Source organism: Sturnira hondurensis, unplaced genomic scaffold, assembly GCF_014824575.4.
Source record: "Sturnira hondurensis isolate 20B ecotype Veracruz unplaced genomic scaffold, ASM1482457v3 Scaffold0016098, whole genome shotgun sequence".
NCBI lineage: Eukaryota > Metazoa > Chordata > Mammalia > Chiroptera > Phyllostomidae > Sturnira > Sturnira hondurensis.
In genome coordinates this window covers 913,023-985,111 of record NW_028088729.1, presented here as the reverse complement: position 1 = coordinate 985,111, position 72,089 = coordinate 913,023, and the positions used below count along the sequence as shown (strand labels likewise).

General features: G+C 39.6%; 1 protein-coding gene across 1 annotated transcript; it reads right to left on the bottom strand.

Moving 5' to 3' along the window:
- Positions 1-22,294: 22,294 nt before the first annotated feature.
- DIPK2B (divergent protein kinase domain 2B) lies at positions 22,295-32,610 on the bottom strand. Its single transcript, XM_037065729.1, has 3 exons — positions 32,226-32,610; positions 23,958-24,222; positions 22,295-22,408 (listed from the first exon to the last, which is right to left on the bottom strand). The coding sequence occupies exons 1-3, from the start codon at positions 32,456-32,458 to the stop codon at positions 22,295-22,297; spliced, it is 612 nt and encodes a 203-aa protein (XP_036921624.1). The 5' UTR covers positions 32,459-32,610.
- Between the last annotated feature and the right edge of the window lie 39,479 nt (positions 32,611-72,089).

The following is a 72,089-nucleotide window of genomic DNA, read 5'->3' as shown; positions in this document are numbered from 1 at the left end:
GAATGAGCCAAGAAAGATGAAAGTGCAGCAAAGAAATAAAAAGTGGTAATACCGGAAGAGAAATTTTATCAAACTTAAATAGAATTATTTAAGAAATAGCTAAAGCAGTAATGTTGACACTGTCACCATTTGAGAAATTCTACATATACAGCCAGAAGAACTAGGTGAAATGGAACTTATTGTCATACATGAACAAAGTGATGTAAATTAAAATGAGATATCCCAGAGGAAATTATGCCAGCAAACACACACACACACACACACCCTGAGATTGAAGGAACTCTTTGAGATATTTCAACACATAGAAACTGCTAAGGATATAATGTGGAAGGTAATCTGAAACTTAGAAAGGAATGTGACAATTTACCAAGGCATAGAAAAAATGCTCACTCTGTACTATAACATACACAATGAATAAAAGAAAGCTAGTGCTGTTCAACTGCTCTTAATGAACTTTTTAAAACAATAAAAAGCTTTCATTCTAAATATTTGTGATATTTTAAATTGTAGTATACTAAATAAATGTTAGTTTTACTATCTTTTCATTTCCCTTTACACTTATTACCAAGAGCATGAGTCTTTAGTGTTTTTGACAAAATTTTTAAAGATCATGAAACCATTATATTTTTCCATTGATTATTAGGATTGCTTTTCAAGCTTTGAGCTTGCACAATCATTTCTGTGGTTTTCACTACCTTGCAGGATTGTCTATACTATTTAGTGATTAAAAAGGATGAAATACTGATTCATACTGATACATGGACAAACCTCTAAAACACTATTGTAAATGGAAAAAAGCCATGTACAAAAGACCACCTCCTATGGGATTCTATTTATAAGAAATGTTTAGAAAAGGCAAATGTAACAAAAAATTATATTAGTGGTTTCCTGGAGCTGGAGGTGGAAACAGGTATTAATGTAAGCAGGTACCAGGGATCTTATTAAGAGGATGGTAGTGATGGTTGCATAACTTTATAAATTTACTAAAAACTATTTAATTATACACTTAAATTAGGTGGATTTTATGAAATGTATATTATATCTCAATGAAAATTTTTTAAATGAAGATAAGCCCTTGGCTGGTGCAGCTCAGTGGATTGAGTGCCAGACTGTGAACCAAAGGGACATAGGTTCAATTCCAATTCAGGGCATATGCCTGGGTTGCAGGCCAGGTCCCCAGTGGGGAGTGCACAAGAGGCAATCACACATTGATGTTTCTCTCCCTCTTCCCCTCTCTAAAACAAACAAACAAACAATCAAATAAATATCTTTAAAAAATGAGGATTAAATAATGATATTCTCAGATGAATAAAGACTGAAAGAATTTGTTTCTATCAGGTGAATCTTGCAAAAAATACTAAGGGAAGTCTTTTAGGCTAAAAGGAAATGATACTGGACAATAAAACAAATCCACACAGGAAAATAAATGCTAATGAAAATGGAAATATAAGCAACTATGAATAAAACATTTAAATATATACATTTTCTCTTTTGCTTGCTAAACTTTTAAAAATACAAAATTGAGTTAAATAATAATGCTGTATTATTGGGTTTGTACCATATACAGATGACATATATTTTCAGGTACTAGTGTGAAGGAGATATATGGAAATGGAACTAGAATCAAAAAAAGTTTCAGTATTTTACTGGAATTAAATTAGCACCACACTGAAGTAGATTATGATGAAGATGACTAATGACTATAGAAACCACTGTGAAATTTTTTTTAAAATATAGTGAGGAAAATGAAGTAATTAAAATCACACACACACACACACACAGGGTGCGTGAGTGCATAGGTATGTACGTACACACAAGGGAACAGTGAAAAAGTAACAAAGACCCAAAATGACATGGAATGTGGTAAATAAATAGCAAATATGGCAATCATAAATATAGGAACTGGTCTGCATTGCAGTGGCGAATATAGCTCAGCCCTGGTTAGGAAAACGGACAGGTGCCAGGTGGCACACAGGACCCAGGAACACAAATGTGACTGGACTAAACACTGCAATCAAAAGGCAGAAATTGAGACTTCCACCAAGATGGAAGCGTAGGTGGAAACACTGTGCCTCCTCTCATAAACAAGTTTAAAGTCAACAGAGTTTCAGTAACAAAAACGCAGCCAAAACACAGAAAATTGAACTATATGGAAGTCCGACAACAATGAACCATTCAGCCAGACTGGTAAGAGGGGCAGAGCCAGCAGTAGAGCGAGGCCCAGCAGGAAAGATCTCTGGACCCAGGCACACAGGCAGCCGTGGGCAGATCCCAGGTGTGGGGTAATAACAGGCGGATCCAGTGAGGGGGCAAGGCAGTAAGTTGACAGAGGTCACACATTCACATGCAGATAAACCAGCGAAGGAGCGAGCAGTGAGACACATGGCACAGGCCCCAGCAGCGGGAAGCAGCAGAGGGGACAGCCATTACCCCTCTTGGACTCCACCCCCACATGCAGCGTCACAACCCAGCAACTGAGTTGCTCTGCCCTGGTGAACACCCAGGGCTCCACTCCTCATATGTAACAGGTGCAAACAGACCAAAATATGTCTGAAGAAGAACTCAGAGCCCCAGAGCTGATAACTCTAAGCAACCAAGAAATAGCCAACCTATCAGATGCACAGTTCAAAATATTGGTGATCAGGATGCTCACAGAATTGGTCGATTTTAGTCGCAAATTAGAGGAATGAATGAAGGCTAAACTAATTGAAATTAAGGGAAATGCACAGGAAACCAATAGTGATGGAGAGGAAACTGGGACTCAAATCAAGGGAGTGGACAAGAAGGAAGGAAAAAATGATCAAACAGAAAAATATGAAGAAACAAGAATTCAAAAAAAAAATGAGGAGAGGCTTAGGAACCTCCAGGACATCTTTAAACATTCCAACATCCGAATTATAGGGGTACCAGAAGGGGAAGAGAAAGAGCAAGTGGAACACTTATTTGAACAAATAATAAAGGAGAACTTCCCCAGTTTGGCAAAGGAAATAGACTTTCGGGAAGTCCAGGAAGCTCAGAGAGTCCCAAAGAAGGTGGACCCAGGGAGGAACACACCAAGGCACATCATAATTACATTAGCCAAGATTAAAATGAAGGAGAGAATCCTAGAAGCAGCAAGAGATAAGGGGACAGTCACCTACAAAGGAGTACCCATCAGACTGTCAGCGGATTTCTCAAAAGAGACCTTACAGGCAAGAAGGGGCTGGAAAGAAGTATTCCGAGTCATGAAATCCAAAGACCTACAGCCAAGATTGCTTTATCCAGCAAAGCTTTCATTTAGAATGGAAGGACAGATAAAGTGCTTTTCAGATAAGATCAAATTCAAGGAGTTCATCATCACCAAGCCCTTATTATATGAAATGTTTTTTAAAGATTTTATTTATTTATCTTTAGAGGGGAAGGGAAGGAGAGAAGGAGAGAAATGTCAATGTATGGTTGCCTCTGGTGTGTCCCCTGCTGGGAACTAGCCTGCAACCCAGGCATGTGGCCTGACTGGGAATCGAACCGCAATCGTGTGGTTCGCAGGCCCGCGCTCAACCCACTGATCTACACCAGCCAGGGCTCAAATGTTAAAGGGACTTATCTAAGAAAAAGAAGATAAAAGATACAAACAGTGAAAGGACAGCAAACTCACACTTATTAACAACCACACCTAAAACAAAAGCAAACTAAGAGGACAGCTAGATTAGGAGCTGAACCATAGAAATGAAGATCAGATGGAGGGTTAGCAACAGGGGAGTGGTAGGAGGAGAAGGGAGGAGAAGGTATAGAAAATAAGTAGCATAGATGGTAGGTAGAAAATAGATAGGGGAGAGGGCAAGAATAGTAGGGGAAATATAGAATCTAAAGAACTTGAGACACGTGGACATAAACTAAAGAGGGGGGAATGGTAGGGGAGGGTTTTGCAGGGTGGAGGGGAATGAATGGGGGAATTAGAACAACTGTAATGGCATAATTAATAAAATATATTTAAAAAAGAATATTAAAAAGGCAGAGATTATCATACTAACAAGAAAATCCTGAGATTCAGCTGTATGCTAAGAAGAGGGTATGGGGGGGGGAATAAATGATGATGGGAAAAAACTAAACTAATCTGAACAAACAAAAAAGAGACATGTTTATTTATTTAGACATATTTAATTTTTCAAGTGCAGTTGACACTCAATATTATTTTATATTAGTTTCAGGAGTAAAGCATAGTGGTTAGACATTTATGTAATTTGTGAAGTGGTCCCAACAACCCCAAAATATATATGGGTAAAGAAAAATGAAGTTCTGGTCAGGAAGACAGCATAGGTAAACACTGGTTGCCTTCTTGCACAACCACATCAAAATTGCAACCAAAATGTAGAACAAACATCACTCAGACCTTCAGAAATCTGGTTGAATAGAAGTCTGAGAACTACAGAATTAGAGAAGCCACATACATCCAGAGTGGTAGGAGGGACAAAGATGCAGAATGGGCTGGTCCTACATCCATGTGTGTTGAATAAAAATTTAGGAAGGATATCTTGGGAGCGAGGAGGCCCAGCCCCACACCAGGCCCCCAGCCCAGGGTTCCAATGCCAGGGAGGTAAGTCCCCATAACTTCTGACTGCAAAAATCAGTGGGGATTGATTTGGTAGAAGAAACTTCTGGATTCCCAAGCCGTTCCCCTTAAAGAATACACACATAGACTTACCCAGATTCACTCTGAGCTCCAGCACTGTGGTAGCAGCTTGAAAAGCACCAGTGGCATAAGGGAGAAACTGAGGTATATAGCATCAAGGCAAGAGCTGGAGAACAGTTTTCACTCAAAAGGATGGTTGGAGGCCATTGGCCCCTTCTGAGCCCACCCCCCACAGAACCATAGAGCCAGGAGGCCAGTGCCATATCTGAGACTTCATCAACCTGGCTAACACTATTTGTCCCACCCTGGATATCCCCTGAGACTCTATCCCACCCAGCTTACAGGCCCACCCTAACTCTAACTGTTAACTGTGGTTTTTTCATATGAATGTCTGGTCTTGGCTCATGCTTCACAGTTTCCTTAATCCTATCAAACAAGCAACAACCTGTCTCAGTGATTCTCTAGCAACCATACCTCTTGTTAAGTGGCTCCAAGCACAGCAATAATAGCAGCCAGCCTAGATTCACAGTTTGACTTCTCTGTGTATCTCTAAGCCCAGCACAAGTAGCCTATTTCTCAGACTGCTTTATAGCTCATGCAGGGTGACCAAAGCAGAACACAAGTGGGGGCTGACCTTCACCTGCACCACCTGGGAAATCCTAGAGCCTGCACACCCAGTACAACTACAGAACTTGTTGAAGTACTACCACCCTGCCCCCGAATAGCTGATCCTCAATGGATGGTGGAGGTTGGTGGTTAGTGGTCACAGCCAGTTTTTACAGATGACTGGCCTGGGTGAATCCCTCCCATTGACCTGCCAATGGCAATCAAAGCAAGAGGAGGGTGTATTCAGGCCACACAAAGGGTGCACCTGGAGTACTCAGCTTGGGTGATAGGGGAGGCTGTGCCATTGGACCCTATAGGACACCTACTACATTAGGCCACACCACCAAAACAGGGAGGCATAGCAGCTCTACTTAATACATAGAGACACATCAGAGAGGCTGCCAAAATGAGGAGACAAAGAAACATGGCCCAAATGAAAGAACAGATCAAAACTCCAGAAAGAGAACTAAACAACATGGAGATAAGCAATATATCAAATACAGAGTTCAAAACACAGGTTATAAGGATGCTCGAGGAACTAATGAGGACCTCAACAGCATAAAAAAATCCAGTCAGAAATGAAGTATACGCTAATTGAAATAAAGAACAACTTACAGGGAAACAAGAGTACAGTGGAGCTGAGAATCAAATCAATAATTTGGAACATAAGGAAGCAAAAACAACCCATCAGAACAACAAGAAGAAAAGAGAATCCCCCCCCAAAAAAAAGGAGAGAGAGAGATGAGGATACTGTAAGCAGCCTGTAGGACAACTTCAAGCATGCCAACATTTGCATCACAGGGGTACCAGAAGGGGAAGAGAAAGAGCAAGAAATTGGAACTGTATTTGAAAAAATAATGAAAGAAAACTTCCCTAATTTGGTGAAGGAAATGCAAGTGCAAGTGCAACAAGCACAGGGAGTCCTGAACAAGATGTATGCAAATAAGCCCACTCCAAGACACATCATAATTAAAATGCCAGCAGTTACAGATGAAAAGATAATCTTAAATGCAGCAAGAGAAAAACAGTTAGTTACTTATAGGGGAATCCCCATCAGACCGTCAGCTGATTTCTCAAAAAAAAAAAAAAACAAAAACCGAAAAACAAAAACAAACAAACAAACAACCCCTGCAAGCTAGAAGGGATAGGAAGGCCACCAACTTACACCATACAAAAAAATAAACTGAGGATGGATAAAAGACTTAAATATAAGTCATGACACCATAAAAGACCTAGAGAAAAACAGAGGCAGGAAAATATCAGATGTCCCACTTAGCATTATTTTCACTGATACATCCCCTAGGGCAAGGGATGTAAAGGAAAATAAACAAATGGGACTACATCAAACTAAAAATCTTCTGCATGGCTAAAAAATCAACAAAATGGAAAGGCAACCACCATATGGGAAAATGTATTTGCCAATGATTCCTTGGACAAGGGTTTAATTTCCAAAATACATAAAGAACTCACATGACTCTACATCAGGAAAACAAACAATCCAATTAAAAAATGGGCAAAGGGTCTCAACAGACACTTCTCCACAGAGGACATACAGAGGCCCCAGAGGCCTATGAAAGGATGCTCAGCATCACTAACCATCAGACAGATGCAAATTAAAACCACAATGAGATGCCACTTTACACTGGTAAGAATGGCCATCATAAACAAATGAAAAAACAACAAGTGCTAGCAAGGTTGTAGAGAAAAGAGAAGTCCAGAACACTGTTGTTGGAATGCAGATTGGTGCAGCCACTGTGGAAAACTATGCAATTTCCTCAAAAAAAAAAAAAAACAACCAAAAATGGAGCTACCTTTTCATTCCACTGCTAGTATTATACCCTAAGAATCCCAAAATAGCAATTCAAAAGAACCTACGTACCCCAATGTTCATAGCAGCATTATTTACGATAGCCAAGTGCTGGAAACAGCCTAAGAGCCATCAGTAAATGAGTGGATCAAAAACTCTGGTACATTTACACAATGGAATACTATGCAGCAGAAAGAAAGGAGCTCCTACGCTTTGCAAATAGCATGGGTGGAACTGGAGAGCATTATGCTAAGTGAAATAAGCCAGGCAGTGAAAGATATCTTATGATCTCACCTGTGAGTGCAGCCTAAGCAACAAAACAAATAAATGAGCAAAATAGAACCAGAGACTTGGAAAGAAAGAACAGGCTGAAGGTGACCAAAGGGGAGTGGGAAGGGGCATGATGGGGGAGAGATGGGGAAGAGGCAAGCAAAGGAACATGAATAGAGGGGTCATGGACATTGACAATGGGGACATTGGCAGTTGGAGTGGGGAGAGGTGGGATAGGGGTAAGCAATGGGGAAAAAGTGGGACAATTGTAACTGAACAACAGTAAATTAAAAAAGAATAAATAAATATTTAAAGTCATGAAATGCAGAGACCCACAGCCAAGATTGCTTTACCCAACAAAGCTATCATATAAAATCAATGGGCAGACAAAGATCTTCGTGGATAAGAAAAAACTAAAGGAGTTCATCATCACTAAGCCATTATTATGTGAAATGTTAAAGGGACATTTAAGAAAAAGATTAGAACTATGAACAATAAAATGGCAAAAAATACATATCTATCAAAATCAGGCATATCTCCTTGGACAAGGGAAACAAAGAAAAAGATGAACAAACGGGACTACATCCAACTAAAAAGAAACCATCAACAAAATGAAAAGGGAATCCACTGAATGGAAGAGGATATTTGCCAATGATATATTTCATAAGTGATTAATTTCTAAAATATATAAATAACTTATACTACTCAATGTTAGGTGTTCTGGTCATGATGGAGGCGTAGGCAGAAATGCTTTGCTTCCTTGCACAACCAGAAGAAGGATAACAACCAATTTAAAAACAGAGAACAACCAGAACTGCCAGAAAATCATTTGCATGGCAGTCCAACAACCAAGGAGTTAGAGAAACATTCATCCAGACTGGTAGAAGGGGTGGAGACCGGCAGCCAGGATGGAGAGGACATGCAGCAAGGCAAGGTGGCAGACCACGAGGGCAAGCCCACATTTGTGGGCAGATAAGCCAGGAGGAACAGTGAGGGAGTGAAACAGATCATGAAACCCAGGGTTCAGCACTGGGAACTAAAGAGTCAAAACCCCTGGCTGTAAAAAATATGGGGGCTGAGGTGGAGTGGTGAAACTCTCAGTCTCACAAGAGGGTTTGTTGGAGAGGCCCACAGGGTTCTAAAATGTGCACAAACCCACCCACCTGTAAATCAGCACCTGAAAAAGTACAATCCATTTGTAGAAAGCAAGAGAAGTGACAGAAAGTTGGATGAGAGCCAAGCAAGCTGCAATGTTCCCTCCCTGACCCCTCCCCCACTGACAGCACCACAATGCAGCAAAGAGGGTTGCTGCACCTTGGTGAATACCTAAGGCTCTGCCCCTTACAATGTAACAGGTGCACCAAGGCAAATAAATATGGCCCAAATGAAAGAACAGATAAAAAACTCCAGAAAAACAACTAAGTGAAAAGGAGAGAGACAACCTATCTGATGACAAGTTCAAAACACTGGTAGTCAGTAGCTCACAATTGATTGAGCTCATCTGCCAAATGAAGGAAGAAATGAAGGCTACACAAAGTGAAATAAAGGAAGATGTACAGGGAACCAACAGTGAAGGGAAAGAGACCGGGACTCAAATCAATGATTTGGAACAAAAGAAACAAATGAAAGTCCAACTGGAACATAATGAAGAAACAAGAATTTAAAAAATGAGGAGACAAAAATCACATGATCATATCAATAGACACAGAAAAAGCTTTTGATAAGATACAACACCCATTTATGATAAAAACACTCAGCAAAGTGGGAATAGAGGGAGCATTCCTCAATAGAATAAAGGCCATATATGAAAGACCTACAGCCAACATCATACTCACTGGGCAAAAACTAAAATCTTTTCCACTAAGATCAGGAAAAAGACAAGGTTGTCCACTTTCACCACTTCTATTCAATATAGTATTGGAAGTTTTAGCCACAGCGATCAGACAAGAAAAGGAAATAAAAGGCATCCAAATTGGAAAGGAGGAAATGAAACTGTCATTGTTTGCAGATGACAGGATAGTGTATATGGAAAATCCTATAGACTCTACCCCAAAACTGCTCGACCTAATAAATAAATTAGGCAAAACAGCGGGATACAAAATCAATATTCATAAATCAAAGGCATTTTTATATACTAACAATGAATCAGCAGAAGCAGAAATCAAGAAGAGAATCCCATTTGATATAGCAAAAAGAAAAATAAAATATCTGGGAATAAACCTAACCAAGGAGGTAAAAGACCTGTATGCAGAAAACTACACAACACTGAAGAAAGAAATCAAGGAAGACACAAACAAATGGAAACAAATACCATGTTCATGGACTGGAAGAATTAACATCATCAAAATGTCCATACTACCCAAAGCAATTTACAGATTCAATGCAATACCTATTAAAATACCAATGGCTTATTTCACAGACATGGAACAAACACTTCAAAAATTTATATGGAACCATAAATGATCCCAAATAGCACCCACAATTTTGAGAAAGAAGCGCAAAGTAAGAGGGATCAAAATACCTGACATCAAACTGTATTACAAGGCCACTGTAATCAAAACAGCCTGGTACTGGCATAAAAACAGGCACATAGACCAATGGAACAGAATAGAGAACCCAGAAATAAACCCAAATCTCTACAGTCAATTAATATTCAACAAAGGGGGCAGTAACATAAAATGGAGTAAAGATAGCCTCTTCAACAAATGGTGTTGGGAGAACTGGACAGCTACATGTAAAAAAATCAAACTCAAGCACCAACTTACTCTAGGAAGAGTAAGTAATGCTAAAGAAAACAGCATTAAAATAAAAAGACAACCAACTGTATGGGAAAACATATTTGCCAATGATACCTCAGACAAAGGTTTAATCTCCAAAATATACAAAGAATTCACAAGACTTCACTCTAGGAAGACAACTAACCCAATTAAAAAAATGGGGAAAGGACTTGAACAGACACTTCTGCAAGGAGGACATACAGAGGATCCAGAGACACATGAAGAGATGCTCAATATCACTTGCTATCAGAGAGATGCAAATTAAAACCACAATGAGATACCACTTTACACCGGTGAGAATGGCTATCATAAACAAAGCAACAAACAACAAATGTTGGAGGGGTTGAGGGGAAAAGGGGACCCTAGTTCACTGCTGGTGGGATTGCAGACTGGTACAACCACTCTGGAAAACAGTATGGAATTTTCTAAGAAAACTAAAAATGGACGTGCCTTTTGACCCAGCAATTCCACTGCTGGGATTGTATCCTAAGAACCCTAAAACACCAATCCCAAAGAACCTATGCACCCCAATGTTCTTAGTAGCACAATTTACAATAGCCAAGTGTTGGAGGCAACCTAGATGCTCATCAGTAAATGAATGGATAAAAAATCTATGGTTCATTCACACAATGGAATTTTATGCTGCAGAAAGAAAGAAGGAGCTCCTTCCCTTTGCAACAGCATGGATGGAACTGGAAAGCAGTATGCTGAGTGAAATAAGCCAGGTGGTGAAAGACAAATAGCATATGATCTCACCTTTAACAGGAACTTAAACAACAAAACAAGCAAGCAAAATATGACCAAAGACACTGAAATTCAGAACAGGCTGACAGGGACCAGAGGAGAGAGGGGAGAGAATTTCAGGGGAAAAGGGGAAGGATTCACAGAAACCAGTATAAAGGACACATGGAGAACAACTAAGGCGGGTGGAAATGGGAGGGAGGTGGGGAGCACGGGTGGGGGTGGGCTGTGATGGGAGGGGGGGGACGGAAAACTGTACTTGAACAAGAATTAAACAAAAAAATGAGGACAGTCTTAAGGACCCTGTTTGTAAACTGCAAACACGTTAACATCTGAATCGTAGGTGTGTCAGAAGAAGAGAAAGTGCAAGAAATTGAAAACTTATTTGAACAAATAATGAAGGAAAACTCCCCCAATCTGGTGAAGGAAATAGACTTCCAGGAAGTCCAGGAAGTCCAGAGAGTCCTAAAAAAATGAACCCAAGGAAGAAGAAACCAAGACACAAGTTACCCAAGGTTAAAGATAAGGAGAGAATCTTAAAACCAGAAAGAGGAAAGGAGTTACCTACAAAAGAGTTGCTATAAAGGTGTCTGCTGATTTCTCAAAAGAAACCTTACAGGCAAGGAGGGGCTGGAAAGAAGTATTCAAAGTCACGAAAGGCAAGGACCTACATCCAAGATTATTCTATCCAGCAAAGCTACATTTAGAACAGAAAGGCAGATAAAGTGCTTCCCAGATAAGGTCAAGTTAACGGAGTTCATCATCACTAAGCCCTTATTATATGAAATGTTAAAGGGACTTATTTAAGAAAAAGAAGGTAAAAAATATGAACAGTGACATGATTCACAACAGATTCACAGCTATTAACACCTGAATCTAAAAAACAAAGACAAAAACTAAGCAAACAATTCAAACTGGAATAGTATCAGAGAAATGGAGATCCTGTGGAGGGTTATCAGTGGGCAGGAGGAGAGGGGAAGATGGGGGAAAAGGCACAGGGAATAAGTAACATAATTGGTAGGCACAAAATAGACAGGGGGAGGTTAAGAATAGCATAGAAAATGGAGGAGCCCAAGAACTTATATGTACAACCCATGGATGTATAGTAAGGTGAGGGGAATGCTGGAGGGTGGCTGGGGATGCATTGAGGAGGGGGATAAAAGGGAGGAAAAAACTGGGACAACTGTAATAGCATAATCAATAAAATATACTTTTATAAAAGATCTTATTCTACTCAATACCAAGAAGGAAAGCCAATTAAAACTGGGCAAAGAACTTGAACAGACACTTCTCCAAGGAGGACATATAGAGAGCTCAGAGACATATGAAAGGATGATCAGCATCACTAGCCATCAGAGAAATGCAAATTAAAACCACAATGAGATGTCATCTTACACCTGTCAGAATGGGTATCATCAATAAATCAACAAACAACAAGTGCTGGTGAGGATGTGAAGAATCCTTTTTCACTGTTGGTGGGAATAAAGATTGGTGCAGCAAATGTAGAGTGGAACAAACTCCAACAAACTCCAAACATGTATGGAGTTTCCTGAAAGAATTAAAAGTGGAACTGCCTTTCAACCTTGTAATTTCACTTCTAGGAATATATTTTAGGAAAACTGAAACACTAATTTGAAAGTATATATATACCCCATGTTCATTGCAGCGTTATTTACGATAGCCAAGATCTGGAAACAGCCCAAGTGCCCATCAGTAGATGAGCTGATTAAAAAACTGGTACATTTACACAATGGGATACTACTTGGCNACTTCAAAAATTTATATGGAACCATAAGAGACCCCGAATAGCAGCTGCAATGTTAAGAAAGAAGAACAAAGTAAGAGGGATCACAATACCTGATATCAAACTGTATTACAAGGCCATTATAATCAAAACAACCTGGTACTGGCACAAAAACAGGCACATAGACCAATGGAATAGAACAGAGAGCCCAGAAATAAACCCAACTCTCTACAGTCAATTAATATTCGACGAAGGGGGCAATAATATAAAATGGGGTAAAGACAGTCTTTTCAACAAATGGTGTTGGGAGAACTGGACAGCTACATGCAAAAAAATGAAACTTGAGCACCAACTTACACCATGCACCAAAATCAATTCAATGTGGATAAAAGTCCTAGATATAAGCCTGGAAACCATTAAAGCCCTAGAGGAGAGCATTGGCAAGAAAATCTCAGATAGTCCATGCAGCAATATTTTTACTGATACATCCCCTTGAGGAAGGGATATAAAGGAAAGAATAAACAAATGGGATCTCATCAAAATTAAAAGCTCTTGCATGGCTAAGGAAAACAGTATCAAGATACAAAGAGTAGCAACAGCTTGGGAAAACTTATTTGCCAATGATGCCTCAGACAAAGTTTTAATCTCCAAAATATACAAAGAACTCACTCGACTCCACTCAAAGATAAGCAACCCAATTAAAAAATGGGCAGAGGACTTGAACAGACATTTCTCCAAGGAGGACATACAGAGGATCCAGACACACATGAAAAGATGCTCCATATCACTAGCTATCAGAGAGATGCAAATTTAAACCACAATTAGATACCACTTAACGCGAGTCAGAATGGGTATCACAAGCAAAGAAACAAACAACAAGTGCTGGAGAGGTTGTGGGGAAAAGGGAACCCTAGTTCATTGTTGGTGGGATTGCAGACTGGTACAACCACTATGGAAAATAGTATGGAATTTTCTAAGAAAACTAAAAATGAATGTGCCATTTGACCCAGCAATTCCTCTATTAGGAGTATATCCTAAGAACCCTGAAACACCAACCCAAAAGAACCTATGCACCCCGATGTTCATAGCAGCACAATTCACAATAGCCAAGAGCTGGAAGCAACCTAGGTGCCCGTCAGTAAATGAACGGATCAAAATACTATGGTACATTTATACAATGGAATTCTAAAGGAAGAAGGAAAGAAGAAGAAGAAAGGAAGAAGGAACTACTATCCTTTGCAACATCATGGATGGAACTGGAAAGCATTTTGCTGAGCGAAATAAGTCAGGCGGTGAAAGACAAATACCATATGATCTCACCATTAAGAGGAATCTAAAGAAAACAAACAAGCAAGCAAAATATGACCAATGACACTCAAATACGGAATATGAGAAATATGATAGGGGAAAAGGGGATGGACTTCCATGAAGAAGTATAAAGGACACATGGACAATAACTAAGGGTGGGGGGCGGAAATGGGAGGGAGGCGTGGAGCAGGGGACCCGGGGGCAGGCAGTGTTGGTAATATAAGACAGAAAGCTGTACTTGAACAAGAATTAAATTAAAAAATATTAAAAAAAAGAAAATTAAGATGACTTGTAATTTGTTAAGTGAGTTTATCTAACAATTAATGGATTAATTCCCATGGAGTAAGAAAGCTTTCTCTTTGGCCCTGTTCTGTTTAACTATTTAAAATAATTACTGGGACCAATATAAAAGTTGTGTTTATTAAAATTGAAGATTATCTGTAACTGGGGTGATAGCAATTAAGATAAGTAACAAAATCAAGTTGACAAATTCAAGGGTAGTGCAATGGATTTAATCTAAGATCATATTTAATAGGATAAATAAAAAGCTATGTCTTTGAAAATGAAAATCTATCTGAAGAAGGGGTTTTAGTTAACACAATGTTTAATATTTGACAATATGAATGGAATGACCAAGATATGAAAATGAATTGAAGATGTTTATACTTGGAAGCCAGCATTTAGGAAGTGAATATATGGGAGGAGAGAATGTAATGCATAACTCCAAGGAGCAGAAATAATTTAGTAAAGTAAATGAGTGAAAACTGAAAGAAAACAAATTTGAGATGAATTTTATAATGACCTACTCTTTTCAAAGAAGGGATAGGCCATTTTTGAAGGTAGTGAGTTCTCTGTTATTGTATGGTGAGGCAAAGGGTACAAATATTTTGAGAGTTTGAATTAGTGAGTTTTCAAGTGTCTTTCAACCCCAACATTCTATGATATATGTATGGGTCCGTAGGTAGAAATTTATTTGGTATTTAATGAATTGTTATATTGCTCTGTGATCTATTCTCTTATATGTCAACTAGGGATAAATATACTTATTTCTTACCTACTCTATTAAAAAGATTTACAAATTAAATCTTCCATAGAATCCTTAGTAATCCTTAGGGAAAAGGGCCAAAAAAACTGAGAAAATTTTTACTGTTATAAGTGGCTCTGAGTTAGGACCAGGTTGACATGCTATTCTCCATTTTTATACCTTTTTGTATCATTCCTCCACATTAATAATTATATTTGTATTGTCAGCTGCCTAATGCGACACTGTATTGATTTCCAGTTTTCTTCTGAGGAATGATTTGACAAAGTTTACATTTTAGACTGGGGATATATATAGTTTTCATCATTGTTATTTTCTTGATATGATTACAATTTCAATTATTTGCTCTGTGGTTCAAAAGATAATCTTTTTAAAATTATTTTTTAAAGATTATTTACTTATTTAGTTTTAGAAAGAAGGGAAGTGAGGGAGAAAGAAAGGGAGAGAAACGTCAATGTGTGGTTTCCCCTTACATGCCCCCAACTGAGGACCTGGTCCACAAGCTAGGCATATGCCCTGACTCGGAATCAAACCAGTGATCCTTTAGTTTGCAGGCCGGGACTCAATCCACTGAGCCATACCAGCCAGGGCAGATAATCTTTTTTCAATTCTACGTTTGGTAGGTTTTTGTCTTTTCCTTTTTATTATTGCTAATGTCTGGTGTTATTGGTTCTTTTTTTGAAAAGATTTTATTTATTTATTTTTAGAGACAGGGGAAGGGAGGAGAAAGAGAAGGAAATATCAATGTGTGGTTGCTCCTCATGCACTCCCTACTGGGGAGCTAGCTCACAACCTAGGCATGTGCCCTGACTGGGAATCAAACTGGCGACCATTTGGTTTGCAGCCTGTGCTTAATCCACTGAGCTACATTAGTAAGGTAGTGTTATGGATTCTAAATCAGAGAAAATGGTCTTTAGTATTTCTACTTTTTAAAATATGTTAAAAGGTGAACTAAGGATATGAAGAAGAAGATACTTTGAGGCTATAATAGAAAATTTAAAAAAATATTGAGAGGTTTTGTGGCCTAATAAGTACTTTTTATTTTTATTTAAAGAATTTAAAGATTTTATTTATTTATTTCTAGAGAGGGGAAGGGAGGGAGAAAGAGATGGAGAGAAACACCAATATGTGGTCGCCTGTTATGTGCCCTGTGTGGGAGGCCTGGCCCACAACCCAGGCATGTACCCTGACTGGGAATCGAACCTTCAACCCTTTGATCTGCAGGCCAACACTCAATCCACTGAGCCATACCAGCCAGGGCTAATAAATACTTTTTAGGACATAATCAATATGGCTATTGGTTTTATCATTAATTCTTTCAAGTGAATGTCTTTTAAAGGGAAATATTTTATTTATTCCTTAGAAAGAGGGGAAAGGAGGGAGAATGAGAACATCAACATGCAAGAGAATTATCAATCACTTGCCTCTAGCATGCCCCCAACTGGGGTCCTGGTCTGAAACCCAGTCATGTGCTCTGACCAAAAATTGAACCAGCAATCTTTTGGTTCAGAGGCTGGTGCCCAATCCATTGAGCCACACCAGCCAGGGCTCAAGCAAATGTCTTTATAGATATATATTATATACTGTATAGTTTAACCTCTATTTACTTCACACTGTGTAGACATACACAGAGGCACAGTCAATCTCCAGGCCTCTGGGCCACATTAGGATATAGCAAAAACATTTATTACAGAGTGCATGGAAATAGAGATAGTGAGATAACAAAGGAAGAAATCATAGCAAGAGCAAAGGATGGCTTGCTTTATTTAAGAACAGGCTTGGTTAGCTAATACGTAAGTTCAGGGAAAGCCAAGAGCTCTGTGAAGCTGAAGACTGCTTTGGATGGTTTGTCTTGGTCATTGTCCAGGCTTCAGTTATGCTTTTATGGGTTCTGCCTGTATTCTGCATTTGAGATTCATTGGGACGGACCCACTGATGACTCATTACACATCTGCCTTCCTGAGTCTTTTCTCACCTCTTTTTACTTTCCCAACTTGTCTGTGTCAAGGTTGGGAAAACTTTCACTGTCTCCTTTCCATTTAAAAAAATCCTCACCCAAGTACATGTTTATTGAGTTTTAGGGAAAGGAAGCGGGGAGAGGGAGAGGGAGAGGGAGAGAGAAATATCAATCTGTTGCCTCCTATATGCTCTCTAACTGGAGATTGAGCCTGCAACCTAGGTATGTGTCCTGACCAGGAGTCGAACCTGTAACTGTTTTGGTGTATGGGATGATGCTCCTACCAGCTGAGCCACCCAGCCGGGGCTGTTTCCTTTTAACTCATGAGAATCATCAAGAATAATTTAGGATTCATTTTAGTGGAGGGACTGCATGATCTATCAGTTCCTTCTCTATGAGCCTATTTTACAATGAAAACCTGGAATTTAGGTCAATCTCTGTCCCATTCCAAATAACCCCTTTGCCACAAATGCTGAGGTGACAAAGTCTCAGTGGTTTTAACCATAAACAAATCTCATGAATCGAAGCTTACTTGTTTCAACTCTCAATAATTCCATGATTGGAAGTGAGCTGTTGGGGGCTGGCATCCATACCATAATCTTTCTCCAGTTGGCACCTCAGAATGCCAAGTGCAACAAAGGAAGCACTGTGACTAATTTCCATAGGTCACAGGGAGCAAAGTCTCATGATCTCATGGTCACAATGTATCTCTGAAGGTGTTCTGCCTTTTAAAAGATCATATAGCCAGAGGGTATGTGTTATTGTCCTGGGCATATTGCCCTATATGAGAGGGACAAAGCAATTTTACTTGCTTAAATTTTCCATTAATAGCCATTTTATCTTTAATGTCCATGTTAGGTCAGTATAGCCACCGGTGAGCTGTTTTTCTTTTTCACCATCAATATAGCCACACTATTTTTAAAGGACAAATGCAACTTTTAGTCCTTAACCTGGTAGCTTGTGACAGATAAAAATATTTAGAGTCTAAAAACTAGCTGTGACTCCAGTATAAAATTTGCATTGTCATTTGAATACTTTATCATAACCTGTCTTGCATCAGAATGAGTTGTATATGGCCTGTCTTTCCCATTAGGATGTCATCTCCCAGAGAGTATGGACCTTGCTTTGACACCTTTATACTCTCCTGGGGCCTAGTACAGGTCCTATAAACACCCCTTAAATATTTTTGAAATGAATTTTGTTTGTTTAGTATTTACCTCTAAACCCATATTCTGATTAAATTTTTAATGTGCATTTTGGTTAATTTACTTATTTCCCTTATTCTATTTAAACAAAAAACCGAGATCAAGGAAGTAAAATTGTCAGCCATTCTTGTTTAAACAAAGCTGCCTGAGCACTCTATACCACCATCTAGTGGGAGCAAAGACTCCATGTCAATCAAACACATTCCCACTTGAGAAAGAAATGGTTTACGAAAAACTATCATTTAGAATGGAAGGGCAGATAAAGTGTTTCCATGATAAAGTCAAGTTAAAGGAGTTCATCATTACTAAGCCCTTATTATATGAAATGTTAAAAAGACTTATCTAAGAAAAAGAAAACGATCAAGAATATGAACAGTAAAATGACAACAAACTCCCAACTATCAACATCTGAACCTAAAAAAACAAAAACAAACTAAATAAACAACTAAAACTGGAACAGAATCACAGAAATAGAGATTACATGGAGGGTTATCAGTGGGGAGAGCGAGTGGGGAGAATGGGGGAAAAGGAACAGGGAATAAGAAGAAGAATAGGTAGGCACAAAATAGACAGGGGAAAGTTAAGAATAATATAGGTAATGGAGAAGCCAAAGAACTTATATGCACAACCCGTGGACATGAAGTAAGGGGAAGGGGGAATGCTGGAGGGTGGGTGGGGGGTGATGCCGGGAGGAGGGGGATAAAATGGAAAAATTGGGACAACTGTAATAGCATAATCAATAAAATATACTTTAAACATTCAAACAACAACAAAAAAGAAATGGTTTATGTTTAGAACAATCTCATAAGTGGCTTGCAGTTGAGGGGATGAGAGGGGGACACAACGGAGGATATGTGTTTCCCTCTGATTAGCCATGTGCTGATGAGGGTAGTTGCCTCTTTGTGCTTGGAATAATTTCAGAGGAAGCCTTCTTTGTGGTTTTTTGAACAGGCACATCATGATAAACTGGGTGGTGTTCTTGGCTGTGGTTCTGTTTGTGGACTAGTAGTTTAGGCTGTGAAATATTCCCATATTAACAATGCAGCTTTTAGAGGATAAAATCCTGGTTTCATTAGCATAAATGCTACATGCATATGCACATACATCATGAACACACACACAAGGACACATACACATACACATACATTGTCTTGTTTCATCCTCTTGCTGATTTCATGGTCCTGATTCCCTGACAGCCCTTTGCTGCAGTGACTACCTGAGGCTCAAGAGAGTGTCCTTGATACAAAGTTGCACTTAATTCTTCAGGCATGGAACCACAGACTCTCTGGGTCAGCCTCTGATGGTGACAACTGGAGCTTTTTACCCAAGTTTACTTTATTTATTCATAAGCAGAAGTGACAGTCAAAGTTTTGAGGCTCCTCTACCAGCCAGTTTTCTCTTGCCTTCAACTTTCTTATTTCTCTTCTCTCATTCTATATTTCTTTGAACAAAATCTGTGAGTTTCTTCACCCAAACACATACCAATACACATGCAGACATGCACATTTGAGGGCTCTGGCCTAGATCTCTGTTGGTAAGTGGCTTTTGAGGAAATCAGGAAAAGCCCACTTAAATCATGTGCTGAGAGTGTGCCTGGGATTGGTCCTACCAATAGGCACTGTACCATTTGGTATGAACTGAAAGATAAAGTCTCCCTACTGTCCATCTTACAATCTCTCCAGTTGACTCCTGAAACTCCCATATAAATAGAGAAATATCATAATTTTCAAACTAGACCTTAGGATTTGTTTCAGCCAAATCTGAAATCAATGGTAACTTAGAAATAGATTTTATCTCATATTCCATCTGAGATCATGTCAGAGGCTGCTTGCATGGGGCATTATTAAGAAGGATTCTGGGGCCCCATCTGGTTTTAGTGGGGGTAAAATGCAAGGATATATTAGAAAGGTCTGAGATAGTCATTGGATTGGCTAGTGGGAGCATTACAATATTGGCTTTATAGACAAGTGATTTCTAGAGGGGCTAATGGTGAACATACTGACATGAATTAAATTACTAGATTAGCTGCCCATCACCTCTCAGGGCTCTAAGAGAATAGAATTATAGGATTGATGAAGCTTTTAAAATGGCTTCTTTTTTAAAAAATTGAGGTACAATTCACACAATATAAAAGTCACCATTTTAACTATTTTGAAGTGAACAATTCAGTTGCTTTTAGTACATTCACAGGGCTGTGCAACTATCACTGCTCTTTAAATCCAGATTTTTTCATCATACCTAAAAGAAACCCTGTACACATTAAGCAGTCACTCCTAATTCTTTCTTCCCCTCAGCCCCTGGCAACCACTAATCTGATTTTTGTCTGTATGGGTTTGCCTATTTTGGATATTTCTTAAAAATGAAATCACACAACATTTGTTCTTTTTTTGTTTGGCATCTTTTATTAGTAGGATGTTTTCTAGGTTCACCCATGTTGTAACATTCATTACTACTTCATCCCTTTTTATGACTGAATAGTATTCTATTATATGGATATACTAACATTTTTGTTTATACATTCATTAGTTGATAGACATTTGGGTTGTTTCCACCTTTTGGCTATTGTGAACAATGCTGCTATGAATATTCATGTACACGTGTTTGTTTCAACACCTGTTTTCAGCTCTCTTGGGTAGATAACTGAGTTTTTCCACCCCCACACCACCACTTTTGTTGATGATGAGCCTATTTGAAACTATCTTATAGGTGAGTTTTGTTAGGAAGGAAAAAGCAGGAGTTTGGGTCCTGCCTAAATGAGGCCTGAAAGGGAAAAGGTATACAGCACCTTGGCCATGCTATGGAATCCTGACGGGTAAAGGTATCTGGAAAGGAGGTTAGGAGAAGGGGGAGAAGGTGCTAAAATGGAATGGCAATGACCTTGAGTTTGGTGGATGGAATAAGAATGGGGTTTGCCCAGAATTTCTAAAATATATGTTGATATTTCTCTGTCTTTTATAAGGAAATAAAATAATCTCTGGTGGGTGTGAGAAGATGGGCTAGGAGAGAGCCAAAGAAAAGTGAAAATGGTTATGGTTTTGGCTGTGTTTTAATAACGTGTTGCAAATAGTTGCATTTTTAGCAGAAATAAGCAAAGCTTGTGTAGCTACTTTTAGTACAAGATGACAAAATCGGTGGAGCAAGTTTTAGCACAAGAAACTGAAGAATGGGACCCTTTTATTACAATAATGTTGTGCCATCCATTTCTATGGTGATAGACTTTTAAAAAAATCTTCACATCTATAAGCTCATTGGCATGAATGAATCAGATAGAACAGGCACTATTCACTGCCATATGAGAAATAGAAAATTCAGGCACCCAGCACAGTGCCTGATGATAGCAGGCATTCAATGAGAGTTGTTAAATAAGTGAAGCAGAGTCATATCAAGTCAAAGAATGTGAGAGTTGGGCCCTGGCTGGTGTCGCTCAATAGATTGAGTGTTGGCCTGTGAATCAAATGGTTACCAGTTCAATTCTTGGTCTGGGGCACATGCCTGTGTTAGAGCCAGGTCCCTACTAGGGGGGAGGCACAAAAGCAACCACACATTGATGTTTCTCTCCCTCTCTTTCTCCCTCCCTTCTCCTCTCTAAAAATAAATAAAATCTTTTAAAAAACGTGAGGGCTGGAAGAGCATCCAGAAAGTCCTCCCCACAACCCATTCTTAGAGGAGGAATGTCGGGGCAGAGTAGGGAAGTCTTAGGCTTAAATACAAGGTTAATTGGTCAGTCAGTGGATGAAGAACCCAAGTCAATAGTCTGTGCTTTTCTCCCATACAGTGTCATCATAACATCCAGTATATTGCATTCTCTGGGTTTGTGTTTTTGTTTGTCCTCACCACTGGACCATATGCTTCTAGGGGTGAAGTTTGTGTCTGATTCATCTTGAGGGATATAGCACAGTTATTAAAACTTGCTGAACAGATGAACAGGATCTGTAAACTCTCTGCTTTTCCTGTGTCTCTGCTCCCTCTCATTCTGTCACAGCTTTTGGAGGCAGAGTCAGGACTCAACCACAGTTTCCAGGCTTTATAGATCTTGCTTATACCACAATGTGTACACTCATCAAGGTAGGAGGCACTAGGTGTCCCTGGAAGGTTGCTTCAGACCTCTGAGGATCTTGGGATAATCTTTCCTCACTATTTTATTATGGAAGGGTCTAGAAGATGAGGGAAATAGGGGGTTTTTCTTAGTTCAAAGTGTAAGATCAGTCTATATGCTTTCTGTAGGATTTCAAGTGTATCTTGCACACCAGGGAGTTCTGTCTTTTGCTATGTTGTCCATGTCTTGGATGGAAGTGTTCTGGAACCAGTGCCTTGGGGGATCTGTGCCTTTCAACATTGGGACCTGAAAATAATGGGGGCAGAATGATGTAATGGAATTTGCAGGGCATTCTCAAATAATTCCTGGTGTCATCTTGTTTTGCTCTTCCTGGGGACTTCTATTTGTTCCTGTTCACATATTTGAGGCAAAGCAGAGGAGGTCCCATAATGGTCCTTCTTATGCCTCCATAATAGTGTGGTAAGCCTGCAAATTGCAGGTGGCCAGTACCCAGGCTAGTGCATGGAGGGTCTGTCTACAGGCATGGAAAGAAAGGCATGCGGTTATTACACCTGGGTCGTGAAGCATAATTTAGGCTCTAGTGTCTGTCTTCTGTGTCCTGGTTCTGCCCAATGTTGAGCAGCCTCTCATGGCCTACTTCCTAGTTGAGCTTCCATTTCCTGTATCCCATATCAACTCCAAGACCCTTATGTTGGATCCTGCCTCCTCTCCAGCCTGTTAATGGCTTGGTTCTCTCTGACTCTTTCTCTCCCCACTCCATACCAGTGACATTCACAGACTACAGAGTGCAAAAGGACTACATTGGAAAGCTCAATGTCAGATGATGGCCATGTTACCAGCAACTCTACTCCTCCTGATTTCAAAGTAGTTTTCATACAACCTAAGAGCAAAGCCAGGTGGTCTTGTCATCTTGTTTGCTCTGTGTCCCTCATCTCCAAGAGGTCAAGAAAAGGTATGAGTTTTCAGAGGTCACTCAGGAAGTCTTAGGTGTCCAGGGGAAAGGGCTAGTAGCCATAGGAGTATGAGAAGCAGCCTTGGCATCTCTGCTGAGGGGAACAGTTCAAGTCCTCTAGCCTTATCAGGGCAGGGTGGTTAGGTGAGTCTCTTCCTTCCCATCTTTGCTGAAGGTGAGTCTCCCCAATCCTCTGAGGTGGCATCTACTGCCCAAGGGGGTTCAGTAGGATGTGTGAAGGTATAAGGCTGTGCTGGTCTGGATGAAGAAAGATGACATTTGAGATGATAGTGCAGGAGGGGACCAATGCAGTAATATATCATGACACAGGCAATGTGCTAAAGTTCTCAGGGCAACCTACTCATGGGAGTGCATGGGAGTTCTCCAGTGGGAAGAGGGAGATGTATTATGAAAGTCCACTTCTGTAATAACTGAGGCTTGGTTCTTTATGGAGGGTGATCAGTGAGGAAGCTGATTTTTACAGTGGTCTTTCTGGATGATGAAACGGGAGTTTCCCCCGGGCACTATCTGGGGGTTGGCAAAGGCCCCTTCGGAAGGTTATAGGTGAGCTAAGCCCTGTCAGGGAAGAGAGCTGGTGAGGGTAATTCTGTAGGTCTTCAGGTTATAAGAGGCAGTTAGGAACTTTTCCCCAAATAGTCACTGAGGGTCACATCAGAGAGAATTGAAGATGACAATAAAGGATCCTTGTAACTAAATCTTGTTTAGTTTCTTTTTTATCACAAGCCACTCTGTTCCATGACATTGTTTTGTCCCACTTTAGACAAACCACAACTTATTCTTCCTGGACTGAGCTGTAATATGAGAATAGATTCTGCCCCATCTCACCCCTCCTGTCTCCAGCCACATGATCAGCGCACTTACCTGCACCAGGTCTGGTGTGAGGCGCTTGGCCTGCAGCCATTTCTGGAACCTTCTTGTTTTCCTCAGGACATGCTCAATGCTGCATGTTTTGGGGGCTGCTGCAGAGGCACAGATTCTCTGGTCTGAGATTTCATTCTGGTGTTTGCTGATTAGCCTGCAGATCTCCACAAGACGCCAGGTTTTAGAATCATCTGAGTAATTCGCAGGGTAAGAAAGCAAGTAGTCCAGAGGCAGTTCAAGGTGGGAGGCCAGCCAGTTGTCAAACCTAGAAAAAGAGCCTTTTTAGGATCCACCTGGGAGATGGAGGGACGAATCAGGGGCCAAGCAGAAACTAGTCACAACACTGCCAGAGCCATGGCCAGCAGATCCTTGGGGGACAGTGAGACAAGGGATAATATCTGGTCTGATCCATTTCTCATTTTTAGACTGGGGTGTTACAAACTCTTTCTATGAAGACTTCTTCTGTTTCCTCAAACTCAGGCAAATTTATATGATGTTAGAATACATGCCACACACAAACTTTATTCTTAACATACCATCCCCACTTTACAGATGTGGAAACTAAAGCTCTTAGAGCTTAAGTACCTTGCCAAAGGTCAGACAATATGTTGCCAAACAGGGTTGCAAATCCAAGGCCCTATGTCAGGAAAACACATGATCTTTCCCCTTCCCTACCCTGGTTGCAGAAACAGCCCATCCTTTGACCAATAGCTGCATCTTGGAAGTGTAGTTCTTAAAAAGGCCTGAATTGGGGAAACCACTGACTTTCCACATCCAATCCCAAGCAGCCCCATCAATTTTGCTTTCAGTCCAAAGGTGTAGGTCATCAGTACCAACCAAGTCACAGGGAACAGTGACTGCTAAATGGCCACCAAATCCAAAGCCATCTGAAACCCATGAGGTATGTAATTTCACTGTAATGTCAGTATAATGTCAGTCTTTAATCCTCCCTAGGGCAGGAGAACTGGCCTATTACTGCCTATTACCATCATAAACCTCACCTTGACCTTTTTCTTCAGTCATTTCTCCAACTTTATGCAGACCTTTCCACTAAGAAAGAATGTAAAGCCCTGGCTGGTGTAGCTCAGTGGATTGAGTGCAGGCCTGAGAACCAAACAACTGCAGTTCAATTCCCAGTCAGGGCACATGCCTGGGTTGCAGGCCAGTTCCCAGCAGGGGACACATGAGAGGCAACCATACATTGATATTTCTCTCCCTCTCTCCTTTCCTTTCCCTCTAAAGATAAATAAATAAAATATTAAAAAAGAAAGAATGTTAAATCTTCTGATTTATGTATAAAAATTACTGAATTAACATTTACCTTCATTATTATTAATAATTGAGGGTCAGTAAAAATGAAAATTAGGTTTATAAGATACATTATACATTTAATTTAAATAAGCATCTTTAAATTCTTATTAATGAGTATTTTTTGATAGCTTCATGATAATAAATTTTGGAAGAATTAGCAATTTGATTAGCCCTAAACCCTACATTACTTTGTTTCCTCACTTATATGACACTGCTTTATCCTAAGAGACTGCAAGCTTTTCGAGGAAGTTGCTCTAGTGGAAACAGTTGATAAGTACCTTCTGCAATTCAGGACCACTCAAACTGCCATGGAAGTAGGTACAAAGAATTCTGTTCAAGAACGTTGCCACAAATTTCATTAAAAATGTGAAACACTGTGAACTTGCAATGAGTTAATTTTACTGGGATTTTTAGGACAACCATGGGAAATGATAATTTCTTCTGGGAGGATGAGGAAGGGCCTAGGTCTCTGAGGCAGGCCTGTCTGCCTGTTTTCTGCAGCTCTTCCTGCTCATAGAGGTTCACCTTCCTCCTCTCGTCCCTCCCCACACAAAGTACCTGTGACAATGGAATTACAACTAGGTGGCTATCTTAAATAATGATTATAGCAACACACATTTATGAAACACACATGCTAGCTTTTTTGTTAAATTCTTTCCATATACCAATTCAACTAAATCTTTCAACAAGCCTATGAGGTCAATACTTTTACTAACCATACAGATGAGGGAACTGAGGCACATAGAAGTTAAATATTTGCCCCAAATCACACAACCAGGAATTGGAAGAAGCAACATTCAAGGTTCCAAAGCTTGCAACTGTAGCCGTTTTTACATTGCTTATTCCTCTACCATCCATTTTACAAATTAGCTCTTGGGAATAGATTGGTGACAAATTAGCTCTTGGGAATAGCAGGTCCTTCAAAAATCATTTGGTCCCTGTTCCCTTACACATCATATATTGAGGATGAGGAAATTGAAGGCTATTTGTCTGATGAGTGAGCCATGGAAAATTAGTGGCAGAAGGGGACAGATCTCAGGGCTTCTTTTTTTTTTTTTTAAATATTTTATTTATTTATCTTTAGAGGGGAAGGGAAGGAGAGAGGAAGGAAACATCAATGTATGGTTGCTTCTCGTGCATCCCCTGCAGAGAACTGGCCCCTGCCGGAAACTGGCCTGCAACCCAAGCATGTGCCCTGACTGGGAATCGAACCGCGATAGACTGGTTCGCAGGCCCGCGCTCAATCCACTGAGCTACACCAGCCAGGGCTCAGGGCTTCTTATTTTCCATTTGGTGGGGGTGGTATGAGGAGGAACTTCCTGCTTTGTGGGACAAGCTCATTGTCTTTTTTTTCTGTTCCCACCTCATGAGGAAGCTATGCTGAGAGGACAGCTCTGACTTGGTAGGTAACCTATAATAAATGGTGCATGTTTAGCAGTGGCTCAAGACGTCCCATAAGGATCAATTCAGGACAAACAAGTTTACAAGCCCTATTTCTCCCTCATTCAAAATGGTAATAAGTTTATGGAACTGAAGGAGAAAATGTATATTCCTAAGACTTTGATTACCTACTTTACTACGTAGAAGAAGTCAGTGAGAAAATGGGCCCTGCTTTTTACTCACTGGACTATATTCATTTTATTCATTTGAACTTTTTATTCATTTTTATTCCACTCTAAAACATGTTAATATCCTGGAATCTGGAAAACCACAAAACACAGGCAGCATTAAATCCTTCTTCTGAACTGAGATCATGGGCATGTTTGAAGTGAGGCTGACCAAGTCCTCATTGGATTGAAGTATGAAAAAGTAGGGCCAAGTTTTCAGAACTGGAAGGCAGGGTGGGTGTGTGGGGGAGAGCAACAGCACTGAAAGAGGAGGATAAAATACCCTCTTCTTTTTAAAATTTTATTTATTTTTATTTTTATAGAGAGGGGAAGGGAAGGAGAGAGGGAGAGAAACATCAATGTGTGGTTGTGTCTTCCATATCCCCTACTGGGGACTTGGCCCATAACCCAGGTATGTGCCCTGACTGGGAATTGACCCAGCAACCCTTTGGTTCGCAGGCCTGTGCTCAATCCACTGAATTACACCAGCCAGGGCAAAATACCCTCTTCTGTTGTATACTTCTCATGCTTGCATCTAGTCAAAGACTAATTCTGTAGACATGCCTTCCTAAATATTGCTTGCTTCTCTTCCCTCTTCTCTATCTTTTAGCTTTACACAGAACCCTTAAAATATTCTGCATTTTCCCCAAAGCTCCCAGGCACAGTTCATACTTCTTAGAGCAGTTTATAATGCTTTTTCTAGGCCCATCTCCTGTTACTCTCCTTACAAGATTGCTTTGGTCTCACCAAACCAGTCACCATTCTTGGCTAAGCCACATCATTTTGGGCCTCTGTGCCTCCACTTACCTTGCCATGTGCTAATATCTTTGTCTAAGACACTTTCTTCCTCTTTCTCTATGGGACAATTCCTAACCAAGCCTTTAAAAATCAGACAGGTAGCATCTCTTATGATTCTCACTCCTTCATCTCCTAGTTGAGAATAAATTTTCCTCCCATATGCTCTCATGATATCCTATGCATTTTCTATAGTTATCACACTCTGCTTTAACCATTTGTTTATGTCTCTGCCTTTCCAATAGAAAGTAATCCCTTCAGTACCCAGTAGAATGCTTAATACCAAGTTAGTGCTGCATACATTTTAGTTGGGTTGATGGATGGATGGATGAATGGGTGTTTGGATATACATATGGATAAGTGAGTAGAGGGATACATGGAGGGCTAGAAGGATAGGATGCACAGGGTGATAGTTGGATGGAAGAATGCATGGAAGGATGCTTGGGTGAGTGGGTGGATGGATGGATATGTGCATGTATGGATGGTTGATTGAATGTGTAGATGGATCCTTTTGCCATAAGCTCTGGGCCCTCCCAACACCTTGAATTGATTTGAGGAAGTGAATTAGAATGATAATTACTCATCTTCTGGAGTGAAGGAGACTGGCAAGGGCAAGGGAGAAAGGAAGGAAAATTCAAGCCTAATGATTTACTTGTTTTAATGTGAGCTCTCTACTACTCAGAAGTATTTAGACGTTCTTTACAAATTTGGGTTTGAGAGTGTGGATGTAAGTCCAAGTGGATATAGTAAAAAAGGTGAGGTAAGCCATGTGTCCTAGGAAGAGCGTAGGGATCCCTATGAGTGATTCTGATCAGAAATACTGCCACTAAGTACTCCTCCCCTTCCCTTCTTTTAACCTGCACATACACAATACTGATCAATCAGATCCTGGTAGATGTTGCCCCTTGGTGTGATCACTTAGGATTTTGCATATAGGTATATTTTCAGTAGAAAGTATGTAAATCAGTTTTATTTATTTTTAACTTCCCTTAACTTTTTCATTCAAAATTTGAAAGTCAACATGGAATGCATGGGAAAATTGATACTAAAAACATTCAAAGGTCAATGGTTGAGTATGGAAAGCATCAGATCCATTATTAACATTCTTGCCAAAAAAGATAAGGGAAAAATAAAAGGTGACATTCATCTACTAATAATTTGTCTTCAGCCTACCCAGCTGTCCTAGGAAGCTTATTCTCCATTTGTTGCTGAACAAAAAGCATTGTCTAATCCTTAGTGAAGACCAGGCATGCGGTATTAATGCTTGCCTGATTACAGCATTTCAGCCAAATGTCTGAGAGATCTGGATAGGTTTCCTCCTAAGGTATCATCATAATAATTTTTAAAAGTGGAGAGGTGTTTGGATATTTAAACAAGAACATGATAAACAGATATACCATTAGAAAGAGAGGCAAAGTATGAGAACTTGTAGGCAGTTTAGGAAAGAAGAAACACAAATGGCAAATAAGCCTGAAAAAAGAAAAGGACCCAATGCAGGAGAAATACAGCATAAAATAGTAACATTAAATATTTGTGAATGTGCAAGAAGTGAGCTCTATAGGTAGAAGTCTTCATTTGGATATCTATCATATATATTTCTGGATTTCAAAAAATATAGGACTTTTTGGATTTATATGATAGATAGATTTTAGGACCTTGTCATAGGAATTAATCACTGATATGTACAAAGGTCTAACTACAGGAATGGTCAACACAGCACTATTTATAATACTGAAAAGTGAAAAAAACCTAGTTGTCTCACAATAGTGGTTTAGTTAAATAAACTTTGGTTGGTTGATACAATTGAATATCATGAAGCCACTCCAAATCAAACTGTGGAAAGGTGTTTCCAAAATATTGTTAGATAAAAGTTTACAAAAGAGTACACATAATATGGTCACATTTCATTGGGAAAATTTTGTCCATATTAGGAAAAAAGGTGACAAGCATGATATACACCAAAATGTTAACAAATGGGTGATCTCTTGGTGGAAAAATTATGTGTGGTTTTCATTTTGTGGTTTCTTTAAGCAATATTTCCTAAAATTCTAAATAAACAGGTATTACTTTCAAAACAAGAAAAATGTTATTTATAATATAGAGAAAAGGACTATAAACAAGTCCACACCCCAGATCCACTGACTTTCTCTCTCTGCTCTTTCTGTGATAAAGAACATGCATTCTTCACTTGAAGAGCTCTAAACCCCAACCTGCCCCGCCTGGTGCTTTCCTGCTTGCATCAACACACTTCCCTTTTAGGCACACATGGAAAATGAATTCTGAGGGAGCTTAAGTCATATCCTGAACTTGAATGGCACACAAACTTATTTGGGGAAATGCTTCCTGAATATGGCCAATACCTGCCTGGTGAGAAGAACTTCATTTACCAGCTGGTGAAGAGTCAACTGTAAGATTCATTTACTCTTTGTTTATTTATTTGGAGGAGGATGTGAACCTCGAGCTCTTCCTTCATTGAATCCCTTAATTTCTTTCCCTTCTGTCTTTAAATGTGTCCATATTCTCACTGCCTCCTTTCTCCAAGGAATCAGCCCCACTTTACTTGTGTCCTTGGTCTTCTCCATCCCATTTCTTAGGTAGGAAATCTTGACCACTTTCTGTATCTCCATCTTTACTTCCTCTCACATTGGTCGAGTTGGAAACAAAATAACTCTCCAGCTGAACCTACTAGCGTCCTTTCTGTCCTGCTTTGTTACCAGTGACCTTTCTTCTGGTCTAAGAGAGCTAGTCTGACAGCCCCTGCCAGTGCCACGGGTATACCCTGCACACTTCTTTCCATAAAGTCTTCTCAAAACACAAGTGTCATCTTGTCTCTGCCCCACTTAACTTCCTCAACATTACTTGCAATAGAGTTTCCCCAATTTTGTGGGAGGGTGGGTATGAGGTTGCGTTTAACTTTCAAAATGCCTTAAAAAAGGTCTAATAAGGAAAGTCCACATCAACCCCATTCAATAGCTCTCATCTTGCAAAGGAAATTCAAACTTTGATTGATATTTTCTATTTGGTATTTCTGTTTAGTAACTTAGTTGAATAATCAAATATGCCTTTGGTTAATATGACTGGAAATAAAATTACTGTAAATCAATGCTTTTTGTTTAGTCACCAAATCTTATATACCTGTGGTAGTCCTTGGGATTGGGCTGAGGAGAAGAGGCCTATTACAAAGGGTCTTTAGTATTGAAAAGGCTGGGAATCGCTTGTCCACAGGTTAAGATCCTAATTCCTGGGCACAGTACTCAAAGCTTCCTGCACCATGTGACTCTTCCAAACTTTCTCTTTCTGCCATGCCTCCACATATACCCAATGCTCCAGTCACTAAGAATTTTTCACCTCTTCCCATTCCTCTGGGTCTTTGCTTAAGTTGGTTCTTCTACCTTGAGCTTTTCCCCTCCCACTAAATTTCATCTCATCCTTTAAGACCTTGCTCAGAATGCATTCCCCTGGAGAAACATTTCCCCAGTCCCCAGTTGGAATTAATATACCTTTCCTTGAGTTCCCAGAGGTCCCCTACACTTCATTTCTGGTCTGCAACAGACCAGGCCTTATTACTGTTATTTGTAACACAGCTTTCTCCTCCTAAAACCTTTGAGGGAAATGACAGGTAGCAATGTTGCTGCAGCACCTGCTGGGTCTTGGCCATGTTAAAGGCTCATTGATTAATGTGTTCACAGGTTTGAATTTCAGAGTGTGGTCCCATTTTCTGTTGACAGTCATGTGCATTACAAATTACTAAACCTGAGTTTCTTCCTGACCAAGGCAACATCCACCAACAGAAAACTGGTTTAGAAACTTTGGAGCAAACCACACTGCCTTGAATCCCATATCCGCCACTTATCAGATGGTGACCTTGAGCAAGTCATTTAATCTTGGTATGTCTTAGTTCACTATCTGAATGAGTGAAAATAACTCCCAGGATGGTTGTGAGGAGTAAATAAAAATAACTGTAAAATGTCTGTCACATAGTAGACTTTTTATGAATTTTATTTTCCTTCCTCTATGAGAAGTGAACTTGGTTAGTGCCATAGTCCCAGACAACTCCATTCACAAAAAAGAAAACTTTAGTCCTGGTTGGGGTGACTCAGTGAACTGAGTGCTGGCCTTCAAGCTAAAAGTTTACCAGTTTTATTCCCAGGCAAGCACATGCCTGGGTTACAAGCCAGGTCCCTGGTTGGGGGTGTGCAATAGGCAACTGATTGATGTTTCTCTTACACATCGAGGTTTCGCTCACTTTCTCCTTCCCTTCCCCTCTCTCTAAAAACAAACAAACAAACAAATAAACAAATAATTCTTTAAAAAAGAAAACTTGAAGCTCTCATTTCATAAGGATACTTTGGATTTAGCATTTAAGGCTGTAATTTGGCTTCACAACTTATCCCCTTCTCCACCCCAATTTCAACCCATCACTACTATGATTAAATGGCTTTGCTTCAGCTCCTGTCTATAAATTACATCCTGGCTCATTTTCAACAAACTCCTGGACACCTTTACATCATGGGAACACAATTTTGCCCCTCAGTTATCTGATTGAAATTCTGACCTTATTTCTTCTTTAAAAAACTTCTTGCAAATAGATGTTCCAATGCAGGCATTGCATTTATCAAGGCCGAGGAAAGTCCTTCCAAAATTGTAGCTGGTTCTGACTTTGGGCACCAGAGAAGGAGAAGGAGGAGCTGACGAGGAGACAGAACAGCTCAGGGCAGAGACCCAAAGCAGCAGGGCTGGCCAGCCCAGGCAGGGAGCAGCAGCCTCAGGGCCCAGCCCGGACTCCATCAGGGCCCAGGACTCCAGCTGCAGCCTTCAGCTGTCTGCTCAGGGCTGTGCTGAGGCAGGTCTTGGCAAAAGAAAGGGGGCTGGCTTTAGGGTGTTGACCCCATTCCAGCCTCCCAGATTTCTGCTTGAGGATGCTTGGGGCTAATGAGGCTGGGGAGAAGATGAGGAAGTACATGGAGGATGCTGATAACACCGTTTCCAGAGTTACTCTTCCTTTGCCTGTGGTGGCTGCTGCAGGGTGGGAGGATCTGACTGGCAGATTTTGGAAAGGACAATGATTAAGGCTTCCCTGTGCAGTCCTTTTGACAAACACGGGATATCCTGGCTGAGCAGGAAAGTCCATGCAGGATGTATATCCGACCTAGGTTCCACCTGGGAGTTTCAGAGGACCCAGAGGAACTCTGCCTTCACTGTTTTAATTCTGGATCTCTGTGTCCCTGTGTGTGTGCACACACATGCACATACACACCAATTTTCCCTCAGTGGATAATTTGGTCTGCCTCTCGACCAAACATTCCTCTTTCATTTGGACAATATTTTGGATGTGAAATAACTAGAAGTCAGTTTACTGGCCATTATGTAGCACATTTAACACTTATTTGAACAGCAAAGGATCTGCTGCTTAAGGAATAGAAAAACTCCAGTTAGTACATGCTTCAGTTCCTCTTTTTCATCAGAGAAGTAGAGCAGAGAAGAAACTTGGTGGCTTCTGGTTGGATGAGGGGAACACAAAAAGATCTCAATGAGTGAACCCAGCCGTGTTCAACTCCTGGAGCCCCATGCCTGAAAGTCCCTCCTCCTTTTACCACCCTGCCTCACTTCTCAGTAGATAACCTGATTTGGTGAGATTCGCCTTCTTCCTTACACCTAGATAAGGTCCATAGCATGGAGTAGACAGGACTGCTAATTTAGGAATAGAGAAAGCCTATGAGGACCAAATCAGGAAAGTCATGTTTAGGCCTGGAGAAGGAAAGAGGAAGGAAAGAGGAAGGAAAGAGGGGGACAGGGATGGCTTCAGAAGAATTGGGGAATTTTGCTAAAGATTAGTAGGAAGAAGAGGATAATGGCAGTTTTCTGGTAGTTAAGCATGTGTTTACTAGCCAACTGTGTATCCTCCTCAGTCAAATGTCTGATGGTGTTTGTTTTTTATTGCTGTCTTGTGAGAATTCTTTGTACATTCACTAGTCCTTTGTTAGATATGTGGCTTGCAAATATTTTTCTCCCAGATGGCGACTTGTTGTTCATTTCTTAACAGGGTCATTCTCAGAATAAAAGTTTTTTATTTTGATAAAGTCCAATTTGTCTATTTTTCTTTATATGGACCATGCTTTTAGTATCAGGTGTAAGAATTCTTTGCCTAATTCTAAGTCTCAAGGGCTTTCTCCTATAGTTTCTCATGCTATAAATGTTTTATAGTTTTTATTTATTTTATTTATTTATCTTTAGAGAGGAAGGAAAGGAGAGGAGGAGATAAATATCAATGTATGGTTGCCTCTTGTGAGTCCCCTGCTGGGAACTGGCCTGCAACCCAGGCATGTGCCCTGACTGGGAATCGAACCGAGATCGTGTGGTTCGCAGGCCCGAGCTCAATCCACTGAGATACATCAGCCAGGTGTTTTATAGTTTTGTATTTTATATTTAAGTCCATGGTCCATTTTGAATTAATTTTTATATAAGATGTCATTAGGTCAGGGTTCATATTTATGCTGATGGAAGGCCAACTGCTACAGCACCATTTGTTGAAAAGACTATCCTTCCATTGAATTGGTTTTGCACATTTGTCAAAAATCAGTTGTCTGTACTTGTATGTGGATATGTTTGGGTTTTCTATTCTGTTCCATTGTTTTATGTGCTTATTCCTCTGTCAACAACACACCACAATCTTAATAATTATAGTTGTAAAACTAGTGTTGAAACTGAGTACAGTGATTTCTCCCACTTCTTTTTCAAAACTATTTTAGTGTTTTGAGTTCATTTGCCTTTTCATAAAAATTTTATTTTATTTCTTTAAATTACATTTTATTGATTATGTTATTACAGTTCTTCCAATATTTCCCCCTTTGCCTCTCTCCACCCAGCACCTCCTACTCCCTCAGGCAATCCCCACACCATTGTTCATGTCCATGGGTCATGCATATAAGTTCTTTAGCTACTCCATTTCCTATACTGCATCTTATACCCTTATGCCTATTATTTAACTACAAATTTCTACTTCTTAATCCCTTCACCCCCTCACTCATTCCCCCACAACCCCCTCCCATCTGGCAAACATCAAAATATTCTCTATATTCATGATTCTGTCTGTTTTTCTTGTTTGCTTACTTTGGTTTTTAGATTCAATTGTTGATAGACTTGGGTGGGGTTTTTTTTTTCATTTTATTGTTCATAGTGTTGGTCTTGTTTTTCTTAAATAAGTTCCTTCAACATTTCATATTATAATGGTTTGATGATGATGAACTTTGTTAGTTTTTTCTTGTCTAGAAAGTTCTTTATCTGCCTTTTGAGTCTAAATGATAGCTTTGCTGGGTATAGCAACCTTGGATGTAGGTCCCTGCTTTTCATGACTTTGAAAATTTCTTGCCAATCTCTCTAGCCTGCAAATTTCCTTTTAAGAAACCAGCTGACAGTCTTATGAGAACTCTCCTGTATGTAACTAACTTCTTTCTCTTGCTGCTTTTAAGATTCTCTCTTTATCTGTAACCTCTGGCATGTTAATTACAATGTGTCTTGGAGTCAGCCTCTTTACAAATTGCTTTAAACCTGCATATCAGTTTGGGGAGAGTTGACCTCTTTACTAGGTTGAGTCTTCCAATTCACAAACATAGTAATTCTCTCCATTTATTTAGATCTTTGATTTCTTTTGTCAGTGCATTTTTAATAGTTTTTAGCACCTAAGTTCTATACATGTTTATTTAGATTTATTCTTGCATATTTCATAATTGAGAAATTGTAAATGGTGTTTTGTTTTAAATTTTGTGTCTCTGTAGTCATTGCTAATATGTAGAGATACAACTGGATGTTGTGTATCTTGTATTCTGTGACCTCGATGAATTGACTTATGAGTTCTAAGAATTTTTTGTAGATTTATTATCATTTTATATGAATATTATTTCATCATTTGCAAATAAGGAGTTTTATTTCTTTCTTTCCAATCTCTATCCATTTTTTTTCTTGGCTCATTGAGCTGGCTTGGATTTTCAGCTCTGTGTTGAATAATAGCTGTGAGAGCAGATATCCTTTTCATGTGTATTACTATCTTGTGGAGGCTGTAAAAAACGACCACAAACTTGGTTGGCCAGAGCAACAGAAATCTCTCACAATTCTGAAGGCCAGAAGTGTGAAATCAGTTTCACTGAACTGAAATCAGGGTGTTGGCAGGACTATGCCCTCTCTAGAGCTATTAGAATAGAATCTGTTTCTTGCCTCTTCCAGCTTCTAGTGGCTGTTGGTATTCTTTGGCTTGTGGCCCTATAACTCCAATTTCTAAGACCAGCATCTTCACATCTCTCTCTACATCATCTTCACATTATGTTCTCCTGTGTCTTGTCAAATCTCTCTTTGCTCTCCTTTTATAGCTATCATGTGATTACATTTATAGCCCACTCAGAGAATCCAGGATAATCTGTTCATCTCAAGACCCTTAAATTAATTACATCTGCAACATCTTTGTTATATAAGATAACATTTATAGGTTCTGTATATTTGTACCTCATATCTTTAGGAGCTATTATTTGACCCACTATAGTCTTCCCTCTGCCCCCCAAACAAAATATCCATCCCATACAAAATATATTCACCCATTCCAACATTCTTAAAACCTTCAACCTATTATAGCATCAATTATTATTTTTAACGCTTTTCACTGATACTTTAATTGGAATTTCATTTGACCTTTAAATTAATTGGGGAAGAATTGATATCTATATGAGATCTACCCAGACAAAGTCCAGCCATTGTATAATAAGAATGGTTTGTGTGACATCAATGTAACCTAGCAGACAAGGAGAATGGGCTGGAATGCATATGCATGAACAATAATGACTTCACTGTACTAGTTAGTGAGGGCAGTAGACACACATGAGTGAGCATGTGTAGTGTATGATCATCATATTCAAAATGATTGAGTGAATAGAACAAAAATATGCATCAAATTCTGTGTTAAGCTTGAATATTCCCATGTGGAAACTATTCAGATAATTCAGAAGGATGTAGCTATGGGCGACTTCATCATGACGACATGCCCACTCATGCATTATGTTTTCTGCAGAGCTTTTTGGCAAAATATCAAATCAGTCACATGACTCAGTCTCCCTACAGCCCAGAGTTGGCACTGTGAACCTTCTGCCTTTTCCCAAAACTAAAATCATCTTTGAAAGGGGAGAGATTTCAGACCATTGATGAGATTCAGGAAAATATGATGGGGCAGCTGATGGTGACTGGGAGAACTATGTGAGGTCCCAAGGTGCCTACTTTGAAGGGGACTGAGGTGTCATTGTCCTATGTACAATGTTTCTTGTATCATGTATCTTGAATAAATGTCTCTATCTTTTTATAGTACATGACTGGGTACTTTCCAGACAAAACCTATAAAAGTATTGTCATCTAGAAATACCATATTATCTCACTTATATGTAGGATCTAAAAAAATCTCATAGATACAGAGAACAAACTGGTGGTGGTTGCCAGGGTTAGGGAGTGGGCAAAATTAATGAAAAGGTCAAAAGGTACAAACTTCCTGTTATAAAATAAATGTCATCAGGATGCAATACACAGCATGGGGACTGTAGTTGATACTACTGTATTGAATATTTGAAAGTTGCTAAGAAAGTAGATTTTAAAAGTTTCTATCACAAGAAAAAATTGTAAATATGTATGGTGATGAATGATAACTAGACATTGTGGTGATCATTTCATAATATATGGAAATATTGAATCATTATATTGTACACCTGAAACTTATATAGTTAAACCTCAAAAACATTCAGTAAAAGTATGAAAACATGCATTGGTAATGAAAAAGCACCAAATTTAGGGTAGAGAATGCTTTTGAATGAGGGAAGGGATCAACCAAACCTATAGTGGCAGCATCAGTATACTCATATATCTCTAATATCACTAAAATATATGAAGCAAATAAAGCAAAATATAATCATTCACAAAGAAAAAATAAAATAAATAAAAGTTTGTCATCTAAGAAAATGCTGGGTTTGGGGACAATAAAATGTTATTCCAACAATTTTTTGGAGTTTTGAATATAATTTTTTAGATTGATGTTAATTTTATTCTTGGTTATTTTAAGTTTTAATGATTATTATTTTATTGGGATGCTTCAATTTTGTTATCAAACTGATAAGTGCATATTTTCTTTATAATGGACTCTCCTGTATAACTGGAGAATTAGTTTGGCCAGTGTTTTGTTAAGATTGATTTTCTTAAAGTTTCCAAGTTTGCCATCATAAGGCAATAAATTGGTTTCCTCCTTTACAGTAGTTGTAGCTCTTATTTCTGTTTTATATATTATTACCTTTGTCAGAACTCCTAGAGTCATATTAAAATTAATATTGGAGAGTGAAATTGTTTTGTTTCTTCTATTTATAGTAATATCTCTCATTTTTTGAATTAAGTAAGTTGAGTATAGAATTAATTGGGTTGAAATAAAAGTACTTATCCTATAAAGTAATAGCTGTTAGTTATTTGGGGTCATAGACTCTTTTGAGCATCTGATGACAGTTTTATATATTTTATTTCCAGAAAATGCTTGAAGACACACACAATTTTGCACACAATTTCATGGGATCACAACTCTCCTTAATTATTATCATAGAAGATAATAGTTAAGAACTGTTAAGACTGACAGTGGAAGGTGGTGGCCAAGTAGGTGGAAGCCAAGTCCACTTGCTCTTGCACTTAACTCTGATACTTAGCTGATCTTCTAAAAAATAAAGTGAATAATCAACAGAATCTTAACTGGTATGAAGTTTGGAAGTCAGAGTATAGAAGATACTTCAAAACAGGTGATATTTTTATAGGTGGATGGGGAAAATCCCCTAGCATGGTACCAGCAGCTATGGTACCTGCAGCCATGGTGCCTGCAGTCTGTAAGCCTTGTCAGAGATAGCAACTTAGCAGCTTCCTCCCCTCCCAGGGCAGGAAATACCCAGACCCAGGATGGGAACAACTTGGTTACACAAAATTGTTAGGGAGGACCAGGCTATATACACACACAGTTAGCAGCACACTCAATGCTGCAGTGGCAAACGCCAACCAGGAAAGTGCAAGAGAATGAGATAGCTACTATCAGTGCCTAAATGTAGTGGAGGTGAAGAGCTGTGGCTGGTGATAACTGTGATAGACTCTTGACTTTTTGGAGAGGTGTCATGTACAAACAGCTGGACAGTGACTCAGCACTGCAGTGGAGTGCCCAGAAAGATTTCTTTCAAAGGGGAGTTGAGACATGCTGAGCAACTGTGCAGCTGCTCTGCCAACAAGGACAAAGGATTGAGGGCACAATTTCCTCCCACTTAATACAGCTGGGCAGGTTGATCAAAAAGATGCAATGTGAGGTGATTTCTCAGCCCCAACTCAGTGTAGCTGCATAGAGTGGAGAATGTGGGCCACATGTGCTGTGAAGGCAGTGGGCTGGGAACAATGCACCTGAGATTATTTAAAGCCAGACTGAGTCCCCTGCCTTGGTGAAACCATTGGAAAGGGAAGGTTGTGCCCATCCCCTACTTCCTTCAGGAATGGGGAAAGATCTCTAAAACTGGTGCAGCAGGCTTAACAATACTGCAGGGGGCACTTCCACAGGAGAAAGACAGCAGGAGGAAATCCTAAAAGGGCCCATCTTGAAGTCCTCACAGGGAGACAAAGAACACTGGGTCCTAAGGCCCAATTTCTCTGAGGCCATCAAAGCAGGCAGTTCAGAAAGTGATGCAAGAAAGGCAATTCAGGACTCTGCCCATCCTTGGCTCACACACAGAGCTGCCATCTACACCAAGCAGGAGAGAGCTGACACTCTTACACAGATTTCCCCCCGCCCCTTGAAATGTACCACTATTTAATCAGTAACTAAACATTATTGGAAATAAGATGGGAAAGACTAAGATGGGTTGGATAGGAGCAGGGGTAAGGCAACCACAGTTTTTCCAGAATACTAAACAGAGCCTCCCAAGGGAGACAGAAGACCACCCTCTCAATTTCAACAGAAGCTCTCTAGAGGCAGATGAAGGAGATACAGGCAGTGTTGCCAGAAGTGGAGGACTCACCTTAAACTGTTAAGCTTTATCACCTTAAATTGATAAAAAACTAGAGATGGGTCCAGAAAGAAGTCAGAAGGTGAACACTCATTTCAATTACTTTAGCCTTCATATGTTCCTCTAATTTGTGACTAAAATCAACCAGTTCTGTGAACATCCTGATCACCAGTGTTTTGAACTGTGCATCTGAGAGGTTCGCTACTTCTTGGTTGCTTAGAGTTATCGGATCTGGGGTCTTGAGTTCCTGAAATGAAGGGAAATGCACAGGAAACCAATAGTGATGGAAAGGAAACTGGGACTCAGATCAATGGAGTGGACCAGAAGGAAGAAAGAAATGACCAAACAGAAAAATGTGAAGTAACAAGAATTCAAAAAAATGAGGAGAGGCTTAGGAACCTCCAGGACATCTTTAAACGTTCCAACATCCGAATTATAGGGGCACCAGAAGGGGAAGAGGAACAGCCATGAGTGGAAAACTTATTTGAACAAATAATAAAGGAGAACTTCCCCAGTCTGGCAAAGGAAATACACTTCCAGGAAATCCAGGAAGCTCAGAGAGTCCCAAAGAAGTTGGACCCAGGAAGGAACACACCAAGGCACATCATAATTAAATTAGCCAAGATTAAAATGAAGGAGAGAATTCTAGAAGCAGCAAGAGATAAGGGGACAGTCACTTGCAAAGGGGTGCCCACCAGACTGTCAGCTGATTTCTCCAAAGAGACCTTCCAGGCAAGAAGGGGCTGGAAAGAAGTATTCCAAGTCATGAAATCCAAAGACCTACATCCAAGATTGCTCTATCCAGCAAAGCTTTCATTTAGAATGGAAGGGCAGATAAAGTGCTTCTCAGATAAGATCAAATTCAAGGAGTTCATCATCACCAAGCCCTTATTATATGAGATGTTAAAGGGACTTATCTAAGAAAAAGAAGATAAAACATATGAACAGTGAAAGGACAGCAAACACACAGTTATTAACAACCACACCTAAAACAAAAGCAAACCAAGAGGACAGCTAGATCAGGAGAGGAACCATAGAAATGAAGATCACATGGAGGGTTAGCAACTGGGGAGTGGGAGAGGAGAAGAGGGGAGAAGGTAAAGAAAATAAGTAGCATAGATAGTAGGTAGAAAACAGATATGGGGGAGGGCAAGAATAGTAGGGGAAATATAGAATCTGAAGAACTTGAGACACGTGGTCATAAACTAAAGGTGGGAATGGTGGGAGAGGGGGTGTGCAGGGTGGAGGGGAATGAAGGGGGGAATAGAACAACTGTAATTGTAAAATTAATAAAATGTATTTAAAAAAGGTGAACACTCAACAGCTGAGATGAATTTCACCTCACTGTTCCTCAGGATTTGCACGTTTTTCTCTTTCCTTTCCCGCCCTTTCACATAGCCTTTTAATATTTCTTTTTGTTCTTTAATTGTATCCCAACTAATTACTGCTCTTGGTCTTTTATTTTTTATTCAGATTATATATTTTTCATATTATTGTTATTTCAAATCCCACATAGCCCCTTTCCTTGGTCTTGCTCCATTTCGCCTTCTTCCCAACCTTTCTTATTGTTGTAAACTTTAGCTTCTCCCACATTACATCATGACCGTATTCTTTCCTCTTACTATTTCTGATCCAACTATCCTGCAAAAGCATTCTTCCTTCCTTAAGTCAGCTCACATTCTCCCCCCTTCTTGTAATAGTCTCATTTCCTTTCCACCTTTATAAATTTTGGCTAATTGGGCAAGGATGTCACAGTTATTGCTCTTTTTCTCCAACAGTATTTCTGTTTGTTTATACTTCAGATCCCATAGGATATGCTCCCCTATCCTACTTCATTTTGTTTTCCTCCTTCTCTTGATCAGTTGAGTTAAGAACTTTATTTTAACTTTTTCTCTTTTTTTCCCTTTCTTGGCCTGGGTTCTGTTCCTTACTCTTATTAGTTTTCCTCCCCTAGCCTTTAAAAGTCATTTTTTTCTGTACTGTAGACTTCTCGTATTCACTTTTCTTTTCTGTATGATATCTTATTCCCTTTCCATCTTTATTATATTCACTCAACTATTGTGATTGACTCTGCTGTGATTTTTCTGCAATTTTGGTTCCATTGGTTCAACACCTCTTTAATTTTACTTCAAACTTCATAGTATATTTTTTCCTTTTATTACTCCATTTTTACCATCACATTTCCCTGTTTTACTTACATTTTAAATTTTATTCTCTCTCTTTCTTTACCTCATTTCTGTTCTCTACTCTTATTATTTCTCCTCCCTCTACTCACTCAAAATAATTTATCCCTCTTTTAGTCATATCATATTCCCTTTTCATATCTTACAATATTCTTAATCATTCTCCAACTTGGTTAATCTCTGCTCAATTGCTGTTGATATTGCCAAATCTTACAGAACTCCTACCACAGAAGTCCACCCTTCAAAGACAGGCAAACAAAGCAGAGCATTGTGAGACACAGAAACAAACAAAAAGAATCACCTAAAATGGGGAGACAAAGAAAAATCTCCCAATAGAATGGAATGGAGTAATCCCTAGAAAAAGAACTATATGAATTGAGGCAAGCAATCCATCAGACATATATTTCAAAAACATGGTTATAGCCCTGGTTGGTATGGCTCAGTGGACTGAGTGCTGGCCTGTGAACCAACGGTTCACTGGTTTGATTCCCATTAAGGGCACATGCCTGCATTGCAGGCCTGGTTGGAGGCATGTGAGAGAAAACTGAGCAGTGTGTCTCTTACACATTGATGTTTCTCTCCCTCTCATTCTTCCTCCCTTCTCCCCCGTCTAAAGGTAGATAAATAAAATCTTTAAAAAAAACCATGGTTATAAGGATGCTCAAGGGACCAGTGACAACTGCAAACAACTGAGTGGGAACTACAACAGCATGAAAAAGGAAATAGAAACTATAAAAAAGAACCAGGAATAAATGAATAATACAATATCTAAATAAAAAATAAACTAGAAGGAATTAAAATCAGACTGGATGAAACAGAAGACTGAATCAGCAAGCTGGACGACAAGTTAAAAAGAAACACCAAGGCAGAGCAACAAAACAAAAAAATACTCAAAAAGAATGAGAATAGTTTAAGGGAACTTCAGGAATACATGAAATGACACAACATTCATATCATAGGAATAGAAAAAGGAGAAGAAATACGGCAAAGGATAGAAAACCTGTCTGAAAAAATAATGACAGAAAACTTACCTATCTTGGTAAGAGGAAAAGTCATATAAGTTCTGGAAGCACAGAAGATCTAAATCAAGATAAACCCAAAGAGTCCCACTGCCAGGACACACCATAATTAAAATGCCGAATTTTAAAGACAAAGAGAAAATCTTCAAGGCAGCAAGGGAGAAACAGCAAGTAACATACAAGGGAGCTCCAATAAGGCTATCAGCAGATTTCTCAACAGAAACACTACAAGGCAAAAGGGACCAGAACAAAATATTCCAGATAATGAAAAATAAGGACCTACAACCAAGACTAGTCTATCCAGCAAAGATCTCACTTAAAATAGATGGCTAAATAAAGAAATTCCCAGACAAAAGAAGGCTAAAAGAGTATTTCTCCTCCAAGCCACCACTGCAAAAGATACTCATGGGACTGCTATAAAAAGAAGAGAGAGACAGAGGGAGAGGGACAGAGAAAGAGATAGTGAGAGAGCAATAGAGAGAGTAAGAGAGAGAAAGAGAAACACAGGTATAGAAAAATGGCAATAAATAAGTGCCTATCAATAATAACCTTAAATGTAAATGAATTAAATGCTCCAATCAAAATACATAAGGTAACTGAATGGAAAAAAAGCATGCCCTGCATATTTGCTCTATACAAGAGACTCTCCCAGAAAAAATGACCTACACAGTCTGAAAGCGAAGGGATGAAAAAAAATCCCAAGCAAATGCACATAAAAAGAAGTCAGGTAGCAATACTTACATCAGACAAAAGAGATTTCAAAACAAAGCCCATAAAAAGACACAGAGAATGACATTTCATAATAATTAAGGGAAGTAGCCATCAAGAAGATATAAACATTGTAAACATATATGCACCCAATACAGGAGCACCCAAATTTATACGGAAAATCTTGGTGAACTTCAAGAAAGACAGACAGCAGCACACTCATCCTAGGGGATTTTAACATTCCACTGTCAACAATGGATAGATCTTCCGAACAAAATATTAACAAGGATATTGCGGCATTTAACAATGCCCTAGATTAAATGAACCTAATGGATATATGTGGAACCTTTCATCCCAAAGGAGCAAAATACACATCCTTTCAAATGCACATGGGACATTTTCAAAGATAGACCATATGATGAGACACAAAACGAGCCTCAACAAATTCAAGAAAATTGAAATCATATCAAGCATCTTCTCAGACCACAGGGGCCTGAAACTACAAACTAAGCTCAAGGAAAAAATTCAAAAGCACTCAAACTCACGGAGATTGAATAGCATGCTATTAAACAATGAATGGGTTAAGAATGAGATCAAGGAAGAAATAAAAACATTTCTGGAAACAAGTGAAAATGAACTCACAACAACCCAAAACTTATGGGACACAGCGAAGGCAGTCCTGAGAGAGAAGTTCATAGTGATACAGATTTACCAAAAAAAGAAATATTTCAAATGAACGACCTAACCCTACACCTACAAGAACTGGAGGAACATCAACAAACAAAGCCTAGAGCAAGTAGAAGGAAGTAAATAGCCAAGATCAGAGCAGAATTAAACAACATAAAGACTAAAAGAACAATTCTAGTGATCAATAAACCCAGGAGCTAGTTCTTTGAAAAGATAAACGAACTTGACAAACCTTTAAGCAGACTCATCAAGAAAAAAGATAAAGAATCCAAATAAATAAAATCAGAAATGAAAGAGGAGCAATTACAACTGATACCACAGAAATACAAAGGATTGTAAGAAATTACTATGAACAACTATATGCCAAGAAATTTGAAAACCTGGGTGAAATGGACAAATTGGTAGAAAAATATATTCTTCCAAAACTGAATCAAGAAGAAGCAGAAAGCTTGACTGTTCAAGCTATCTTGAAAGCTTTCACCAATAACAGCTGGTGAAATTGAAGCAGTAATCAAAAACTCCCGACACACAAAAGCCTAGGCCAGATGGTTTCACAGAAGAATTCTACAAAGCATTTAAGGAAGAGCTAATCCCTATCCTTCTCAGACTATCCAAAAAATCCAAGAGAAGGGAAGACTCTCAAACTCTTTATGAGGCCAGCATCAACCTAATCCCCAAACCAGACAAAGACACAACAAAGAAAGAAAACTACAGGCCAATATCACTGATGAACATAGGTGCTAAAATCCTCAACAAAATATTGGCAAACCTCATCTAGTAATACATTAAAAAGAGCATACACCGTGATCAAGTGATATTCTTCTCAGAGAAGCAGGAATGATACAATATATGCAAATCAATAAGCCTAATACATCACATAAACAAAAGCAAAGACAAAAATCACATGATCATATCAATAGATGTAGAAAAAGCATTTGATAAGGTACAACACCCATTTATGATAAAAGCACTCAGCAAAGTGGGAGTAAAGGGAGCATTCCTCAACATAATAAAGGCCATATATGAAAGACCTACAGGCAACATATTTTGGTGTGCTTACTCTTGGAACCAGCCATTATGCTATTAGGAAATTCAAAGTAGCCCATGAAGAGAGACCACATGGAGAGCTGTGGAGAGAACTTCTGAATGACAACCCAGCTAAGATTCTAGCCAATAGCCAAGTCACCCCTAGCTTTTGAGTTTTCCCAGTGCAGACTCCAGATATTGGGGAGCAGAGATAAGCTGTCTCTGCTGTCATCTGTCCAAACACCTCACATACAGACTTCATGAGAAGAACAAAATATTTTTTATTTACATTGCCATGTTTGAAGAAGTTTGTTATGCAAGATTGGTAGTGACTGGATCAAGAATTGTTTCCTGAGGTTCAAAATCTGAAGAAGAGATGCAATCCTCTTGTAGAGAAGTATCATGATAAGTAGGGTAACCAACCACCCTGCTTGCCTGTGGCAGAACAGTTTCCTGGGATGTGGGACTTTCAGTGCTAAATCCCAGAAGGTCCTTGGTCAAATTGGGATGAGTTGTTCATCTGAATTGAGGATTAAGTCCTTTCAGAAAGGAATGATCAGTGTTGGAGATGGGTCTTCCCAGGGATTGTAGTCTTTTTCTCTCAGCTTTATTGAGATAATTGTGTAATTTTAAGGTATACAATATAATGATTTGATACACATATATACTGCCAAATGTCGACCACAATAAGGTTAGTTAACATACCCTTTACCTCACATAATTATAACTTTTTGTGTGTGTGGTGAGAACATTTATTTACTCTCTTAGCAACTTTCAAGTGTACAATACAGTATTATTAACTGTAATCACTGTGCTGTACATTACATCCTTGAAATTTACACCTCTTATAACTGGAAATTTGTACCGTTTGACCAACAACTCATTTTCCTCACCTTTATTTTTAAAAATTACAAAAAGTGCATTTGGAGCTTTATTTGTGTGATGGAAAACATTAAAAACTTCTTAACACCTAGGGATTAAGAATCTGGGTTGGAGATGAGAAGGCAAGTAAGAAAAGGGAAGAATTTAAGGATGCATTTCTGTTCTAAGGGTGTAATTTTCATAGGACAGAAATCCTTCCATGTGCTCATTTCTTAGGAGGTTGTCACTTGCCTGAGCAGGGCTGAGAATAGGGTGATGCAGATGAAGCACTCATCCAGGGTACAGCATTTAAAGGGGTGACAAAATACTTAACAACCCAGATCTTAATGCAATATTAAAAAAATCAAGTTGGTAAACTATAGCCCACATGCCAGCTTACTGTTATAAATAAAGAACCAGGGTCACAGTTAGGCTGAGGCAAGTGAGGTAAAGTTGGATCCTGTCTTTGTGCAAAATATTGCTATTTTTTTATCATGGATTTTTTGCATTAATTTTGATTTTTGACATTTTTTCCAAAGAAGACATGTAAATGGCGAACAAGTACATGAAAATACGCTTAACATCATCAATCATCAGGGAAATGCAAATTAAATCAAACATTACCTGATACCTGTTAGAATAGCTATTATCAAAAAGACAAGAAATAACAAGTGTTAGAGAGGATGTGGAGAAAAGGGAACCCTTGTGCACTGTTGGTGGGAATGCAGACTGATGCAGCCACTATACAAAACAGTATGGAGTTACCTAAAAAAAAATAAAACTACCATATAATTCAACTCTGGGTAGTTATCCTGAAGAAAATGAAATACTAACTACCTCTATGATTTTCTGAACCAATATCACCCCAATAAATTAAATAAAAAAGATATATACACTTCCAAGTTTATTGCAGCATTATTTGTAATACTCAAGATATGAAAACAACATAAATGTTCATTGACAGATGAATGGATAAAGAAATTGTGATATATATACACAATGGAATATTATTCAGCCACAAAAATGATAAAACCTTACCATTTGCAACAATATGGATGGACCTTGAGGGCATTATGCTAAGTGAAATCAGTCAGGGAAAGACAAACACAGTATGGTCTCTCTTATATGTGGAATCTAAAAACAAAAAAAAGTCAACTAAACTTATAGCTACACAAAACAGATTGATAGTTGCCAGACATGGGGGTAAGGGTAGAAGGTGGGATAAATGGGTAAACTTAAAAAAAATTAAATAAATTGATTAATTTATAATAATAAAAAGTCAGGCTAGTAGTTATTCTTGGGGAAGTACAGATTTTGGGGAATGTTTGGAGGTGTAAAAATATTGAATTAAGATATTATTGACCTTAATTGCTGAGATTTTTGCTGCTCCCTTAAATTTTGTGACCAAAGTGATTGCCTCACTTTCCTGAGTCTAGTCTCCCCTGATACCCTACCCTTGTTTTTATATTGTTTATCAAGTAGCTTGGTTTTATTCAGAAAGCCCCATTTCTTCACTGTAGAGAAATGCTGTTGGTGGCCCTCTTGAAGCCCTCAGATTCCCACTTGCTGGTGTAAGATGCCTCTCCCCTACCTTCTATGTGCTTTAATGCTGAAGGCCTGTACCTGAAACATTCTTCAGAGGCCTCCTTCGGGCTACTGGGGCCAGAGTGCCTGAAGATTTATATTCCTTGGGTGACCTTCAGCCAGAGTCTGACCAATGCAGAAGTACAAAAACCCAGCTAGCTTGCCCCCAGACCTAGCAAACTGAAGAGAAGTTTTTGCCTCCAAGCTTTCTGTGGTATCGGCTGAGGCTGGGGATCACCTAAACTCACAGTCTGGCTCAGGTCCTTCCCTACTCCCTTACCAGTTTCTCCTGGGAGCACCTTCTGCATGAGTCACTTCTGCTTGCAACCTCATCCCAGAGACTGGTTCTGGAAGAATCTTGTCACTCAATAAAATTTAGGTCCCTTAGAACTCTTTTTTTCAGGTTTTCCTTATGAAATTAGGTTTCCTTAGCAACTGGACTTATAACCATGGCAAATCTTCAGTCATGGTTACCAAGGCAAACAGGAATTTTTGAAAAGAGACATCAGCACTCATCACATAATGTGTTGGTTTGTTTTTTGTCTCCCATTTTTACATTTTCTATCCATGGCAGTTGTGTGTGGGCTGTAGGGTTTTTTGATTCTCTTAAAATGGTTCCTTTCAATAAAACCAGCATAAAGTGGATCAGGCATATGACCCGAGAGACCACTGCCTGGCTGCCTCTTGGGTTGCTTAGGAGGAAGCTCCATGTTCCCAGGGAGATGCCAGGGGGTAGAGTACCCAGATGTGGTTGGACTCTGGAGTGAGCCCAAGATGTAAAACAGAACCCAGTGCCTCATGTCAGTCTACTCTGTCAGAATCTCCCCTAACGTGCCCAGGAAAGGGTTTGGCAGAGAGCAGGTGTAATTGTAGCACCTCAATATCTGAATCTTTACCTTGATTTCAGTATGAGATTTCAATGAGAGATGCTGCTTTTTATCTAAGGCACATACATAATTTTTTTTGTTACTGTGAAAAGGACCTATAAAAAGCAACTAGCTCTTTGAATAAGGCTTCATTCTCCTTGATGTTAACCATTTTTTTCCTTTTTCCCTGAACAGTTCTTTCTCTTTGGGAATGACATTGCATGATCTCCTGCTAGCTGAGGCTGCCGTGGCTTTTGGGGAGGCCTGGTAGGTGGGTAGGTGACCTCTTGCCATTTTGTCCTGTTGTCTGCTGGCTTCTCCAGAAAGCAGTGCAGAGGTCATGGCTGAGAGAATAGAGGCACCTTGCTGGCATTATTTTAAAAAGGCAACACACAATACACAGCCCTTTATTATTCTAAAAAAACTTTTCTTTTTCCTGTTCTTCTTTCTGTTTCCATGGAAATGGAGCTAGTCACTAGCAGTAAGTCAATAGCTGCAATGGTTGTATATTGTTCTTTGTTCTCTTCTCTGTGAAAGAAAAACACTTTGATCTCTATTTATCCTCTTTGTCAGTGGCCAAGGTACTGTCCTTACAAAGCCCCCATTAGACACTGAATCATGAATGGGGGCCAAGGAGAGGGAAATGCACTCTCTTCTTCCCTATTGCCACCAATATCTGGAATAAATGCAGCCATGGGAGCGGCTAGGGGTTTGGGACAGAGTTGATCCAGTCACCCTAACATTCAAGTTCAGTGTAGAGACTCATGAATGGAGGTGCTCCCTGGCTTGACACTGAGCCTTAGCTATTTTGCTGGTTGTTCTCCTGGAGAAGAAATACCCAGGTTGGGCCCATATTGAGGTAGAGTAGATTTGTGCTGGTACAGTGAACATTGCTAGCACCCCGCTCACAACACCTCCATTCCTTTAATGAATGCTGCATGCCTATTTCCTAGCATCTGTAGGCTTTGCTTCTAAAGACAGGCACCTGTGACCTTCAGAGGATTGTTCCTGGGCACAAGAGTCATCATATCTGTAAAGAGTTAGAAAATGCAGCAAATTTGAGAAAGAAGAACAAAGTAGGAGGGATCACCATACCTGACATCAAACTATATTACAAGGCCACAATGATAAAAAAAGTATGGTACTAGCATAAGAAAAGACACAGATCAACAGAACAGAATAGAGAGCCCAAAAATTAAACCAAGTTTCTATGGACAATTAATATTTGACAAAGGGGGCAGAAGCATAAAATGGAGTAAAAATACTCTCATCAACAAATAGTGTTGGGACATCTGACCAGCTACATGCAAAAAAAATGGAACTCGAACACCAATTTACACCATACACAAAAATAAATTCAAGATGGATAAAAGACTTAAATATAAGTTGTAACACCGTAAAAGTCCTCAAGGAGCCCTGGCTGGTGTGGCTCAGTGAATTGAGCACCGGGCTGTGAACCAAGAGGTTGCAAGTTCGATTCCCCATCAGGGCACATGCTTGGATTGCTGGCCAGGTCCCCAGTGGGGGGTGCGTGACAGGGAAACACACATTGATGTTTCTTTACACTCTTTTTACCTCCCTTACCCTCTCTCTAAAAATAAACAAAACCTTCAAAAAAAGTCCTAGAGAAGAACATAGGCAGGAAAATCTCAGATATTCCATGTAGCAGTATTTTCACCAATATGTCCTATACAGCAAGGGATATAAAGGAAAGAATAAACAAATGGTACTTCATGAAAATAAAAAGCTTCTGCATGGCTAAAGAAAAGACCAACAAAATGAAAAGGGAACCAGCTGTATGGAAAAATATATTTGCCAATGATGCCCTGGAAGGGTTTGATCTCCAAAATATATAAAGAACTCACATGACTCTACTACAGGAATACAAGCAATCCAATTGAAAAATGGGCAAAGGACCTGAACGGACACCTGAACAAAAGACCTGTCCAAGGAGGACATACGGAGGGCTCAGAGACATATGAAGGGATGCTCAGCATCACTAGCCTCAGAGAGATGCAAATTAAAACCACAATGAGATACCACTTTACACCAGTCAGAATGGCCATCCTAAACAAAGCAACAAACAACAAGTGCTGGTGAAGTTCTGGAGAAAAGGGAACTCTAGTACACTGTTGGTGGGAATACAGACTGGTGCATCCACTGTGAAAAACAGTATGGAATTTCCTCAGAAAACTAAAAATGGAACTGCCTTTTGACCCAGCAATTCTACTGCTGGGATTATACCCTAATAAACCTGAAACACAAATTCAAAAGAACCTATGCACTCCAAAGTTCATAGCAGCACAATTTACAATAGCCAAGTGTGTTGGGAACTGCCCTGCCTGGTTTCAGAAGCTGTAAACCCCCACGGCTAAGGCTGAGTGAGCGACCTTCAGACCAGAAGCTAATAAGGAGACAAAACGTATGTCCCTGGCAGGGGCGCTGTTTCTGCTCCTTTTACTTCATCCATAACTGGCCCCCAATGCTTGATCAGTTAGCAAATGACCTAAGATAGGCATGATCATGTGGAGGCCCCTGGGAAGGACTTGGGGGGCTATAGCAAAAGGGGGTGATGGACCTTCGCCCCTCGGCTTTGACATAGCCTGAGTCCTCATTCTGTCTCCGAGGAGGCTCCTTATATCTTGGCTGCCTTACTTCCCCCATCTGACTTAAGCCTGAAACAGTGACAGAGGGCGGTGCAGCCCTGTGCTGGAAGGGGTGGGTTCCCCAGGTGATCAGGTCTAAGAAAGGATATATAAAGTTCTGTGAAACCTGCTTTGCTAAAATGTTCTTAATTAACTTCTGGCCAAGATGGAGGCATAGGTGGAACCACTGTGCCTCCTCGCACAACCAAGTTTAAAACAAAATTTTAGTAACAAAAATGCAACCAAAACACAGAAAATTGAACTATATGGAAGTCCGACAACAACTAATAGTTCTGCTAGACTGGTAAGAGGGGCGGAGCCAGCAGAGGAGTGGGGTTGGGTAGGAAAGATCCGCTGGACTGACCCAGGCACACGGGCAGCCATGGGCGAATCCCAGGTGTGAGGTAGCAATGGGTGGACCCAGTGAGGGCACAAGGTGGCAAATTGACTGCGGTCACACATTCGGGCGCAGATAAACCAGGCAAAGGAGTGAGCAGTGAGACAGACTGCAGCAACAGGAGGCAGCAGAGAGAACCTCCATTGCCCTTTTTGGACTCCACCCCCACATAAAGCATCACAACCCAGCAACTGAGTTGCCCCACCCTGGTGAACACCTAGGGTTCTGCCCCTCATATGTAACAGGTGCAAACAGACCAAAACATTATGGCTCAAGAAGAACTCAAATCCCCAGAGCCAATAACTCTAAGCGACCAAGAAATAGCCAACCTATCAGATGCACAGCTCAAAATACTGGTAATCAGGATGCTCACAGAACTGGTTGATTTTAGTCACAAATTAGAGGAACAAATGAAGGCTAAACTAAGTGAAATGAAGGGAAATGCACAGGAAACCAATAGTGATGGAAAGGAAACTGGGACTCAAAACAAGGGAGTGGACCAGAAGGAAGAAAGAAAAGACCAAACAAAAATATGAAGAAACAAGAATTCAAGAAAATGAGGAGAGGCTTAGAAACCTTCAGGACATCTTTTAACTTTCCAACATCCAAATTGTAGGGGTACCAGACTGGGGAGAGAAATAGCCACGAATAGAAAACTTATTTGAACAAATAATAAAGGAGAACTTCCTCAATCTGGCCAAGGAAATAGACTTCCAGGAAATCCAGGAAGCTCAGAGAGTGCCAAAGAAGTTGGACCCAAGAAGGAACACACCAAGGCACATCATAATTACATCAACCAAGATTAAAATGAAGGAGAGAATCCTAGAAGCAGCAAGAGATAAGAGGACAGTCACCTACAAAGGAGTTCCCATCACACTGTCAGCTGATTTCTCAAAAGAGACCTTACAGGCAAGAAGGGGCTGGAAAGAAGTATTCCAAGTCATGAAATCCAAAGACCTACATCCAAGATTGCTCTATCCAGCAAAGCTTTCATTTAGAATGGAAGGGCAGATAAAGTGCTTCTCAGATAAGATCAAATTCAAGGAGTTCATCATCACCAAGCCCTTATTATATGAGATGTTAAAGGGACTTATCTAAGAAAAAGAAGATAAAACATATGAACAGTGAATGGACAGCAAACTCACAGCTATTAACAACCACACCTAAAACAAAAGCAAACTAAGAGGACAGCTAGATCAGGAGCAGAACCATAGAAATGGAGATAACATGGAGGGTTAACAACAGGGGAGTGGGAGGAGGTGAAGGGGGAAGGTACAGGGAATAAGTAGCATAGATGGTAGGTAGAAAATAGATAGGGCGGAGGGCAAGAATAGTATGGGAAATGTAGAATCTAAAGAACTTGAGACAGGTGGACATAAGTTAAAGGGGGGAATGGTGGGGGAGGGGTGTGCAGGGTGGAGGGGAATGAAGAGGGGGAATAGGATTATGGGAATATTGAATTATTCCCATAATTATTATTATGGGAATCAATAGGAATATTGGTTATGCCAACTGTAATGGCATAATCAATAAAATATATTTTTTAAAAAGAATGCTCTTAATTAAATGATAAAGATCCAAGCAGGAAATGAGTTTGTTTCCCAAAGTTTTGTAGCCCTTTAGGTAACAGGCCCTGACTCAGAATAAGCCTTAGTAGTTCTTTGTATGCCCTCTATTGTTTGATCCTTACTGCCTGACAATGATTAATGAGCTTTACATGTATTCCTGTGCAAAATGAACCCAATAAAAGCCCATTGAGGAAAAGGCTCTTGGCCCTTCTTTGAGATATTGGCCACCTTTCCTCACCAAGCAGATCATGTCTTGGTAGACTTATTTTTATCCATGGCAGCCAGGGGCCCCTGCAGGTGGAGCTCCCCCCCCCCTCAAGTGCTGGAAGCAGCCTAGGTTCCCATCAGTAAACGAGAGGATCAAAACACTGTGGTACATTTACAGAATGGAATACTATGCAGCAGAAAGAAATAAGGAGCTCCTACCCTTCACGACAGCATGGATGGAACTGGAAAGCATTATGCTACATGAAGTAAGCCCAGTGGTGGAAGACAAATAACATATGATCTCACCTGTAAGTGGAACCTAATGAACAAAACAAACAAGCAAACAAAATATAACCAGAGACATTAAAATTAAGAACAAACTGACAGTAACCAGAGGTGGAGAGAGGAAAATAACAGTGGAAAGAAGGGAAAGGGTCATCAAAGAACATGTATAAAGGACCCATGGAAAAAGCCAAAGGGAAGTAGGATTGAGGGTGGGAGGGGGGTGGGTGGGGTGTGGGAAAGTGGTGGTGGGAAAGTGAAGATAAGTGTATTCGAACATTAATTTAAAATGATTAAAAAGAGTTGGTAAATGTTTAGCAACTGGCTCTGTAAAAACAAAGCAAAAACTAAAAAGCAAACAAACTAAACACCCCCCCCCAAAGTCTTGGTTTGTAGCATTTGCCATTTTCCATAGTGTAAATCTCCTACTTTGGTTGATTTCAATCGAACAACCTGATGGTACTGAATTCTGAGTAGGGGATAATTACCTTTCAGGGACAAGTGCCAGCTGGCTCCAGCACACTATTAGTAGGAAAAGCCTGTAATTTCCATTCCTACCACATCCACTGCCAGGCTGCCAATGAAAGACTGCTGTGGAAAAACAAAATCCAGCTCTCTAGTCTTCAGGCAGAACAAACTCTGTGGTGTAACTGACACTCTTGAACTCCTTCTGGGGTTTAGGCTGAGTCTGGGACTTCACATGAAAGTCTACTTTTGCCTGGTTTCCTCCCTTTTGTCATTCTACTTCCTCCACTCCCTTGCTGTTTTTTTCTGGGGGCACTTTCTTAATGAGTCATTTGCACATAAATCTTTATCTGAGGGTCTGCTTCTAGGAGAAACTGGTCTAAGATAGTTAATTACAAATTGTGCTGCCAGGGATAGAGAGAAAACCCTCTTTTTAAAAAGTTTTGCTTAAAAGATGAACAGTGACAGAAAAGAATATGGTTACTTTTAGGTCATGTGTTTATCAAATTTTAGGGTTCTTTGGATTAGGAATTAGAGAATATAAAGTAAAAAAAATTGAAAATTTTTCTTGCTATTCTCTGAATGAGTCCTGTCATCTTGAAGAAGTGAAGAGAATCAAAAGACTGAAGGTTACTAGATTAGGGAGCTACTTGTGAAGAACATTTATTTGAGGGAAAGAACATCTCACTGAGGGATCAGTGAAAATGAGGAAAACAATATTAATTATTATCATTTGCTGAGAGCTTACTGTGTGCCAATCACATGCTTAGTACTCTACTGACATTCAGCAATATGTTTACATATCACATCTTTATTGAGTCCTTACTATGTACCAGACACTGTTGTAATCACTAGTAATGTCAGAAGTAAACAAAACAAAGCCCCTGCTCTCCTGGAGCATACACTCTAAAAATAAACAAACATGGTTATAGTACATCAAATGATACAAAAAAATAAAGCAGGTAAAGAAATGTATTGACTGGGGTGAGGGTGTATATTAGTGTCCTGGGGTTTCCATACTAGATTATCACAAACTGGGTGGCTTAAAACAACATGAATTTATTCTCTCACAGTTCTGAAGGTTAGAAGTCTGGAATCAAAATATTGGCAGGGCCATGCTGTCTGAAGGCTCTAGAGGAAAATCTGTTCCAGGCCTTTCTCTCAGCTTCTGGTGTTGCTGGCAATACTTAGCATTCTTTGTCTTCTAAACAAATTCCTCCAATCTCTGCCTTAGTAGTCTCATGGCATTTTCTCTTGAGTGTCTTGGTAACTCTTCTCTTCTTGTAAGGGCACTAACCATATTAGATTAGAGTGCACACTGATGGCATGTGATCTCATCTTAACTTGATTATATCTGTAAGACCCTGTTTCCAAATAAGGTTACACTCATAGGTCTTGAGGGTTAGATCCTCAACATCAAATGTTTGGGGAAGACACAAGTCAGTTCACAAGGTGCAATCTTTGTAGAGGTGAATATTCTTGCCCTAACTGGTATGGCTCAGTGGATTGGGCATCGTTCCATGGACCAAAAAGTCACTGGTTTGATTCCCACTTGGGGCACATACCTAGGTTGTGGACCAGGTCCCCAATTGGAGGCATGTCAGAGGCAAGCAATTGATGTTTCTCTCATACACTGTTTTTCTCCCTCGCTCCTTCCTTTGCCCTCTCTCTAAAAATAAATAAAATCTTTAAAAATGTATATTGATTTATTTAAAGACAGCAATGATGAACATATTGCATGTTAACAGCATCTTAGTATTGCTACTAAATTAGTTCTGACCTGTAGACCCTCTGAGATCTTCCCTAAAGTGTTAGTTTATTCTAGGATATGAACAAGCTAAACAAAGGACAATACTTGGATAGTGAATTTTATTTGTGTCAAGTCATAATATTTGAGTCTGAAAATCTATGAAATGTGTAAATGTGTTAAAATCTGAGCAATGTTCTCTCAGTTTTGGTGGGCTTATTTCTTTGGTTCACTCTTTGCCTTCAACTACAGCATGAATGATTACTTTTTCACTGTAATCTGCTTAGATGACAATTTCCTATGCTATATGTTGACTTTATTATGCTTTTATTTATTAAGGAAAATGAATAAAAGCTCTTCACTTATTAAAGAGCTAAAATTCATTACAGTTATAGTAAAGTCTATACTTCAAAACTATATGTGTTTTTAATAGGTATAGGTAACTGAATATGGTTTCTGAAGCCACCCATGATCCCATCTTAATCAAATGTCTTAATATCCTCTAATAATTTTTGGTTTTCACCTTCCCTAAACCAAATCCTAAATAAAAATAAAGTGAAATGCTCAAAAATATCTTTTCACATACAAAAGCACTTTTCAGATTTCTCTAAGGGACTCTGAAAATTACAAATCAATAATTAAGTCTGTTTGACAAATTACACTTGATAACTTTCACAGAAGAGTTGCCAAATTAAAAGAGATGCTCAGCTATACTAGGTTAAATTCGCAAAGGTACATTTTTTAATAAGAATACTTTAGAATTTGGAAATTCTGTGGGACATTCTTAGAGATTTATTGATGCCCTTGCTCTCCAGAATATAATTCTGTGTAATAGAGCACTGTAGTTGCTTTGCTTGATGATATTAGGCAATAATAGTATAGTGTCACTGGCTATAATTCTCCTTTTTACATTTGAATCTAGTCCAGTGCTTTTCAATTGGGAATGCCTATCACACTTACCTCTGGAGTTTAATAAACATGCAGATGTTTAGGACCTTCTTCTGACTCATGGAATTTCTTTACTTGATATTTTTGGCATATTCATGATATATCCTAGAAATATTTATTATATGACAATCATCTTTATTAAGTATTTATTATATCAATTATATTATATTTTATACTATTATATTGACATTTTATTATATTATATAGTATCCCTCAGTATTTTTCTCAGTAAAAATATTTATCTATTTTTATAAATCAGATGTAATATTCATTATCTTCCTTGAAAATAGTCTTTTTTAATATTTCTTTTTTTACTGTAGTTTTTCCATTACCATTTATTCCCCTTGTACCACTGTCTCCCAGCAATCACTACATGGTTGTCCATGTCCCTGAGTTTCCTTTTGTTTTGCTCAATCCCTCCACTCCATAATCCCCCTGAAAAGTCTTTTTTATTATTTTTTAATTTTAATTGTTGTTCAAGTAGAGTTTTCTGCATTTTACCCCATCCCAATTCTCCATCACCTAGCTCAAATTAGTCTTCTCTGTTCTATTTTTAATTTATTTTATTTAATTCTTGTTCAAGTATAGTTTTCTGTCTTATATTCCCAGCCTTGCCCCCCCCCCCAGTGCTCCCCACCTCCCTCCCATTTCCACTCCCAACCTTAGTTATTGTCCATGTGTCCTTCATACTTGTTCTTGTGAATCCTTCCCCTTTTCCCCTGTGATCCTCTCCACTCTCCTCTCTGGTCCCTGTCAGCCTCTTCCGTATTTCAGTGTCTATGGTCATATTTTGCTTGCTTGTTTGTTTTGCTGTTTAGATTCCTGTTAAAGGTGAGATCATATGGTATTTGTCTTTCACCGCCTGGCTTATTTCACTCAGCATAATGCTTTCCAGTTCCATCCATGATGTTGCAAAGGGTCAGAGATCCTTCTTTCTTTCTGCAGCATAGAATTCCATTGTGTAAATGTACCATAGTTTTTGGATCCAGTCATTTACTGATGGGCATCTAGGTTGCTTCCAACTCTTGGCTATTGTAAATTGTGCTGCTATGAACATCGGGGTGCATAGGTTCTTTTGGATTGGTGTTTCAGGGTTCTTAGGATATACTCTTAACAGTGGAATTGCTGGGTCAAAAGGCATGTTCATTTTTAGAGTTCTTAGAAAATTCCAATCCTGGCTGGTGTAGCTCAGTGGATTGAGTGCGGGCCTGCGAACCAGACGATCGCGGTTCGATTCCCAGTCAGGGCACATGCCTGGGTTGCAGGCCAGTTCCGGGCAGGGACCCTTGTGGTCAGAGAAAATGCTTGGTATAATTTCAATTTTCCTGAATTTGTTGAGACTTGTTCTGTGTCCTATCATGTGGTCTATCTTTGAAAATGTTCCATGTGCATTTGAAAAGAATGTGTATTTAGCTTCTTTGGGATGAAGGGCTGTATACATATATCAGTTAGGTCCATTTCATCTTGGGTGTCATTTAATGCTGCAATATCTTTGTTGATATTTTGTTTGGAAGACCTGTCCATTTTTGTCAGTGGGGTGTTAAAATCCCCTACTATAATTGTGTTGCTGTCAATATCTTTCTTGAGGGCCTGTAGGATTTTCTTCATATATTTGGGTGCTCCTATGTTGGATGTACACATATTTATGATGTCTTCTTGGTGGATTCTTCCCTTGAATATTATGAAGTGACCTTCTGGGTCTCTCTTTATGGTCCTCTTCTTGAAGTCCATTCTGTCTGATTTGAGAATTGCTACCCTGGCTTTTTTTTCTTGTCCATTTGCTTGGAAAATTTGTTTCCAGCCTTTCACTTTTAGTCTGTGATTGTCTTTTGACATGAGGTGGGTCTCTTGTCGGAAGCATATGTGTGCATCATGCTTTCTTATCCATTCAGCTATTCTATTTCTCTTAATTGGAGCATTTAATCCATTTATGTTTAAGAGTATTATTGAAAGGTACTTGTTCATTGCCATTTAGGTACCTGTGCTCCTCTCCATCTCTCTCTTTTCCTTTCTTTCCTTAAAGCAGCCCCTTTAGTAATTTTTGTAGAGGTGGTTTGGTGAAGGCATATTCTTTTAGACTTCTTTTGTCTTGGAAGCTCTTTATTTGGCCTTCTATCTTGATTGAGAGCCTTGCTGGGTAAAGTAGCCTTGGTTATAGGCCTCTGGTTCTCATTACTTGGAGTATTTTTTGCCATTCTTTTATTGTTTGGAGTGTTTTCATTGAGAAGTCAGTAGGCAACCTTATTGGGTCTCCCTTGTATATTATTTCCTTTTTCTCCCTTGCTGCCTTTAAGATTCTCTCTTTGTCTTGGAGTTTTGTCATTTTAATGATGATGTGTCTTGCAGTGGGCCTCTGTGGGTTCCACATGATTGGAACTCTGTGATTCCTGGATTCGTGTGACTTTGTCTCTCATCAAATTAGGGAAGGTTACATCATTATTCTTTCAAATAGGTTTCCTATCTCTTGTTCTTCTTCTTCTCCTTCTGGTATTCCTATTACTCAGATATTATTCCGTTTCATATTGTCTTGCATTTCTCTTAATCCCTCCTCATTCTTTCTGAGCCTCTTTTCCTTTACTTGCTCTGTCTGGGAGATTCTTTCTACTCTTTCCTCTAACTAACTGATGCAGTCTGCCTCATCGATCCTGCTTTACATACCTTCTATGTGTTCTTCAGTTCAGAAATTTTATTCTTCATTTCCTCTTGGCCTTTGCTGATGGTTTCTATTTCCTTTTTCATGTTGATATAGTTTGCGGAGATTCCATTGTAGGCCCCCTGTAGTTTCTCGTAGCTCGTTGTAAGCTCTTTGAATTTCCTGATAACCAGTTCTTTGAATTCAGTATCTGATAGTTGACTTGCCTCTATTTCATCTAACATGTTTTCTGAGACTTCCACCTTTTCTTTCATTTGGGGATTGTTTCTTTGTCTTCCCATTATTTATGTTACTCTTCTTGTTGGCCTCAGCTTCTTAAAGTAATCTGTTCTGGTTCCCTGGGTTTATGGTGTGAACTTCTGTGGTAGGATACCTGTGAAATTCAGTGGTGCAGTCTCCTGCAGGTATCTTGGTGTTCTCCGCTTCCACCTACTCCTTTTTTGTGTGTGTGTGATCAGGTGGAGGGGGAGGCAAACTGGTTCATGATAGCAGAAGTGTATTTTATGTTATTTATAGTCACAGTCGGGAGAGAAGAAATAGACAATCTTTAGGCTATGTATAGTGTTAACCGTACTCTTCTACCCAGCTTGCCACTTTTAAGAAAGGATCGATAAAAGATAAGTCTCTTGTTGGGAAGGGAAGGCTTGTGAGTTGTATCTACAAAGCAGTGAGGTTGTGGGCGGTCAGATTTTGAGGTAAGGTGAGAGTAAAGGATAATAACTAGGTGTAGCATGTGAGCAAATAGAGTTAATCACTACAGTGATAGAATTCAGGAACCTGTAAGGTGGTCTAAAGTCAGAGAGATGTGTTTTGAAATATTTACTGTTGTATAGAACAGCTGTTATTTACAATAATATTAGAGCAACATTCACATGAGAGACTCTATGTGATCTGTCTGAATGGGGGTTATAGAGCTTGGGTAGTATGCCAAAGGAAAGCAAGTGGCGTGAAGTATAGAAAATTAGCAATACACTGTGGAGGAAAGAACAGGGGAAGCCTGTCAAATAGTACAATATAACCAGCCAGGACTAAGAAACCTATACAGAAAGAGGAGGAATACAATGATACTATCAAAATAAAAAAAGAAGTGAGAATAATGAAAAAATAATAATATACCTATGCAGCAACTTGAGGCTTCTCTGCTATAGCAAAGTGAAATTTGTCTTTGTGTTACTGCTGTTGAGATGCCCCCTCTTTAGGTCCCAATCTGTTTTTTTCACAGTTATCAGTTATTTGTGTCTCTTGTGGGTAAAAGAAAACTAAGCCACAAACAAACAAACAATCCAACACACACACACACAAAGTCAGGAGAAAGGAGGAATGAGCAAAAAGTTTGGGAAGAAAGGAAGAAGGACTAAAACCAGACAAAAAGAAAGGAGAGGAACAAAGTATTGAAAGATAGAGGAATAATACCATTAAAAATATATAAGATTACTTATAAAAGAAGTTGCTAAAAAAATCTTCCTTTGTCATTTTCAAACTGTCCAAACCGGTTATTCTGGTTCCAGCAGGACCTCTCTGTGGGCTAGGATGCAGGTGCACAGGCTTGTGCACCCACAACAGCCAGGCTACCGGATTGGGATGTGGGCGCCTGCACCCCCGGCAGGCTGCCTGGGTCTCTCGGGATCTGGCACTGTCCTTCCCAGTCTTGTGGTGGGACCCAAGTTCTCCCACTCCTCCCCTGGATTGCTGCTGGGCTGGTTGGGCCGTGAGGCAAGTTGCTGTTGCAGAACACCTCAGTTCACTTTCCAATAAAGACTTCTCCACAAAGCCTGCCTCTCAGCCCAGCCCAATCCCAAAAGACCAGCAACGACAGTGTCCTCAATTCCCCCGGGCTGGCGCACTGGTGGGCTGGTGGACTGGTGGGTTGGTGGGCTGGTGACCACAGAGTCTGCAGTTGAACACGGCCCTCTGCCCTTGGTATCCTTTACGTAAATTTAAGCAGACAGGTCTCTGCCCGTTATTGCCCAGCCTTGCTTAGACAGGGAGGGAGGGAATCAGTTCTCTCCCACCCACCCTGTAGCATGCCCAGGGATCCCACAGAGTCTGTTGTAGACCCGCTGGGTGTTGGGCTTCCGGAGTTCCCTCGGAAGCAGGCGCCCCGGTGCTGGTTCCAGACTGAGGCTTCTATTTCCCGGTCTCCGCACGCACGGAGGCTGTTTGACAGAGGTCGCCTGCTGCCTCTTATTGTCTGCATTCACATATCAGGCCGCGGGCGCAGCCGCTTTTGTCCTCACTCACGTCCAGGAGTCCTCACTGACCTGCAGCTGTCTGGTCCCTCTGTCACACTCTCTGGTCTCTTATTTTCATAAATGCTGGGGAATTGTTGGTTGATTATGCTGTTCCTCAGTAGATCCGCCTGGATTTTCTACCAGGTGTACGGGAGCTGGATTCCCTCCGTGCTACTCTGTCACCATCTTAATCCAAGAACCTGAAAATAGTCTTAACGATACCATTTGTAGATATTTTGTCTAAAGCTTTTTGGACTGGCTTTAATGTTGTGTTTTTATACCACAGAAATAAATATGTTTCCTTATCAGTTGCATTATTTTTATGAACTCTTATCAGATCTCTCACTTTCAAAAATTATCAGAAGAAACTTAAACACAGCTGGTTGAGTCTCTGTCATCTAGAGGTTCTTTTTTGGGGGGGGGGGTTGTTTTATTCTGATTCTTCTCCGGTGGCTCTGCATTCAGCAGAAGCCAAAGTTCTTGTCTTCAACAAAGAATGACTGCCTCAGAGCCCCATGGATGGGGTCTGTATCAGATAGGAATTCTAGCTAAACTGACTTGGTAGGATTCACACCAAAAATGGACAGCGCAGAGACAAATGCAAAAGACCAAAACTCGAGGCATAGTTGAGAAGTTCAGAGCAGCATGAGTAGAGTTTGGTCAAGGAGAAAATCTTTGTCACGGGAAATGTTAGGAATTCAGCAAAGCAAGTTGGTCTGGGGACATACTTTATTTGGGTTTAATGGGCTATAATTATGAGTTTCTCAGTTACTTTTGTTAGATAAAAACAGATTCAGAATGGCTAAGGTGAAATTTAATCAAAGGGATTATTGCTGGTGGGGGGAAATGGACTACTGCAATAGGAAGAATGCTCTGACCATAGGTCTGCAGCCCTCTCAAGGCCTAGGCAAAAAGGGGTTTCCTTTATTGAGAAGAGTAAACAAGGGTAGAAGGAGCTATGTGTGGAGAAAAGGGATGCAAGTGTGGCTTACACAGATCCCTAGTTGATCAGAGAATATTCTACCCAGAAGTCGGCCTACTCCTAGAGGAAGCTGTATGCTGGCTTGGGCTGAGGGTGCACCAATGTTTAGAAGTTAGGAGGAAGGAGAGAAGCTTAACCAAAATTTGGTTAACAAGCATTTGGTTCTGTTCGCTCAGTGGAGACACACAGTTCAGTTAATCATCTGTGAAACAAAGAATGGAAATTTGAAGGTAAACAAGGGGGCATTCCTGAGTTCTATCTAAGTCATATGGGGTAAAGAGGTTCTTTGTGGAAAAATGTTTAATTCTTTCTAGTGCAAATGAAATTACAAAATTATCATTGTCTGAACAAATGCTTAAAAGTATTATTTATTTTAGAATGATGGCCCCCAAAGCAATATGATTTCTTGTTTGCATATCCCTGTTTTGCAGGAACATAGGGTAAATTTATCATTGTCACTTTTGAATGTAGTTATTTCTGGCTATCTGAGTATAAAAATGGCCTCTGGGAGTAATTGTATTACCTACAGTACTGACAAACCAGGTGTGACAGAAAAATGCAGGGTTACTCTTTAAGAGGCAGAGATGAATTCCTAATAAAAGTAATAAATAAGATTGTTGAAAATTCAATTAATGAAGAAGAGGGAGTTATAGAAACACAATGGGAAAATATGTAAATTCCTTGTAGACTTGACATGAAATATCAACATTATGGAAGATTGCAATATAATTCCTGATACAACACAGAATAAGACAGTGCGGGCACACTGGATAATGAGTGTTGTCAAGTCAAAGAATATTAAAGAAGATTAAAGATTAAAGGTTCAACAACTCAACAAAAAATGAAATACTTTTGTAGAAACTTGATAGAAGTTTATTGTATTGTAGGACTATACTATAATTTTACATACTATATGAATCATGAAGCTGCAAGAAACAATTCTAAACTACCAGTTGTAAAATATAAATTTTGATCACTTGGGCTAGAAGGGAGACAATTATCTTTTCATTCTTTCTATTGAAATTTATATTACAAACTTATCATTGTCTAAAGAAGCAATTAAAAGTATTATCTATTTTTAGGATAGTGGCCTTAAAGCATCATGACTTCTTGTTTTCACATCCCTTAGCAAAATGACTTTCCAGATCCTCTATCATGAAGTGGAATCCATTTTACACCCCCTAAATCTTCACTGGCCTTGTAACTTTTTTTGAACCAATTGAATGCAGTGGAAGTGACACTGTAACTTCTGCCTCACAGTTTCTGTTTGCACCCTATTGGGATGCTCCTGTCATAAAGTAAGAAAGATTAGGATAGATGACAAGAAATCATGTGGAGAAAGAAGCTCAGCTGACAGGGAGCATCAAGGCTCTAGACCTGTGGATGAGGTTATCTTGAACTTTTTAGGCTTTTTAGCTGCCATCTAATTGCAACTGCATGAGTCAGCCCAGATAAGACTCACAGAAAAACTTATCCACTCAACACAGTATCATGAGAAATAATAAATCATTGTTGTTTTAAAGCACTAAGTTTTAGAGTGGTTCATTAGTAATAGATCATTGATACAGGTACAAAGCAAAAAAAGAAAAAAGAAAGCAAATAGTATGGCAGTATGCCAAGTCATCAATTAATAAAAGTTATTTTTTGATTTTATGATATTGTGGTACTTATTGGCCTTTTAAATATTGTAATTTACTGTGACTTCTTTCTCTTTCTAAATAAATATTCACTTTCTAATCTAATTTTATATTTGTAATTTTGTATTCTTTTTGTCAAAGAGAAACTCCAAATGATTTTAGGCCTTAAGCTTCACAAAGCCTGGAGCTAATAGGAAGTTCTCTCTTCATCACTCATTACCTCCCTTTCTAAAGGCCTGCCCTGTCACATTTCGAACTTCCATCCACTTTCTACCCCAGCTTTTTTGAGTCACCCTCTTTCCTGAACAAAACTTCTTGTTGTGATCATGTGACCACCAGGGAACAAAAAGCCCCGAACAATATCTAATTATAGGTTTCTGACTACCTATGGAGTCACTAATGTGAAGTCTAGAATGGGGTAGAAGGGTAGGAGAGCCCATCAAAGAAATGCCCTATTCTTAGTATGTGTCAAGAGAAAGCTGAATACTAGGTAGATAAGTAAGTACACACTGGAAAGCAGAGGACAGCAATTCCCTCCTACTCAGTATACCAAACTTAATGCCTTGCCTATATCCCTAAAGCCTTTTCTGTGGAGCTAACCTCCAGACAGGGGAAAGAGGCTTCATGTTACAGGTCTTAGAACCTGGGAAATACTCCCCTTCCCAGCTTGGAAGCCTGAATTTGGATGGTACTCTGTTTCTCCCCTTAGGCTGTACAGATGCAGCCAATAACAGGTCAAGGCCTTTGTCAGGAGGGTTCCTTGTTTAGGAAGAATGTGGTTGGATAGTAAGGGGAATATAGGCAAGGAACCATAGAAGCAAGTTGGCCATTCTTTGCAGTATAGCATAGAGGTTAGAACATAGACTCTGATTCTAGACTGGCTAGGTTTAAGTCCCAGCTGTTGTTTGACCTTTGGAAAGTCATTTAAGTTTTATGTGCTTTAGATTATTCTTCTATAAAACAATATATGAATAGCACCTATCTTCTGGTTAAACCACCTCAAACAGTGGTATAAAATAACCACTGTTTTATTATGCTCACAAATTTTGTAGGCCAGGAATTCAAACAGGACATAGTAGAGATGGTACATCTCTGTTCCATAATGTCTGCTTTCTCAGCTGGAAATATGTGAAAAGCTGGGGTGACTTGAGGGGCAGGGGGCTGCAATCATGTAGAAGCTTCTTTACTCACATCTGATCCTGGGCTGAAGAATGGGATTGCTGACCAGAGAACCTCCGCGTGGCCTCTCCATGTGGCTAAAACTTCTCATAGCCTGGCAACTGGGTTCCAGAAAGGAGCACCTGGACATACCTTGTGAGAATCAAGCAGAAGCTACATGGCCTTTCATGACTTACCAAGTCAAGTGGTATCACTTCTGCTATCTCTATTAATTGAAATAGTCTGAAGCCCAGCCAGATCCAAGGAGAGGGGAAAGACTATATTACTTGAGGAGAGGACTGTCAAAAATTTAAGTTATCCAGTTTTAAAACCATCATTCTATCTCATAGGTTAGTTGTGAAAATTGAATGACCTATTACATACAAAACACTTAGAACAGAGACTAGCTTATTGTCAATGTCATTATGAAAAAGTCTTTATTATTATTTATAGGACAGAGCCCCTCTGGGAAAGGTTTTTGTCAGAGAAAAAGACAGAGTTTGGGACAATGTTCAAAGAATGACCCCAGGTGGGTACCTTTAAAGTGGGAGGCTGGAAACACCTCAAGGGTGGGCTGGCTCAGCTCATACAGAACCTGTCTCCTGGGCTGTAGCTTCAGAGCCAGCTGTCATCTGCCTTTCCCAGGGCCTGTAGAACCCAGATACATTTGGAGCCATCAGAAACAACTCAACACAGTAGGTCCCTCACTCTCTTGTGGAGGTGGTGTTTTTGCCAAAGTCTTTCCCTGGGGGGTGACCCAAAGATGTGCCTAAAGCCCCATGAATATAGGCTTCCCTCTGGGGGAGGGGGATGCTTTACTCTAACAGTAATCAAAGCCCTAAAAGCTTCTGCTAACATCAAATCCCATTCCATGGGAAACAGTTCTGTATGTGTTCCCACATTTTGGGGAGAACAGAACTCCAGCTTTACTTCCAAGCCTCTTTCAGCAGCCTTCTGATCTGCAGCAGGGACAAGAGCAGATATTTAACTCCTCCTCACAAGACAACAACCTAAGATCTTGCTACTATAAGTGTGGTCCATGGACCAGAAGCATCAGCATTCATCACCTAAGAGCTAGAAAAAATGCAGAATCTCATGCCCCCCCACCCCCCAGAACCTGTGTTTCACAAGATCTCAAGGTGATTCTTATACATATTAGAGTTTGAGAAGGACAGGCTTAAATTACCAATGGATGCTTACTTCCCCTATTCAAGCCAATTCCTGACATTTCATGCCCTATTACTATCATTATTGTTACTTATTTAAAAGAAGATGCACCCTGGCTGGTGTGGCTTAGTAGATTGTCTTTTCACTTTTTTTATGGTGTCCTTGAAGCACAAAAGTTTTTAATATTGATGAAGTTTAATTTATCTATTTTTTCTCTTTTCACTTGTGCTTTAGATGCCATGTATAAGAAGATATTTTGGGGAAGATCCTAGATTGTTAAGGAGTAAGTGGAAACTACACTAACCTCCTCCCAGGACCAATCTGGAATTACAACGAAATTGTAGAGAAATCATTTTGAATAGCCAACTGAACACCAGCTGGAGAGAAACACTATAACCATGGAAAGACAAAAGAAAACACTTTACCACAATGTAACTAGGAGGGAGTGCAGAGGAGATGGGAGAACACTGGCTGGGCTCCCATGAGCAGCAGCTGAAGTCCTGGAGGGACAGTTCAGTGACTGGGGTGATCCTCTGAGAAGTGTGGGGTCTAAACCCCAAGCTAGGCTCCTCAGCCTACAGCACCAGAGCCAAGAAAGGAACCCAGATAACATCTAGCTGTGAAAAGCAGCAGGGGTTCTGTCCACCAGAGAGAGAGCTGGAGCTGCAGAGAGCCTCTTAAAGGGACAAAGCACAAAATTTTGTTTGCAGCCTCTTTCCCTGGGTGCCAGCAAAGGGAGGGCAGAGTGGACTAGAGATGCTTGAGGAGAGTCTAGGTTTGATGGCTCTGGGAAGAGAACTGAAGAAATAGCTCCCAGGATCCCTGTTCAGAGTCATTTCCTGTACTGCAGAGGCCATCTCTCTTGGGTAGAGCAATCTTCTCTAATGGCATCAGCCTTAGGGGAAGCAATAGTTCAGCCCACAAGAATTACTCTGCCCTGCCCTGTGGTGCTTAGGCCTGACTGCTAATTAAAGATTGATTAAATCAACACCTGGTTAGTTTGACTGACTAATTTAACACCTAAAGAATAAAATAGAAAGAAGCAGCCAAATAGGGAAGGCAAAGAAAGAGATTTCAAATGAAAGAACAAGAGAATTTTCCATAAGAGCTAGATGAAATGGAGGTAAGCAATTTATCAGATGCAGAGTTTAGAGTAATGATTACAAGGGTATTCAATAGCATGAGAAAAGGCATAGAAACCATAAAAAAGATCAGTCAGATACAGAATGCAATATCTGAGATAAATAATACACTGGGCCATGGCTGGTGTGGCTCAGTGGATTGAGTGCCAGCCTGTGAACTGAAGGATCATAGGTTCAATTCTCAGTCAGGGCACATGCCTGGCTTGTGGGCCAGGTTCGCAGTTGGGGACATGTGAGAGGGAACCACACATGACATTTCTCTCTGTCTCTTTCTTCTTTCCTTCCCCTATAAATAAATAAATAAATAAATAAATAAATAAATAAGAATAATACACTGGAAGGAGGAAACAGTAGGTTCAATGAAGCAGAGGATTGAATCAATGTCTTGGAAGACAAAGTAGAAAACAGGAATCTGGGAGAGCAGGAAAAGGAAAAAGAATTTAAAAAATTAACATTGCTTAAGAAATATCTTGAACATGAAGTGTGACAACATCCATGTCATAAGAATACCAGAAGAAGAGAGTGAAGAAGGGATCAACAACATATTTGAAGAAGTAATGACTGAAACCTTCTTTAATCTGGTGAAGGAAAATGTCTCACAAGTCTAGGAAGCTCAGAGAATCCCCAAATAGTTGGACCCAAAGAGGCCTACACAGAGAAATATCATACTTAAATGACAAAGCTTAAAGATACTGACAGAATCCTAACACCTGCAAGAGAAAAGCATGTAATTACCTACAAGGGAGCACCATCAGACCGTCATCTGATTACTAATCAGAAACACTTCAGGCCACAAAGGAGTGGTGTGAAATATTCAAGGTGATGAAAGTCAAGGACCTACAACCAAGGCTACTTTACCCAGTAAGGCTGTTATCTAAAATTGAAAGAGGAATATAAGAAGCTTCCCAGACAAGCAAAAGTTAAAAGAGTCTGTTAACATCAAACCACTACTGCAACAAATGTTAAAGGGGTCGGAGGAGGAGGAGGAGGAGGAGGAAGAAGAAGAAGTAGAAGAAGAAGAAGAAGAAGAAGGAGAAGGAGAAGGAGAAGGAGAAGGAGAAGGAGAAGGAGAAGGAAGAAGGAGAAGGAAGAAGGAGAAGGAAGAAGGAGAAGGAAGAAGGAGAAGGAAGAAGGAGAAGGAAGAAGGAGAAGGAAGAAGGAGAAGGAAGAAGGAGAAGGAAGAAGGAGAAGGAAGAAGGAGAAGGAAGAAGGAGAAGGAAGAAGGAGAAGGAAGAAGGAGAAGGAAGAAGGAGAAGGAAGAAGGAGAAGGAAGAAGGAGAAGGAAGAAGGAGAAGGAAGAAGGAGAAGGAAGAAGGAGAAGGAAGAAGGAGAAGGAAGAAGGAGAAGGAAGAAGGAGAAGGAAGAAGGAGAAGGAAGAAGGAGAAGGAAGAAGGAGAAGGAAGAAGGAGAAGGAAGAAGGAGAAGGAAGAAGGAGAAGGAAGAAGGAGAAGGAAGAAGGAGAAGGAAGAAGGAGAAGGAAGAAGGAGAAGGAAGAAGGAGAAGGAAGAAGGAGAAGGAAGAAGGAGAAGGAAGAAGGAGAAGGAAGAAGGAGAAGGAAGAAGGAGAAGGAAGAAGGAGAAGGAAGAAGGAGAAGGAAGAAGGAGAAGGAAGAAGGAGAAGGAAGAAGGAGAAGGAAGAAGGAGAAGGAAGAAGGAGAAGGAAGAAGGAGAAGGAAGAAGGAGAAGGAAGAAGGAGAAGGAAGAAGGAGAAGGAAGAAGGAGAAGGAAGAAGGAGAAGGAAGAAGGAGAAGGAAGAAGGAGAAGGAAGAAGGAGAAGGAAGAAGAATGGGAGGATAGGGATGGGGAGGAGGGGGAGGAGGAAGAGGGGGAGGAGGAAGAGGGGGAGGAGGAGAAAGGAAAAAATATCCCGATTTGTCTTATATGCTAGCAAAAAATATTGTGAATAGTATCCATTTTAATCCTCAAAATGTCCCTATTTTCAGAATAAATTACTATTTATGATTATTTTCCCCCCAAATAGCACTACATCTGTAGCTAGCAATAATCACCTTAAATGTAAATGTATTAAATGTCCAACCAAAGACAGAGGGCAGCTGAATGGATAAGAAAACAATACCCATATATATATGCTCTCTCCAAGACATCCATCTCAGAACAAAAGATACACACAGACTAAAAGTAAAAGGCTGGAAAAAGATATTTCATGCAAATGGAAAATAAAAAAAGGCTGGGGTAGCTGTACTTATAACTGGTGAAATAGACTTTATAACCAAGGCTATAGTAAGAGACAAAGAAGGACACTGTATGATGATAAAGGGAACCATCCAACAAGAGGATATAATTTAGTAGACATTTACACACCCAACATAGCAACTGTTAAATATGTAGAGCTCTTGATGGACATAAAAGGAGATATCAAGAGAAATACAGTCATTACTGAGGATTTTAACACCCCATTGACTTCAATGGATAGATCTTCCAGGCAGAAAATCCACAAGGAGACAGCGACCTAAAATTACACACTAGATCAAATAGATTTAATTGATATCTTCAGGGCATTTCATCCCAAAGCAGCAGAATATATATACTTTTCAAGAACACATGAAATGTTTTGTGGGATAGGCCACATGCTAGGACACAAAACAAGTCTCAATAAATTTAAGAAGATTGAAATCCTATCAAACATTTTCACAAGAACACCGAAAAACATGCAAAGACATGGAATCTAATAACATGCTATTAAACAATGAATGGGCCAACAATGAGATTAAAGAAGACATCAAGAGATACTTTGAAACTAATGAAAATGAAGACACAACAACCAAAAATCTGTGGGACACTGGGAAAGCAATTCTAAGAGGAAAATTCATAGCATTACGGGCCTATCTGAAAGAAAGAAAGAAAGAAAAGAAAAGAAAAGAAAAGAAAAGAAAAGAAAAGAAAAGAAAAGAAAAAGCTCAAATATACAATTTAACTCCACACTTAAAGGAACTTGAAAAAAAGCCCAAAGTGAGTAGAAGGAAGGAAATAATTAAGATCAGAGCAAAAATAAATGAAATAGAGTCTAAAAAATACAAAAGATCAATTGACCCAAGAGCTGGCTCTTTTGAAAGGATTAACAAGATTGACAAATCTTTAACCAAAGTCATCAAGACAAAAAGAGAAAGGAGCCAAATAAATATAATCAGAAATGAAAGAGGAGAAATAACAGCTGACATCTAAGAAATACAAAGGATTGTAAGAAAATATTATGAACAATTACATGCCAACAAAATGGATAACCTGGATGAAATGGGTAAATTTCTAGAGACATAAAATCTTTCCAAAATAAATCAGGAAGAATGATAGAATCTGAAAAGACAGATTACACCTAATGAAATTGAAGTGGTAAGCAAGAATCTCCCAACAAACAAAAGCCTTGGACCAGATGACTTCAACAAGTGAACTTTACCAAACATTCCAAGAACTAACACCTCTCCTTCTCAAACTATTTCATAAGTTCAAGAGGAAATGATCCTAAACTCATTTTATGGGCCTGCATTTCCCTCATTCCAAAACCAGATAAAGACACTACAAAGAAAGAAAATTATAGATCGATATTTCTAATGAACATAGATGCTAAAATCCTCAACAAATATTAGCAAACTGAATACAAGAATGCATCAAAAAGATCATACACCATGATCAAGTAGGATTTATTCTGGGAATGCAAAAATGGTACAACATTTATAAATCAATAAATATGATGCACCACATACTCAAAATGAAGAATAAAAACCACATAATCAGAGGAGGCTGGAAGATGGCAATAGAGTAGGATAGAGCGGATTCCATTTCCTCATACACATGGGAGACAATCCTGGCTGATCTATGGAGGAACAGTGCAAACAGCCAACAATTCCCAGCATATATGAGAATGAGAGACCAGAAACTGTGACGGACACTGAAAACCAGATGGTGAGGAGACAGCTGCAGGTCAGTTGGGTCTCAGGGACCAGAGCAAAGACAAGAGCAGCAGTGGCCTTGCCCAGCGCCCAGCAGCCTTAGCTGGAGACCAGCGCCTGATGCATCTGCCACGAACTCTTTGGGAGCTCTGGTGCCTGGTGGATCTATGGCAGACTATTTGGGAGCCTCGGGCCTGCTGCAGGGTCCTTGGGAGAGAGTCGGGTCATCAGCTCCCTCCCTCCCCATATAAGCAAGGTTGGACAACACTGGGGAGAGACCTTTTTGCTTGAGTTTACAGAGAGAGTAACAA

Excerpts from the sequence above, each read along its gene's own strand:
- DIPK2B (XM_037065729.1), bottom strand. The coding sequence starts at position 32,458 with ATGGAGTCCGGGCTGGGCCCTGAGGCTGCTGCTCCCTGCCTGGGCTGG. Across the intron at positions 24,223-32,225 it reads TTTTTTAAAGAAGAAATAAG|GTTTGACAACTGGCTGGCCT; the intron begins GTCAGAATTTCA and ends CTCTTTTTCTAG. Across the intron at positions 22,409-23,957 it reads TCACACCAGACCTGGTGCAG|GTCCCAATGTTGAAAGGCAC; the intron begins GTAAGTGCGCTG and ends CATTATTTTCAG.